This window comes from Numenius arquata, chromosome 1 (assembly GCF_964106895.1).
Source record: "Numenius arquata chromosome 1, bNumArq3.hap1.1, whole genome shotgun sequence".
Lineage (NCBI taxonomy): Eukaryota > Metazoa > Chordata > Aves > Charadriiformes > Scolopacidae > Numenius > Numenius arquata.
In genome coordinates this window covers 129,588,526-129,660,004 of record NC_133576.1, presented here as the reverse complement: position 1 = coordinate 129,660,004, position 71,479 = coordinate 129,588,526, and the positions used below count along the sequence as shown (strand labels likewise).

Here is a 71,479-nt window from a genome sequence, read left to right as displayed (position 1 = left end):
TTTTTTTTACTCCAGCTCAAGGCTTTCAAGCATATAAAAATACAAAATATCAATCTGTGGGTTTCTGTCCTCAGAGAAAGCTGAGGACAGAAAGTTTATGTCAAAGATGGCTTTGCTCTCCCTTGAGCAAGTTATAAAATGTAAGAGGAGGAAGATGGTCTGGACACACATCATTTCAGTACACACCCCTGTGTTACACACACACACACACACACACAGAGCCATGCACACGTGCACGCCTACGCTTGCTACGTGCAAATAGTTTTTGTAATAACTGAGGCAATAAACAGTGAAATGTCCCTCAATTTAGTCAGCGCATTGGCTAATCCTGAAAGTTTTATGACAGAAGTTGGTGTTGAGAAGGTATTAAGCAGGCTAAGAGTGCAGAAATCAACCAAGGTTTTTTTCCCCAGCAAAAAAACCCAGGTGAAAGACAGTATGGAGATATTTGAGAAAGCCAGAGACAGGCTGAGACCAGCTTCGTCGACAGAACAAAGACAGTGAAGAGGTGAGGTAAGGCATGAAGACAGACCAACGTCCTCAGACCTCTGTAACTGAGAGGGAAAACAGAAAGACTTTATGGGATGCCAAATATTGCTGTGAAGTGGCTGAGACTGCCAGAGACTTCTTCTGAGTCTGCATTTCTATAGCAAAAAATTTTCATTGTTCTCTGCTGCTAGGAGTTTAATAAGAGCGCTGTGCTTATATGGCTTTTCTTCTGAGCAATTTACAATCATGTTACGCTTTTTAATTCAGCTTTAAAACAAGTTAACTGGCATTAAACTGTTCCAGAAGGGAACATTTTTAAAAGAGGTGCTTCTTGGTTTATGGTCATTACCTATTGTTTATATAGTGCTCAAAATTGGGCAGGGCATTTTGCAAGCCTCTGGAAAAAAAAAAAAAAGCCCCAGCTCAAAGAGATAAAAATCTAAGCAGATGGACAATATGCAAATGAAAGATGAAGCGGGGAGGAAGGGGAGGGAAAGGAAAGAGTATCGGATGTTTCACCCTTCTTTCTCTCAAATACCCAGTGCATTTGCTATTTTTTTACACTGACTTTTGCCTGTCTGCTTTCCTGACTCATTCCAGCTTTTACTTTTCCATGTGTTTGCCCAACCTCACCTACTTCCCCTCCCCAGAGAGAAGCAAACAAGCACAGGCACAGCCTGGCCTCCTTCTGTAAAAGCTAAGTCTTTTAGGCGAGTTGTAAATTCTCTTCTGCATCTTCCGTACATAGCCGGAGGGCCCAATTCTCGCCCGGTGCGAAGCAACATGACGCTGCTTTGGCTGGAAAAACAGGGGTTTACAGCCCATTCTCTCTGACCTATCTTAATACCACTTCAAACTGCAAGGAGAACTTACCTAAACATCAATCACCAGACCTAGTGAGAGTCTCTACCACCAAAATCAATGCCGCTTTGCTACCTGTGTACATCAGAGGATCTGACTGTGTTATTATAGCTTAGGAAAACACTCTGGATTGCCAGAAGCACTCAAAACACTTTATTAATTCAGCAAACAAAAGCACTTTCTACGGCTTTGTTAAGCAAGGTGGCTAGAGCAAGCTTCTAATTTTTAACTAGGGTTTTAGAAAGTTTTGCTTTTTAATGCTGAGGAAAGCACGTAAATACCTTTGCTTACCTTCTACACGGGGCTAAGATGGCCTTCAGGCTCCAGAGCTCCCCACAGCTGGCTTCAGGCTTCCCAGCTCCTCTCTCCCGGAGTGTGGCGGTCTGAGGGAGGCACAGCCAGGTTTTCGGGCAACGGCCTCTATTAAACAAATAGCTGCTTCTCTTTGGAGAATGAGGAAATACCCCAAGTTATCCCTGGTTGGCCAGCGCGAGGTTGGCGTGTCACCCGGCGTTATTGATTATTTTAAGGCAGTGTTCCAGTGGTCAATGCCTTGGCCCTCCGGGACACGCAGATCAGAGCAGCGGAGACCTTTTTACTGCTGTGACCATTTCAGCTGTGCACAGTTTGGCAGAAGAGGAAAGGCGGGAGATGGCAGGGGTGTTAGCACGCCAAGAGGAACAAGGGGTGCGTGGCAGAAAATGTGGCTGAAGCACGAGGTGGTGGCACGGCAAAGTCTGGCCACTGGCGTGGAGCCGTCTTCTGCAGAATGGGCTTGCAGCTGTTAAAATTCAGCACCAGCTTCTCTCCAAAATGTGTTGCTGGGAGAATGGGGATGGGAAGGGGAGGAAAGACTGACTGTCGTGGTTTAGGCCAAATTGACCAAAACCAGAAGGACAGATGACCCTTCCCCCCAAAGAGAGGAGAGGAAGAGACAAAGAGATTTACAAGTTTAGAATGAACTAAACTACTTTAATGAAGTATTAATATTAAAATAATAAAAAAAAAGGAAATAATGAAATAGATACAATATATACAAAACCGTATCAAGCTCCCAGGATGATGTCACCAGCAGGTACTGGGGGAATCCCAGACTGGACTCAGCAATGGATGGGAACCAGATTCCAGCTCCAGAGTCAGGAACACGCAGATCAGGATCAAAGGCAAATGAACAGATGGAGCCTTCTTTGAACGTCAGCCATTGAAGAAAGAAGGCTGACCCTTTGATCCCTCATGAGCATGGGCAGATGGGATGGAATACCCCTGTTGGTCAGTTTTGGGTCACCTGTCCTGTCTGCTCCTCCCCACAGGTGGGACCCCTCTATGCTTTTTCCAATTCTGATCCTCCAATGGGGCAAATGACAAAATTAGCTGGCCTTGGTTGTTATAGCAGTAAGTATAAGCAAGAGCCTCTCTGCATACCGTTCCTTGGCATGAAGTACAAACATTGGTCTTATCACTCTGAGACTGAGCAGTTTTCTTCACAATACACTGTTAATTTCAGAGAGTTAGAAGAGGCCCAGCTAAGATGTAAAATTACTGAACAGAAAGTTGTTTCTGTTTTACCTCAAAGCAGGGCACTGGGAAATAAAGAGGGGGAAGGTTGGAGAGAAGGGAGACGTGTGATCAGTTGAGGAAGCAAGGAAATAAAACCTCAATTCCAAGGAGCAGAGAGGAGGAATATGGAAAGGAAACTGAACATTTTCTTTGGCAAAGGAGAAGAGAAAGGTAGAAGAGACACTAGGAATGGGACAAGAAATGAAAAAGACAGCAAAGGGTATGTAAAAACGTTAAAATTAAACTAGGAGAAGATTCATACTGAGGAAAGAGGGATGTAGCCATTTTCTTTTGTAGAAAATATGATTGTATTAACTTAAAATATATCCAAACACTAAAACACATAAATATATATGTTACTCAGCAGGTTAGGTTTGGTCTCAATCGTGCTGGGAATATGCTTAGCTCTCTCTTCAACTGAAAACATGTGCCCTCTGGCAGGCACCTGACATCGCTTTGTTCTCAACATCCATATGGAAGGGTGACTTGATCACAAACACATCAATGAAAGGGGTATGTGAGTGAAAGCAAAGATGCAAAATATTCCTCTCTTCACCTCACTATCTCTCATTTTCATTCTCCTCTTTAGAGAAAATTTCTCACTATGAAAGATTGGTTGTGTAGGGTGGAATTAATCTCGCATGACTTTAGATGTCCATGAGATAGATGTCAGCCTAGACTACCTTTATTCCTACTGAGAGAAACAGACACTTTTAAGGAAAAAAATCACCAGATCTATTTTTGGAGCTACTGTAGGGTTAAAATGAACGATTAATGGTGAAAGAATCTCAACACTTGTTCAAACTTAAACGTCGGCATCTGTGGTCAGGCGAATCCCATCCATGAGGACTACCAGTGTGGCAGGGTGGCTGCAAAAGCACAGGGGCAAAGCCTGGGACTTCAGTCTCCAGGTTGCACATTTAATACCACCAGTGTCAGAGGATGCAGGGAAGGTTGTCTTCATCACCAATTCACAGGTAGTGAAAATCTTAAAAAAACCCGTAGAGTGATGTCAGGCAGATAAACTTCATTACAGTACAAAAAGGAGGGAAACTAAGCTGAACCCACTGAACCCGATGCCCCGAACTTCAATTGACATCAGTGGCAACAGCATTTCACCATGTTTTATGTGGTGGTGCCTCAACTCCAACGAAAAGGAACAAAATATGTCTCAGACAATCTTCATACATCGCAGAGACACAAAGTCTAATGGCATTTAAAGAATTAAATTTAGAACAACTTGAAGACCATCAGCAATTTGGACTGACACCTGGGGCACCTGGGGGTGGGGACCCGACAGCTTATGTAGAGAGTTAAGAAGCAAATAAAGAAACTTCCCAGTGATATTTAAGATGAACCCTCCCCCCAGATTTCTTATTCTGGTTGCTTGGAATTTTTATAGACTCTTACTCTATAATATCTCTAAGTTTTCACCTTTCCCATCCTCACACAGCTAACCCTCTCGTTTAGGCTCACCAGCCTTGATTTTTGTTCTGTTTTCCTCTGATTTTTCCCAGCACATAGCCCTTCAGGGTGATGTGCAAGTTTCACCTCTGTAGTTTCTCATCAGTACTGTGTCCCCAGTACTATACAATCTTTTACTGGCCTTTTAAAGTTTCGCCTCTTCACCTTCCAAATCTTATCCCATTCTACCGTACTTTATCTATCACTTAGCATTTAGTGTCTAGGCTTGATACCTAGACTTGATTGTGTTTCATAATTTCAAATACTTCTCAGTACTGTTGTCCACTGAAGGCTTAATAGTTTTTTCAAACAAGTGCATGATGAGCAGAACCTATACTTGTATCACTTTTGTGCTTTTCCATTTGCCTACAGCAATCTGTTGTCTTTTTTTCTACTACATGGATTTAAACTGTTTGGGGCACATTCAGTGTTTTCATCTCTGCACAACACTTTTTGCTCAGGGGCTTAACCAGCACTTCTAGCCATTACAGAGAAACAAAATACTGGTAAGCTGTATTAAACACAATTCTCTGACTGCTTCAAGAACATCCTTAGATTTATTTATTACTGAGTAGGATCTATATTCAGTCTTTGATGAGATCTGAACTAAATACTGCTTATTGTGATGTACAGAAGGATTCCCAAAAAGAAGAGCACAATAAAATCTGTATTAATACCAGAGAGCCTGACTCTTACCTGTTTTTCTGAAGTGATAGACTCATCCTAAGGAACGAAAAACCACAAGCTCTAAAACACTTAGAAAAACTGAGTTTTGCCTGTGAAGTGTTTGGTGGCTAAGCTGAGTGTATACGATTGTGTAAATCTATTTTTCCCCCTGCAATATTGACTTTGAAGGCAATGAAAGCATTTTGTGTTCCACTGATCAATTCCTCCTGATTATATTGACTTACTGTACATCAGCTCTGGTCCTCCTTTTATTTCTATCCTTTTAGCCATAAACTCTTTATTAATTCTCCTGTAACATGGAGTGACACGGGTACCAAGAGAGGAAATGTAAATATGTGAAAAATCCTGTTCATCACGCTAGAAGTGAAAACCATCCCAGCCCTACAATTTCTCTGGATGCTGCAATGTGTGAGCTAGAAACTGAAGAATTACAGCCCTGTGCAGGTTTTTGAAGGGCATATCTGACTGCCCACTTACTCTATTAATAGATCTATCCCATTAGGAGTGCAGCGGCAGTGCGCTAACGAGACAATGTCCTTTTTGCTGTTGATACCCTGTGTAAAAAGGAGCCTGGCGGCTCTGCTCTTGTTTATTCTAGTACAGATATTAAGTGGTTCCTCTGAAGTCAAAGCTTGACTCCAGGTACAAAGTGATACTCCACTCAATTTAATTTATTCCACTTTGGCACCATGACAAAAATTATCTCTTGCTGCTGTTTCCTGTGACATTTTGTTGTTTGTTGTTAATGTTTTCTTCAACACAGGCTGGTTTTCTCAAACAGCCGTCAGGAAGAAAACTGCTGTTAAGAGGTTCTGTTCCGAGATGAGCTGGGTCTGAGAAGGTTCATGAGCTTGGACATTGCAGATAAGCTGCCCCACAGCTGGCTCTCCCTGCTCTTGCAGCTGGTACCCAAGTTAACATGCCTGCTGGTACCCAGGAGTGTGTGGATGCCCTGTTAAGCTAGAAATAGCAAGGTGGAAATGGTGGTACCAACATTGTTCAGGTTTTCCTTTGTCCAGAGTATCCCAGACCCACATAAACCCAGCTAGTAAAGAGCTGATCACATGGTGAGAGCACCGAGTAGGATGAGGGGCGGCTCAATGAGAAAAGACTCAAGTCTGGAATCAGATAAGAAGTTTTCACAATAAATGACATCAAATAATTGAGTGGTGCAGGTTATGGTGCTTATATTAAGAATATATATGAGTCTGAAGAGGTGAAATGGAAGTTGTTCTGGATCAAGTTTGAAATAGGCTCCACACACTCTTTGGAAGTGTATTCACTGCACGGTACCATCACGCACATGTGGTCCTAACACAGCTTGTTCTGGATGTGCACTTCACAGGGACAACAGCTTAAACGTCACATGGAAGGATCTTCTATTTTGCCTATTTTTCTGATATTTTTTCCCTCTTCCTTTTCCCTTGTATCTCCTTTATATGCACAACTCCCTCTCCTACATACTTAGGCTCTCTCTCATTCCCGAGATGACATCCAGAGTCTTTGCTGAGCAGTTTTCCCCTCTGATGATGGCACACACATCATTGTCTCTGGGGACACGGGTGCCACCAGAAAGAGACAGTCCTTTAGGAGTAAAACCCGTGGTTATCAGTGACTCTGTGAGTCTGGCGCACCCCAGGTTTGCTCAGCCAGCGCTCTGCAGAAGCACCTTCTGGGATGAATCATAGAATCATAGAACTGCCTAGGTTGGAAGGGACCTTTAAGATCATCTAGTCCAACCATCAACCTAACTCTGATTAAAAAAAAAAATCACTAAACCATGTCACTAAGCTTTATGTCAACACGTCTTTTAAATACCTCCAGGGATGGTGCCTCAACCACTTCCCTGGGCAGGCTGGTCTGGTGTTTGACAACCCTTTTGGTGAAGACTTTTTTCTTAATATCCATCCTAAACTTTCCCTGGTGCAACTTAAGGCCATTTTCTCTTGTCCTATCATTTGTTACTTGGGAGAAGAGACCAACCCCCACCTCACTAAAACCTCCTTTCAGGTAGTTGTAGAGAGTGATAAGGTCTCCCCTGAGCCTCCATTTCTCTAGGCTGAACAACCCTTTTGGTTGTGGTTGGTGCCCAAACAACACCCAGCAAGCTCTGCCCATCCAGCAAAGTATTACCCACTGCTTGCTTACATGTGTGCATGTTCATCTGATTTATCGAAAGCTCATTTTATTTAATTACGTGAGTGTTTTGTCCATGGACAGCACTGTGACAGCCCCAGTGTTTTCTAAAGTGGCAATGAACCATGACCTGTGGCCAAGGGTTGTTTGTGCTCCTAACACAGAACAACACTGTCACTCTCCAATATTAAAATAATTAGAGGTTTGTCCTTTCATTTTGCTGGTTTCGTGCAACACTTCTTTCTGGTTTTGGCTGAAAGGCATTTCTCATCCCTGTGTTTTGTCACTGGGATTTGTCCAAGTATGTGCTCAAGGTGCAGGTGAATTAGGAGCTAAAAGCAGTACCCACTGGAAAATGCCCCTGTTTGCCTGACCAAATGGGAGAAATATTACTTCTTCTGGTGATCCTTCTCCTCCCTTCCTAACTTGCTCTGAACTGCCCTGTCTCCTCCAGGAAGCCTTCAGAAATGAATTGTAAATATTGGGAATGTACTGAGGAAATGTGCGTTTACTTCAAAAATGCTCATTATATTTGCTGCTTGGCAAATATATATATATATGTATTTGTTTCTGGTCAGACTGAAAGACTTGTGGCTTGACCAGGTAACCTGTGAGAGATTAAAAACTCCTGTGGGAGGCTGAGGTTCCTGGAGCAGTGACTCCGACCAGAATGAAAAAGGAGGGCAACAGCCGAGAGGTTAGAAGCAATCATTAAGTGTTTTGTTATTGCAAGGGGGACCGTCCTCTCGTTAACCATCCCCATCTGGTTCTGTGCCAAAAGAAAAAAAAAAGTAAAAAAAGAAAATCAATACTAGTTGCATGTGCGTAGCTGTCATGTTTCAAACATGGACATGAGGCCAGGTTTGTGGCCAAAATTCCTGCTTGCTGGTTAAAGTACTTACTACTTACTTTGCCTGTATCAGAGAAACTGATATATGTGGAAAAATTGGATAAGCCTTTGGAAATACAGCTGGTCTTGATCCTTGGTCTGGATCCTGAGGTCTGTCTGCTTTTTCCAGCTGGTGCTGGCTGGTTGAAGAAAGGACAATCCATCCCCTTGCTGACCCTGAAGTTATTAGTTTTGGCACACTGTAGGACAGAATAGTATTTTAAGTGTCCCCATATTTTACATAGTAGAAGGACCTGAGGCAATTAGGGCAACATTTCCCAAAGTGGGAAGTGCCTTTGGACATTCCTTAGCACTGTCTGGGTTTCTGGAAGTGATTCTCTGCTTGCACAGACAACCACATCACAAAATTCTCCCAGAAATGAAGCAATCTCCATCTTCAAACTATTTATACTTTTCTGCCCCTATGCCCACTGGAAGGCAATTTCAAGGCTTTTTTGAGGGTGAGGGGATTTTGAGGAAGGTGGACTGTAGAAATTTTTATTTGTTGTCTAAAATTAGGTACTGAAAGGAGATGTAATTAAAAGTCCTTTCTGAAAATGTGTGACTTGTCTGTCTCTGCTTACCCACATGTCTCTCCATCCTTGGAGATATATCATCTCCATCCTTGGAAATATTCAAAAGCCATCTGGGCATGGTCCTGGGCAGCCTTCTCCAGGCAGCCTTGCTTGAGTAGGAAGGTTGAACCAGATGACCTCCAGAGCTCCCTTCCAAACCTCAGCTGCTTTGTGATTGTGTGGCTCTGTGAAGGACTGAGATATATCCAAGAGGGATAACAGCCCAGCACTGGCGTGGCTCAGGGAAGGCTGCGCTGCCCTTGGCCGAGCACCGCAGTCATGTTGGCAGCAGTGTCACTGTGCTGCCATGGGGTTTGATCCCTGGTCCCTGTAGCAGAGCTGGCTTGAGTCCACAGCTCCTCTGCAGCTGGCATGAAGAACACACCAAAAAGCCGGGCTTAAAGAGACGAACAAACTGTCCGGCATGTGCTGCTGTCACTCCTCTGTGGTGTAATCCATTCTTTATATTAGGGTGTGGGCCTAAGTTGAGCTAAGGGCAGGACGTGCAGTAACTCTGTGAGGACGGTAGGTCTCCAGAGGCTGGGGAGAAAGGAAAGAACCCAGAGAAATGTTAAGAGGGAAGATTCTGGGTGGAGACCGGATCATAAAAGAACTAGGTGAGAGATGAACGCACACACGTTAAAAAAATAAAAACCTGGAGGGCCTCCTCTGGTAGGCACGTCTCGCCCTGTGCAACGCAGGGGCTTCGTGCCTGTGTCTTGCCTGGCCAGCGGCACAGGGAGGCAATGAGACACCGTGTCTGTGGCCATTAGAGGGAGCTTGGTGAGAGCCCAAGGATGAAATGCAGACCTGGAAAGCTGAAGCAGCTCATGGAGGTCAGGTGTTTCAGCGTTTTAAACCTGCTTTTGATATCCTTACCCTACTTGTGCTATTGTATATGGCTATTATGAGATAAGGACGCACCTCCCAGTGATGTGCCAGAAACAGTACTGCCTCATCCATGCAAAAATTTCTTTTTGAAAGAGACTGGGATTCTTCTAAGACTAGTTTAGTAGTTTTATAACAGCTTGCATCTGGCATCCTCATATCACCATAAGGTCAGCAAAAAACCTAGTTGATGTCCCAAGTCTGCAGCTAATATTAAATGAACTTGATGCTTTTACTTGGGAAAAGCAAACAAGAAAACCATATGGATTCATACAGCAGTCAGAGGAAGGTTTGGCAATTGCCGAATTCACCCAGGACATTGCAGATCCAGCTACAACCTCCTTTCACAGACATGTTGAAACAGTCCCTGAAGGAGGTGAGGGATGCAGATGCCCAGCTGCTGGGCTAGCCTGGCCTAGGGTCTGCATCTGTGACCCTTCATGTTCAGAAGGAAAGGTGGAGCGGCCCAGATCAACACATCTCACCCCAGGGCATCCCAGTCCTGCTACACTGCTGGCCTTGGTTATGCTTCCCACCCCTTCTTCTAAGCCAGTGCCAGCCTTTCCACAGCCGCGCGTGAGAGGTTTCAGCATCTGGCTGGGAGCCACTTGGTTTTTTTACTCCTCTATCCATCTGCCTGCCTAGTCAGGCATTAGATAAAGGAACAAATTACTGCAGAGGATCTCATCACTGCATGTAAACTCCTCTGTGGTGTGTACCCAGCCCCTGGCACCCTGGGGAGAATGAAAACTAATTGTGAGAGACTCACTGGGAGCCTGGGAGGGAAGAGGGATGAGCTGCCACCAAGCCCACACTCATCTCCTTCCTGCTGATTGACAGCAGCCTGTTACTGTCAAGAATTTGTCTTAAGTATCCAAATACTTCAACTTGTTCTTTGAGAATTTTGACTTTTGTTTTAGTGAGTGTGATATTTTCAGTCCTCATGGCTGCCGAGAAAAACTTCACAACTGCTCAAAAATTGGAGGCCAAATAGGGAGAATTAACATTTACTATCTTTTGTAAAAACATTTCCTTTTCGAGAGTCTGACTTGTGATTTTTAAATACCCTAGAATAACGATATTGTGCTTTTTGGCTAACAGGCACTTTCAAACAGCAGCTGTTGCAAGAAACCCCATGTGTGGTAAGTCACTACAGGCAGTACTTCTCTCCGGGTTTGTGCTCCTTTCCTCGCTCTTTGTCTGGTTTATCTGGCTGGTGAGATTAGGAGCACTGCAGGGCAGGGAGGGTCCCTGTCTGTGTATTTGCACTGTGTCTTGCCACTTGTAAAGGAAGCGAGTAATCATCACCCTTGCTGCTTTCATGTCTACTTGCACAATAGAAATAATTAATAGTAATAGCAATGCTTTGCCTATCTGCGGCTCCTTTCATCTGAAGACCTTAAAGTGCTTGACAAGCATTAACTAAATTAGCTTCCAAATACCTACAGAGGGAGTCAGATATAATGATCTCCACTTTGCAGGTGAGCACACACTAGGAGAAGCGAAGGCTAACTGAGTGCTTACAGTTAGTCAGCTGAAACCATGTTTCCTCCATTGGGGGAGGTTGCTCAGCACTTCTTGAGGTTCCAGCTTTTTTTCTCAGGTGCCCACAGGTGGAGTTTGGTGTCCACTTCTTGCTTCCAAATCATACAGACTGCGGACCTGTGTGATCTGCCCCAAGTCCCGTGGGAGCTGGAGGCAGCATTTCAGGCACTGTGATTCATGACATTTCTCATTCAAACTACCAGCCTGGCCTGGGAAGGGAGGAAGCTCTGCTGATACCACGTTGGCATCACTGTGAGCAGGCGAAGCCAGCGTGACTGTTTGAGTTAGTCCTGATTTCAGAAACGTGCGTGGGCTTCACTGCAGAAACACTCCAGCTTGGACCCAGGGGTGGTGCAGCCACGTTTCATCATGCTGCCTTTCACTTCATAACCCTTTTGGAGAAGGATCTGCATCTGACTTGGTAAATTTGGCAAGGGGGTTGGACTAGATGATCTCCAGAGGCCCCTTCCAACTTCATATCATTCTGTGATTCTGTGGTTCTTTAATTTGCTCAGTCTTGTATGCATGGTGCTGCATCCCTGCCATGGTGTTCATGAGCCCTTACTTGCAAAGAAAGATGTCAAGAGCCCAACTCTGGTGTCTTAAACCACAGTTATCTTGTCTCTTGCACATCTCTGTTAAACGAAGGGTGCTCTGCACCTCCCAGGATGGTGCCCAGTAGGGGAAAGGAGAGACTGGACAAGAGCTGGGCAGAGGAGAGAAGAAATCCTCAGTAGGGACTACATAAGATTCAGTACTAACTTGGAATGATAGAACAAAAGCAAATGATATTTTGGAAGACCACAACAAGATTTTCCTTTTTAATAGCAGACCTGAAGTGTTTCCATTCTGGGAATGGCACTCTGGCTGTAACATAGGCTTCTTCGACTAGGAAGCAACAGAGTCACTGAAGAGTGGTATGGCTGCTCATTATTGCAGATCTTCACAGACATAGATGAAAGACACTAAAAGTGTTGGCAGTCGTCTGCAGATCCCATAAATCACATCATTTCACTGTGGGCAATCATCCCGTCTTCCACAAGGTCATGCCATATTCCCCACTTTCTCATTTTCCAGCAGAGAAACTGGACAGGAGTTGTCTGGACAGCATGTAGGTTCTGTTAGCTCCTCCACTGCATACAACACGCTCCCATTTAATCAGCAGACACCAAGCAAAGTGTCACAAGCCTGCTGGGAATTTTCTATTTTACAGCACTCTTGGGCATGGCTTGCCTGGCAGAGGTGAGTTTGGAAGCCATTTATGCAGATGCAGTTACATCACTTCTTTCTTTTCTTCCTGCAATGCTCGATACCTTTTTTTCTGCTACCCACTTTAAATAGTCCCGGTTAGTTTTCCAGTGCTGGGGTTTCTTACCACAACTCCCCAGTTTACCCAGAGAGAAAATGGGGCAATGATCTCATATGAGGAAAACAAAAGGGCCACATTTCCTCTAGAGTAAGTAAGTAGGTCAATGATGTGAGACACGATGGAAGAGGTTCCCATGGTGCCCATGTGGTGGCTGGAGGAGGCTGGGCAGGCAGTGGAGCTGCTCAGGGGAGAGCCAAGGTGGCCCTTGATGTTGGCTCTCCTTCTAGCAGGCAGCAAAGGTGGGTATGAAAGGGTTTCACCATGCAACCAGGTCACAGCATCACTCCCACAAAGAGTGAAAGCCCAAGGAGACCCTGGTCTCCACCACCCTCATGCACAGAGGGAAGGTGGTGGGGCAGGAGGGCTGTCTCCTTGCTTCCACCACTGGATGGGAAGCCCAGAGACAGGGCTGCCTTCCTGCCTGAGTACCTGGAAGTTACCTAGCCTTCCTCTTTCCTCATTTGTATAATAGGGTTAATAAACACGCTCTGCCCCGCAGTGATGACGTAAAGTTAAGCTCTTTCATGTTTGTTAGGTACTACAATGGGCAGCACTATAGAAACCCATAAATAATGTACCTTGAAGTTCTGTTGAGGTATTAGCCTTGTTTTAACAGTGCAGATATTACATGAGTTACCACATGCAAGAAGCTTCTCTTAATTAGGATCAAAACTTCCTTTTTTTAGCCTTGCTGTAATGGCTTTTCAGGCTGAACACATTACACTTGCTCAGACTTTTTGGGAATTTATTATAATCTCTTCAAACTTGCAGCTCCTTTCAGTACACTATTAAACTCCTTCCTTCTCATTGTTGCATCCCTTTACAATCTTTGATATTAAGTATCTTTTTTTCCAATGCATTGGTAATTTCTCTAAAGTCTAAATTCAGCTACCGTATCATCCTTCATTGCCAGTGTGGCAGATACAGGATTTGGCTCAAACCCATGGTAGAAAAGAAAGGATCTATGGGCTGCTTCTGATATAACAGGAGCCCTCTTTTCCATTTCACACCTTGGCCCAAGATTTGTCCACAGCTGGTAATGTACCAAAGCAGCTGCTCTGCAAGAAAAGCATCCGCACAGAGATGTACAGAGAAAACTATTCTTCCCTAACAATCTCCAGACAACTGTTGTGGTAAATGCCAAGTATGACCTTGAGCTGGGTGCATGGACTGAGCCCAAATGGCTGGAGGGCAATGCTGGGGAGCTGTGTGGACTCTGACATGGGAATCTGGAGGGCTGAGTTCAGTCTCCATCCTGCCACAAGGGCTTCTGGGCAGACACGAGTCAGGTCCACACTGAGCCACCTGTAATATGGGCTACAGCTGCCTTTCTAATATCTTCACTGGTAACAGATCCTTGTAACTATTCTTGGAGCTTCAGAAGCTTTTTTGCCCTTCTGTCTCCAACTGTTTCAGTGCTCAGACTTGGAGTGCTCCTGGGAAGTGCTGAACATGACAAGGAATCCTTTCTCACCAAGGTCCTGTCCAGAATTGCAAATAGAAGTGGTGAAAGCCTTCAGGGCAGACAGTTTTTGATATTTCCAACTTACCAGTGTCAACTCCAAAGATGCCGGTAATTAAGATACACCTGGTGTGACTATCCAAGACTATAACATGAGATTTACCTTCTGTTCACTACTGCTGCAACGCAGAAAATGATTAGAAAGTGCAGATGAAATTGTTTTTCACAGGTGTACTATGAGGCTTTTGTATTTAATATGTGTTTGTGCTTGGAGAGCGTGGGAAAAACGAGGAAGGGGAAGGGTGGCTTGGTTAAAAGAGTGGTGTGAAACTTGGGAGGGTGTAACTCAGTTCCTGGCTTTACCACAGGCACTCTTTGTCACCCTGGGATGGTCACTACAGGCACAGCTCCAGGTTTGGTGGCAATACCAGCCAAGGGTAGTCTTTTGCTGGAAACAACCTTGACTGCAATGCAGACACAAACCGACATAGCAGAGGGACTGGGAACAAGTATGTAGAATGGGAACTTTGCTGCTATCAAGAAGCAGCAGAGAGAACAGGATAGTCAATCTGCTTGAATGTCAGCTCATCATCTGCTCAACGGAGAATGGAAACTGGGTCTCAGTAATAGGCAGTCTGAATAAAGTGCTCTTTTCTGAACTCATGTCACCTAATTTCAAGGAACTGCGGTATAATCAATGCAGAAGATCAGCACGTCCAACATCTCTCTTTATTGACCTTATGGCCATCACCAGGTTAACTTAGGTATTCTAGTTAATTCACAAACCTTAGTTGGCACAAGTCGGGTCTTTAGGGAATTAATTTAAGCTAATTATTGCAATTGTTCCTGATGTACTTATAAAGAAAGCTCCATTGGTGATGTTTCAGGGCTCATTCATAATCTGGTACTCAAGATATTCACCCTTCAGACCTATGAAAGTTGCTCCTCGTTACAAAATTTTGAAACCCAGCCATGCACTAATTTTAGTCTTCAGAGGGACAGAAAATCTCAGAGGAACCAATATACAACCCTTTTGCTGAAAGGATTCCTAACATAGGGACAAACTTAATCCCATTACCCCACTGCCAGAGGGGAGCTCCCCAGATTTTCCTGATGCAAGGGCAAAACAGCTGTTCTTTCATCTTTTTCTGAGTCATGCTCACAGCACCTCTCCGGAATGCAAATGTGCCTGGATTTAAGGATGTGACAAGGTAATTAAGTGTTAAGGTGTGGATGCAAAGGGTATACAAGTTGTCAGATCTAGTAAATGCTTAAGCCAAGCTAAGGCGTCTACCAGACTTACAACACATTGCTGATATAGGGTGCTAATGGCCACATATTATTCCTGTTACACAAATAATTTTTACAGTAATAGACAAAGAAATTAACTTTGTATTTGAATTTTGAATTGTTATTCTAGCAAGAAAGCAACCAAGACCCAGTTCTGGGCACATGAGAAGCAATAGAAAAACTAGGACATAGCACTATTATTATTTAAATGACTATAGTGCAGCCAGGTGCCAGCTCAGAATTGGACATTTCCCCTTCCTATTCCCCATTAGCTCGATGCACTTCAGTTATAGGAGTCCACATATATAGAAATTTATGTTAAACATATAACAGAATTCTTCAATTACCAAAAAGCAAACAAACAGAAGGTCGTAGCAAAACTGTCTGGATGAAACTGTCCCCATACCTGGTCTTTAAATATCTGTAATGCCATGCAAATGGCTAACTTAAGCAATTGAGCCCTACACAATCTCATTCAAAGTGTGTGTTACCCTCTAAATAAACATATTTCCTATTCAAATGCAAATGTGCATATGTTATAACAATGAACATTTGCATAACAGGCACCCAGTTCTGTAAACTCATGTGCTTGAGTGACAGGAGATGAAGCTCGCAGTTTGCCTTGGCTCAGGGCAGCTGCTCTGGGCGAGGGAAGTATTCGCTGCGGGAGGCTGCCGGGTCCCAGGTCCTTTGCAAAGATCACAGTGTGAATCTGCTAACCTGTTAAAAGGCCAGCCTGGCTTTTTCACAGCTTTATAGCCCACCAGCTGGCCCATCGGTCCCAACCACAGTTGTATGTTTGATAGCTATGCCAGCAGCTGGCAAAGCCTCTGCCTGTCCTGCAGTCATTGTCATTTCTTTTGCTTTCTAATTATGCCTTTCAGAATCATGGTACTATTAGTTGGCATTGTTTGAGTAACTGAGTGACACAACAAAGCAGTGGAAAAGGAAGATGGTTTTTAACTGCTGGTATTTTGGAAGAGAAGACGTAGATTGACGTGACATGCCAAGAGGCTGGGCAGCGTGTGGTTTGCAGCAGAAGGATGAAGAGGTGAGCAAGGTCTTCAAGGTTATCAGGAAGTCAGTGGGTCCTGCTTCTGAGGATCAGGATCTCTGTTTGTACAACAACTGTATTGTCCTATCACTTCTCCTGCATCTCATTGTTTGTCAATTAACTAACTTGAGAAAATGAACATTAGCAGAGAGCAGCTTACAGCTGAGGGACTCTTGCTTATACAGCAATATTGCAACTGTCTGACTGTATCCTTACCCACATATACAGGGCTTTCAGTCTTTGCAGCTAAAGAGATGCAATGCAGAGCCTAAAGAAACAGAAAGCTTCTTTAGTGAGATACTCCGTGTATCTGTGTGCCTTGTGTCTGAGTTTAAACGAGACTCATCGTGGTACGGGTGGCTGGAGGCTGGGCTGCTGTGAACCGCACCTGCTTTTTGAATTCCATGTGTGACTTCAGAGCCACCTGCACGTCAGCAACGGAGAAGGATGTTCAGCACAGCTGACAGTACGTGTAGCTGTCGCTGCTGCGTGTCAGAGGGTGAACCTTACACAACTGCCACATAAAAACCTTCACATCACTGAGCTAGGTTTTGACTGATGAAGTTAAACCTGTGTCTACCAAAATTCATTTGAGAAGCCTCTTACACCCCTAGCCCTGAGTAACATTAGCTTCTTACGGGAAGAGCTTTCTGGAGCTCAAAGGGGAATTTCACAACTGTTAAACCTGGAAGTGAGTCTCAAGTGTAATGCTGCTTTCCAGAACTGCAACTTTTTAATGTCTTCAGTCAGCTAAAAATGAGTAAGAGAGCAGTATGATTTTGCAGAGTGTCTTGCCACCTAGGGGATGTTGCCTATATGGTTTAGAATATCCTATCAATTCATACTCATAGAGGTTTACATTTTGCTTTGCCGAGATGGTAATAGAGATGTCTCCTTAGAGGAAGTTAAGTTATAAAGGGAGGGACTGATTTTCTAGAGAGCTATGTGGGCACGTTAATTACCAAGCTTAATAAAAGGGTGATCTTTGTGTGCCTCAATTCTTAGGTGTCCAAAAGGAAAGACTTTACAAGGGCTCTAATTGCTAGAAATGTTTGTAAAAGGGGGCCTCATTTTGGGCTCTCTAAAACTGAATACATTCAGATCACATACCATCTTAATAAATGAGTCAGAAAATCCTAGAAATTGGAGAGGTACTGGAGAATTCTAGCTCTTTTTGATAATGCTGGGTTGTAAATTAGTGTTATGCCATTGAAAAAACCCAATGCAGGCAGCAAGAAGCTAGCTTTAGAGATCTCAGACGTGATAAAGGAGTTAAATTAAAACTAAAAATAAAGCGGTTTCATAGAGACGGCAAAAAGACCAACAAAAAGCTGCTCCAATATGCCATACTACCTAGTCTGGAAAAAAGAGGACAGAAAAGCAACCAAAATTCCACAAAACACCAACTGGCTCTAGCCTGGGCAGGTAAGTGAGCAATTTATGCATTCACTGCAGGATTGGCAAAGGTCCTGCCACGGCAGCAACCTCCTCCCCAGCCCTGCTCTGCATAGTCAGGCTCTCTGCCTATCCCAGTCTTACCTGCTGAAAAGGAGGAGCTTTGCTCTGTCCATTCCTTATTTATAACTTGTTGAGAGCTGGGAGGGAGGGGTGAGCTCTCTGTGGTGCATCCTGCTGCTGGCTGCCCGCTGCCAGCCTCGCAATCACAACTACAAATGCCTCCCGTGCAGCGTGCTGGCTGCCTTGGCGCTCTTGGGTTCCTCTGGCTGTTGGCAGCAGTGGAAGCAAAGACCAGAACCTATTACCTCGGGATTGTGGAAGAGAACTGGGACTATGCACCGTCTGGGAAAAATCTGATCACAGGACAAAACCTGTTAGATGACAAGTAAGTCACTGGGGTCTCTGATAAACTGGAGACGTATTGACAGCTCCAAAGAAAATTGACTAACGTGGTTAATGTGGCTGTAAATATCTTAAGATAGCCCTTTTCTTGTTTTTCTTTCAATGGTGGTGTTGTAGGCAGAATTTCAGCTTCAAGGCAAGAGTAGACTTTGGTTGATCACTCTTCCATCATGGTTGATTAAACAAGGTTATAGTTAGAGTGTATTTGAAGGTGACGTTAAGGAACAGATTTGTCAAAAAAAAAAGTCATATAGAGGGTTCAAAATCCCCTGTGTGTGTTTCACGGAGATGCAGGTATTTCTGGGAGTTGTTCTCCAAAGGCAAATTGCAACTTTGCCGTAATCAAGCACATCTCTCTGCAATAAGACATAGAAGTCTCTTTCAGTGGCAAAAGCTTGTGAGTTTGTTCCCCGTGAGACAATAAAAGTTGGGGACTTGATATGACATTGTAAAATTCAGATGTGTATATACCTACAAACGAGATATAAGTAAATGGCGCATATATCCCTGCAATGTATGCGACTGTGGAGAGCTCCGCTTAGAAAATCTATTTAGATAGGTGTTTAAGCATACAACAGTGAATGGTCACACTGAAGTCCTGGAGACCAGCCATGCTGAAACTGGAACGTGTAGGTGAGCGCTGTGATGAATTGTGGCTTGGACAAAGGGAAACAGGCATCCGTTCTCGTGCCCACACTGCTGGAGTTGTCTGCTGGACATCGGATGAGGATGGCACAGACCCTTGGTGCCTCTCTACAGCATGGGCTTCAAACATGCGTGGGAATTTTTTAAAGATTTCATTGGTATCTTTGACACTCTAGAGATAGTTTGGGGGTCCTTCCTCTGCTAGGCTTGGGGTTGGAATGGGAGCTGTGAGCAAGTGAGGAGGTCCCAGTGACCACACCAGGTCTGGAGGCGCAGTGAGAGCTTGATGTTGTGTCCCAGGAGTTAGAAATGGAAATGTCCTTTCTGATTTTTCAGGAAATCCCAAGTAATTCTGGACTTTTCTCTAGTGGCTGGTAATTTTGGAATCACTCTCAGCTGGAGTTCATAAATGAAATGATTTTACCATGAGGAGAAGTCAAGAAAGTTTTATTTTTCAACACAAACTTATGCTTATGCTCTTAACAAGTGGAGATAAGATCCAACTCATTAGGTGTTACCTTTATAGGTAGAATTCAGGGTAATAGTTTGTTCCTAGCCTGTGGAAAACTGGCTTTGCTGGGAAGATTATTCTTCAGTTGTGTTAAACACCTGAATTTATCGCTTCACTATTCACTTTAGCAGAGGATAACTACCTCCACTCCCTAAACTGGAAGACCTCTCACTAAAAATAGTTCAGCTGTAAGTGAACGGCAGCTACCTGTAAATCCACCCCAATACCATAGAGAGGCTTAGAATCTGTTCTGTAAACTGTACTTTTAAGGCTGTCTGCACTTTGTGTTCCCTAAACATCAAGTGGCACATTTACTTTAAATTCTGTGACATAAATGCGATGCCTTTAACATAGCACGACAGGGAGGGATGATACCTTATGTCTTCAGTCATCGCTGTAATGTAATAATTACAGAATGCTAATTCCAAAGGGTTTACCCACAGAGGACTTTAAGGTAGACTATACATTCAAAGCTGAAGAGCTGTTTGTGATGAACTCTCTATGTGCAGAATAATAAAGCGATTCGTGTAACTAGTTGATTCCATTTCCAAACTGTATTGAGTTGAGACAGAATAAAGTGTTATATTCTGGAATAATAGTGTGTCTGCATAAGCATGTGGACTAAATAATGAACCAGTAATAACTGTTTTGACCATTTAGCTCTGTAGTATAGCCTGTAATGTAAATTTAAAACAGTATACTAATGCGTTACTTTTCAGCTAATTAATTGGTTCCTATGGATATTATCAAAAACATAGTTCCACAAACAAAATTTAAGGATCATTTCCTAGGTAGGGACAGGAATGCATTTTGAGCCAGCTGTGTTCTGCAAGCAGGAACGCTCGGGCTCGCTGAGCCAAGCACTTCTCACCACTTCTCATCCTCACAGCACCCATCTGATGGGGCACTATCCCAGTTTTATTGATAAGGAAGTGAAGATAAAGAGGTTGCAGACAAACTGATTACCTTTAAAAGAGTCGGTGCATACACATAAAGGAATGCTCCCTTTGATTCCAGCTAGCCCACAGAGATATGATCAAAACCACTTATTCTTCACTACTTAATAAAAATACTGAATTAGCAAGTGTGTAATGGAAAGTGTTACATTACCTGGATCAGATAGTGAGATTTAAGAGATGATTTTCAATGTTGCTGTGCCAAAGTCAATAATATCTTCCTCAGCCTTTATTTTTCAGCAGTAATGAGGAGAAAGGACACTTTGGTAGCCGAGGCATGGGTCTGGAGGTCAGGTGAGCTGGTTCTGGCAGCTGGCAGGGCTGGGCTCCTGCTGTGCTGGTGCTGAGTTGCCTCCCCAGCCAGGAGCTATAGAGCTGCATCAGCACCTCCCTGGGTGTGAGCTGAAAGAGCTGCCTCTCGTCAGAGCTGATTAACCCAAGCACAGCCCCGTGTTGGCATAACTATTCTGCTTGGATGCTGATTTTTATTACTCCTTGTGTTGCTGCAGTGCTCAAGGGCCAGCCTGCAGTTTGAGCTGTGCATCTGTGCTTCTTATGTAAAGAGAGTAATGAGGCTGTTTGCCTCTGCCATTCGTCTCGTCTACTTGAAGCCTCGAGCTGTTCCATTAATTCTTGTAATTTGGAGTGTCATGAATGAAACCTAGATATTTCACTCTCGGTTCTCCCTTCAAAAATTAAGCTGACATTTTATGAAGCACAGAGGACTTTGGAAATCACAGATACAAATTATGGCCGCTGAGTATAGGTGAGCTGGGATGGTGTTCAGCATCCCCTCCCACCTGATATAGCTGGCGAAAGAGCTAACATCATTAAACCACAGAGGACTGGACATGCTGCGTGCGAGGTGCTGTCAGTGCTGCTGGACGTGCTGCAGATCCCAGGGAGATTTTGTGGGTTAGGGCATAAATATTGTTGCAGTAGAAGGGTGGGCTCACACATTGCCTGGTTCCTTTAATGGCCACATAGGCAACGGCCTTTCAAAAGAGAAATACACCTAGGTGTTGTGGCTTGACGTACATCCATCTTTCCCTCCCTAATGTGGCTCAGCCCTCAGGATTAGAGTTTGGTTGATAATCCCTTTAAATTAATTTGGTGCTAGTTTATATGATGGACACTTAAATCTTGCTCTTCTGGTGGTAGATGTTATTAAGTTTTGCCCGATGTAACAGCTCATCCCATCTCTTTAGGCCACCTATCCTACATATATCTGGGCCAAGTCTTGCACCCACCAACACTAACGGGTGCTTTTTGTTACCACAACATCAAACATAGTTTGTGCAATTTGCCTATGAGGAGATCCCACCCAGATAAATGGCAGTAAAACTGTCGTCACAGATGCTAAACTAATGGCTGTGTCATCATGCGGCCAAATGACCCAATTGCATCAGCGGAGATGATCATTGTGGGAAGGGTCAGCATCCAAAGGGCATTTGAGTTGAAATCCTGTGTCTAATGAAGTCTGAGAAGAGTTTTGTTATTGATTTCAGTGGAAGCAGAAGTTTATCCTAGTAGAGGAACCATTATAACCGCACTTCAGAGCTTCGTCTAAGATTATATGGGTTTGATTGACCTCTTCAGTTGCCTGTGTGGGTCAGAAAAGGCCTAAAACATCCTTTGAAGACATTGTGTCTCCTTCTTTTGAGGACAGACAATTCACCTTGTTGTTTGATGCTGTGTGGTCAGGGCACCGTCTACAAAGGTGAGTTGGCATCACTGGTGCCCCTCCGCTGGCCATCCCTCTAGCTCAGACCTTGCATTGGCCTTAGCACAGGAATCATGGTTTGGCAGAGGGTTACCCTGAGCAGGTTACATGACCCACGGGCATCCTGGAGCTGTGGGCACCACTCTGGCTTACTCCAGCCACAGAAAAAATGGGAAACTCAGGGAAAAAAGCTGTTATAGACCCAGGCACAGAGTATGAAAAGAGGGTAGAGAATATGGAAGGTTTCACAATCAACAGATTTTAGGGAACAAGCTCATAAAGATAGTTGTTTAAATGGTTGTCAATGTAAAATCTATAAGTTTTAGTGGAACAAGGGTAATAAAAGAAAGTTTGCATCTACCTACTGTTGCACCCAGGAGTGTACAGTGGTGGTTGGGCATGTTAACCATAGGAGAAAATCTGGGACTCCACATCTGGTAGTTATTCGAAGTGCTAGTTTTTCTCTGGTGATTACAGCGGCAAACAAACCCAGCAGACTTTAAAACTGTATCAGCAAGGGATCCGGCTCCAGGCTACTTTGGCCATGCACAACAGGTAGCGCACTCTCCATTTCTTGCTGCACACTGTAACATAGTACTTATGTAAACACCTCTTGAAAAAAATAAACCTCTGTCAGGTTTAGCTCTCTTTCTTATGATCAAAGGTAATGTAAACACAGCAAAAATCTTGGCAAAATACTATTTCTGTGTGATAAAAGAAATAGGTGTAGAAATTACACTTAACTCATGGTCCTACCCTCACATGGTGGGTTATCTGCATGTCTAGTCTTGATTTAAAGTAGAGTCTACATAACACTCTTGTTTTACTCTTTCTCTCATTTGGAAGAGTTGTAGTGCTCATCATTGCAGAAAGATGGATGACTTTAATTATGTTAATATTAATTTTAAGGAATTAGAGTTCATTCCCTATTAATAACTCCCTATCCCACTCATGTGCATTGCCAACATTTCTTTGAGTTTAAGAACTACTGTGAAAGGTCAACTAGCAAAATGAAATCAGACACAGCAATAAAGGAAGGATTTGCATGGTTTTCCTAGTCTGAACAAGATTTTTTATGCCCTAATTCACAAGCCTGCTTACCTCTATCTGTAACATTAGGACTGGCCCGACTGGAGGAGATAAAGGAAGAACTTAGTGTGGTTGAAGAATTTCTGAGAGAATTTAGGAAGTTTGCAAGGGTACAGGTCCAGCGGAGGGAAGTTTTCCATTCCCTACAAGAAGTGGGACTGGCCGATCATCGCAGCTTTCTGCACATGAACTGCAGGCTGACGACTGAGTTGGGGGGAGATAACCAAGATTTAGAAGAGCAGCTCTTACAGCCACACAAGACCGGAAGGATGGAAGAGGTTCAGGCAGTGGTATCACAAAGCCAGCTGGATGAAGTGGTTTGAAGTGAGCAGGGGAACATGAAGAAGCAAGAAGAAAGTCTGTCTTCTTGTGACAAGACAGCAATGAGAGATAGGAGGCATTTTGGCAGTGAGTAAAATCGGCACATTGTGACCACCAGAAGAAAGAGGCAAAGGCTGATTCAGAGAATTGGACATGTTTAACCACACAGGAGAAGCAATGGCTGCAATGACACGTTGGAAAGTCATTGTGTAGGAAAGAATAAAACAGGAGATGCAGTTGAAGGGGATGTTTAACTCAGTAACTGAAAACGTGAAGTGTTTTGCAAGGAAGCAAATGTCATCAAAAGAACAAGACAGGGAATTGTATATGAGAACTATTGTCAAAGACAGGAGGTGAAAGGTCAGCAGGACACTATCCTGAAGACAAGAAAATCTCCAAGGGACTTTGGAGATGGGTGGTAAGGAACCACAGGGTGGGAGATGTGCTGGTACAAATGGCACTGGCGGCAGAGACTTCATGGAGCACTGAGAAGACGCTCTCACTGAAAGACAGAAGAAGGACAGGGGGGAAACCTCTGTGTCTCACAGATGGAACATCAGGGACTGTGGCACTAAACCTATGCCAGCTCCCTCCAACACATTCACTGGCTGCACCATGGCACTGCACAGATGTACCAGCCTCACAGTGTGGCCACGTGTTCGTGATCCAGACATCTGGGAGTGAAAAGGAGAGGACACTCACACCCATGTATCCTTGCTATAAGCTTTCTATGGCTGATACCATGAACTCCAGTCTGGGCAGTCTTTCTGCAAAGATTTTTAAGTACTGTAATGTGCAGCACAGCAACATTTGTGAAGAGGCACAGAGCTGGTAGTTACTTGCAAGGCTGAGGTGGGCACCCAAAAGTCCTCCTGAATGAAATGGGGAAGCCTGAACACCTCAAGTGAGTCTCACAACAACCATTGTGCTCTGTTCTTGTGTGCTGAGGGTGGCCAAAAGGGCATGCTGAAAGTATGTGTGCCTGTATATGTAGAAGAGCTCCGAGACAGTAGAAGGAGCGAGACTGAAGTGTCTGCACTCCAAGAAACTCCCAAACATGAGGGTATTTTGGGTGTGAAACTCTTCTGCCCTTTGGAGAGCGTGGGTCTAGAAGGAAAGGAAGCTCTGAAAGAGCCTGTCCGTAACACAACAGCAAGGGTATCAGTGGTGTGTAGGAATTTGTCTCCTAGAGTTGATTGGTTGTTTTCTTTTGGACAATGATTAAACAAAATCCATAATTAACCAAGGCCAAGAGGCCAGGTTGCTGCTTTCATGCCATGATGCCTTTCTGGCTCCATGACTCTTGCATTGCTTGATGCCCTGCATAGAAGAACATCACCTACCTTGTGACTGGCTGTAGTTGATACCTGCACAGGCAGTGGGCTCTGCAGCTCTGAATGGGTGATTTGAATAGGCCTGCTTTCAAAAAACTGGCACAAAAAAGACGTTTTTTCCCGGGTCCTAGGTGGCTTTAAGTAGGAGTCAGGCACAGACCCAGCCAACAGAGATGCTACAGCATGGCTTTGGGCACTCAGAAAGTCTCTAGTGCCTAAACCCAAGTGTTTTCTCAGGGTGATTTCTTGAACCTCAATACTTAACTGGGTTCTGAGATCCCTGTTCTGTGCATTTACAGGAGTTAGATTTATGTCAAGCATTTGACAAATCCTGGTCAAAAAGTTTGCATTTTTCTGGGGTACAGTTCTCCTTCTGCAGGAGGCACAGTGTATCCCGGGGGAGTGTGCGATGTAAGGGCACTGTCATCATGGGGAAAGCACAGAGCCACTGCAGCACCTCATTTAAAATAATTGGTGGCTGATGAAAACGGAAAAAATGCTGTGGAAAAAATGCTGCTTAAAGCAAGTACTTCTGAAAAAAAACCTATTTGATTTTTTTTTTTTAGAGAAAATTTCTTTAAAACCATTCTAAAAATCAATTTATAATTCAAATTAGGGCATAGCCACATTAATACATTGCCATGAGGTTAGGAAGCATGTGCATTTATGCTACACTACTACTGACACCACCTGCTACTCTGTGGTGATGTCTCTTGTAGCAGATCTTCCCCCCAGGCAGTGGAAGGTATCTTCGTCTTGGTGAGCATGGCATGCCTTGCCAGGTCTTGCTGTGCACACACAGACAGTTACCACAGATCTGCTAATTCACTGAAAATACAGACTTCTTGACAACTTGTTTTTTAACCACACTTTTGGGGTCTATTTATTTATCTGTATTTATACATTATTCTGTGAAGAAGCAGACTGAGAAGCTTCTGTCCCTTCCCCTCCATCCTAGCCAGCACTTTCTGCCACAGCAGTATCATTTGCTACGTTTCCATTTGTGCCAAAATAGGTCTTGGCTTGCTACAGAGCACATTTTTCAAATGAAAAAGCATTCTTTTGTGAGGCTGTTATATCCAGATCACTTCAGGGATCTGGTCTAGACAGCGGCTGTGGAGATGTATTGGCCACAGATGGGAGACGTGCATTATGGTGTCAAGCAGAGATGGCTTGAAAAGGGGGAGCAGTGGATCTTCTGGTGAAGAAATTATAGCAAATCATACCTTTCAACTTACGTGACATCCAACACGTAGATTGCTGGCACTGCACAGCAACACTGAAACAAAATGGGTTTGCAGGTGAACTGGCCAGTCACAAAACCTCATTATAAATACGGAGTTGTGTATTTCTGCCAGTGATACTTCTGGAAAACTTAGCTCAGCTTTTTTATGAGTTTGTTAGGAAACATGGAAGTTCAAACAATCTTCAGGGGATGCAAAAACTCATGGAGCAGTCAGCTATGGTGAAGTTGGTCATAAAGTCCGCTGCTGGTTATGTGGCAAAGGGACATACTACTTCCTACACCATAAGGGATATTTAGGGATGCAGAATGTGTATCATACTGCCAGGTGTAACCTGGAGAGAAGTAAAAAAAATTAGTATCATAACAAGATGTGCTGAACATGACATTCCAGTATGATGTTATAGTTACTAGGGCAAAACTAATTCCCAGTTGTGTGAGAAATATTGACTGGGAGCACCTCTGGCTTTAACTGGAATATTACTTGCATATTGTATGAAGTTCTTGTGTTCAGACTTCAAAAGAGATAGAGAAATATTGGAAGGCTTTCAGAAAAGAGCTTCAGGAAAGATTTGTGGCATAAACCATGTCACTGTATTTGGTTTGTCCAGAAGAAGTGTAGGAGGCAATTTAGTCAATTAATTAAAACTTATGCAAGTGCCTGCATAGAAAAGAAGCTCTTGATGGTATGTGGCCTCTTTGATCTGAGAGAGAGCTTGATGGGAACCAGTGGTTGGAGTGTGGGGCTAGATGGTATTAGACTACAAATGCAATTCAAGGAGCAGGTATTTAATAGCTATAATATGTCAACCACTGACCATATGGTGGATTCTCCATCACTTATTGTGAAGTTGCTATAAACATTGGCTCTGGAATGTAGAAACTATGCATTTCATGCAAAAAATATTTCATGCTACTCTTCTGGGGTGTCAGACTAGTTGATTACAATTGCTCTTATTTGATTTAGAAAAAAATTTGGTTTTCTTTTCCTTCTGAACGGTCATGCTTTCAGATGTGAGGTTTCAAACTTTAAAAAGAGGGACAGACTTTCAAAAAAAAGGCCTGAGTGGCTGGTCCTCAAGTGAAGACTTGTAGCAACCATTCTAAAGACCAGTCTTGCAAGTAGGATGACTGCTACCACGCAGAAAGGGGCTTGGACCCTGCTAGCACTGTCCATGTTTACTCCTCAGCCTTTATTCCACTAGCTATGAGATATGTCCCAGGGAACTACTTATCTGCACTGCAAGCACCAGTTATTTATCAACTCTTCAAGGAGTTTTTCTGTCTCTAAATTATCTTCCCTTCCCAACACTAGGTTTGCAAGTGTGTATGCGACCAGAGGAGCCAACCGGATAGGGCGTGTGTACAAAAAGGCTATTTTTAGGCAATTCACAGATGACACTTACTCCCAGGAGATCCCCAAAGCAGCCTGGTTGGGGTTCCTCGGGCCAGTCCTGAAGGCAGAAGAAGAGGATGTCTTTATTGTCCATCTAAAGAACTTTGCTTCCCGTCCATATTCTGTGCATCCACACGGGGTCTTCTATGACAAGGACTCTGAAGGTAAAAGCTGGTTTGCCTTTTCTCTTTTCCTCTCCTTTTCCCCTGGAGTGTCTAATATGGCTAAAAGTTTGTCCAAGTATTTATTGTTCTGGCCATTGACATCAGAAGGCTTTAGAATGTTCTCTCATAAAATCACCAGTAATTGCAGCTGATGACTAAAAACAAGAACAGCCTTGTCTCTTAAAACTTTTCGCCACAAACCTTTGACGCCTGGGATAAATCCAGCACTGAAACAGGTTAGGTGGGTCTCTTTTCCTGAACTATAAGTCACGGAAGTATCTTCCCTCCTTCCTTCTACTTCTAGCCTGTTTGAATTGCCAGAGTTCTTGTAAGTAAATGTTTTCCTCTCTACAGGGCTGTAACAGGCATGATTTAATTTTCAGAATCCAAAGCCTATGCATGTGTATTTTGTTTAGAGGACTGTATGGATTTGCCTATGTTCACTACTCTCATCAGTTTTCTGTGTGAAGATACACAATGTCAGCTGACAAAATATGTAGATGAGAGTAAAGAGCAGAGGAAAAACTAGAACCTGTTAATGTGTCTTTAAAGCTTCATCTACTGAAAAATGGTGGATTTTAACTCAACATTTTTGTGTGTTTTACCAGAACTTCTGAATTTTTTTCATAATTTCTCAGTGATTCTATGTTTGTGAGGGCTGTTACTAGTTTTTAAATCTCTGATAAAATAGAAGAAATTACACATTTACTTAAGGAAAAGAGTTAAGGAGGGGCTAAAAGCTTCCTTTTTCTTTTTAATGTTTAGGAGCACTTTACCCTGATGGAACTGGCGGTAAAAGCAAAGAGGACGACTTTGTTGTTCCCGGTGGAAATTACACATACACATGGCCAGTAAGGAAAGATTATTCCCCAACTTTGGCAGACTCAAACTGCTTGACTTGGATTTACCATTCTCACATTGACACACCAAGAGATATTGCATCTGGTTTAATTGGGCCACTGCTGGTTTGTAAAAAAGGTACTGAGCTAGAAACACTGATAAAGCAAGCCCCTCTGCCAAGCTTGGCATCTTAACAGTCATTTTTGCTTACAGGTATAAACATGATGGTCTAGAGTCTATCCCTACATAGCCCATAAAAAGGGTCAAGGAATAGCTGGGCCATTCCAGGAGCATCCCAGGGTAGGTATTGTAGCTCTGGGACAACCCCCTTCCTGCTCCCCTTTGGCTTCACGAGAGATTTGCCTCGGCTGGTGGAGGGACTGCAGCATGGTCTGTGGCCGAGACCGAAAGTAAATGTTCCCAAACTGGGATTGTTTCAAGACAAGCAAAGGACTCGTTGCCCAGGAAATGGAATGTAGGCTGGGCAGGTGACTCCAGCCTTGGCATTTACATATTTGAAACCCCAATGTTCTTCGTCACTTTTTTCCCCTTGTGGATAATATATTTATTTTTGCTCACAAGTTGTATATCACAGCCATCCAGGGATGTGCGCTGAACAGTTGAGGTGACAGCCTGTCCAGACTTTATAGTCTGGACAGGTGACAGCCTGACAGACTTTATAGCCTGCTAATTTTATGCTGGAGCCATCAGGGGCCATGTACCAGCCCTCTCCCCTCTATCAGCTGAGCTGTCACCCCCTCTACTCCTGGGCACGTGTAACTCTGCCACCTCTTCCCAGTACCTCCCGCAGGACAAAACCAGCCCTGATTTTATATACAGAACATATTAGTGAAGCAGGTTTTATATACGAAGAAGAGAAAGACTTCAACGTGGAAAGGATAGACCTAGTCTCCAGCTTAACTCGCACAATAAAAATGTTTTACACTTTTATTCTCCTGGAGAGACTTTGAAATCTGCAGAACTGCCTGAATATGTGAAACTGAGCCCATAGCTATGCAATAATACATGAATTTAGGAGATAGCACATTTTAAACAATCCTACCCCGAAAGGCCAGGTTATCTGCATGTTCAGTCTTGAATTCATCAAGGTGGATATCCGCACAATGCTACTGCTGTAGTTCTCCATCCAGCGGTGGTGGGTGGCTCCTTACAGGATGGACAGCAAGGCTCTAGGGCTCCTTCCCATAGGAGACAGGGGAAACAAAGGTTTTAACGGGTTCAGATGCAGACTGGATGACTAGATGAAGTCTAAACCTGCCAATAGTTGATAATTGACTACTCAGTATCGCCACTCCTATAGTCTCAGGTTGTTCCCCAAGTGATCACTCAGTGAGACTGAACTTAGCCTGAAGAGCTTATATTCACCCTGCCTTCAGTCTTCTTAAATTTAAGTATCTAGTTTAGATCATTCTCAAGGCTTCCTTGTCTGTGCACGGAGAGCGAGCCACATTTAATCGGCCATTCTGAGGGTATGGTTCACTAGTCGCTTCAATGCAACAGAAATGCAGGCTACCACTTGCCTCTCCTTTCTCCTGGTCAAAAAAAATGTCACTGGTTTCTGACTGGATCCGGCCCATGACCTGCTCACTGTGTAGGCACACAGATGCTTACACTGACTAAAGGGCAGAGTTGGGTACAGGGAGCCAAAGATGGGGAAAAGCACAGATATTGGCAGATACTTGTGCTTATGTCAAATCAAACAGGTCCTGAAATGTCAGCTTGACTTAGATGAGATGAACTGCCTTCTGGAGACACTCGTCTGCCCAAAGGCTGTTGGAGCGGGGTCAAGATGTCTTAGAAGAGCAAAATTAGTTGAGATTCATTCTGCCCTACAGATCACAAGCAGAGCACCGTATTTCCTCAAGTGCTCCAAAGTTATTGTCACTTTTAAATTCAATCCCCTCCAAGGCTTTTTTTATCACTTTCCTTTTCGTTTGCAATTTAGGAACTGCAGATGAGACCTCAATAGAAGGGACTGGTGCTGCTAACGCTTTTGCCCTGATGTTTAGCATTGTAGATGAAAACTTCAGCTGGTACCTTGATGAGAATATAAACACCTTCTGCTTAGAACCAGATACAGTTGACAAAGAGGATGAAGGTTTCCAGACCAGCAACCGAATGCATGGTGAGCAGGACTCTTGAGCAGATGGTGACCTGAAGCAGTGACCAGGCTTTTTTCATTTCAGTAGGACTCTCTGTCCCTTGTGATGTCTCTCCTTTATCTGTGTCAGCAAGGAATGGGTCAGGATGTTGAAATACCATATTGATAAAAAGTCTCACCCTAAATACAGCACAACACTGGTTTGCAGAGAGGAGATTTGGATTTTGTGCCCAGTTCTGCCATCTGTTTAGCATTTTATCTCAGACAACAGATTTAAGCCATCTGGTGACTGTTTGACCAGCTGTGAAAAGATAAAAGGAGGCAGAGAGCACTTTGAGATATGTGTATTGGAACACTCCAGCATTTCTCCAAGGCCCTTATGGATGGTGGGCTGGCTGGTACAACCACTCCTGCCCTTCAGAGATCCAGTGGCTAATAGTGCTTTGTGCCATTTGGAGATCTGGTGTAAGAAGTTAAATCCAGATATTTATCTGTCTTTTGGTTGTTCTGTGGGGCCCAGCAGGTAAAATATTTTGCAAAATATGGGTGTCTGTCTCCTAGTGTCCGGATACACTGCCAGGTGTGGAAGCTGAGGAAGAGAGAGCTGACTAGACTGATTTGACTGATATCATAATTTTCAAATCTAAATTGCTTAAGCCTGGCATATAATGGTACATTTATGACTCAGAATAAGAGGAAATAGATTTCAGACATGCTAAATAGCTGCAGAACAAATTAACTTCATTATCAGGCCTTTTTGGTGATGACTTGGCCTTTGCAACATCTTGATATCACCCAGGAAGTTTTTCACAGACCCAACCAGAGAATTTGGGCCATTTGGTCATCCAGAGCTGTAAGCTGTGTGTTTGAAATGTTACTCTTCACCAAGGAGTCTGTGAGGGCCTTGTTCACTGGGGACATTCAGTTTCTTTTCTGGGCCAGGAAAGGATCATCCTTAGAAATGGGGTCAGAGGCACTTGGCACTTTTCTTTCACCTCTCATAAAGTCTCATACTTTTGTTTTTAGCTATTAACGGTTATATTTATGGCAATCTCCCCGGCTTGGAGATGTGTGCTGACACTTCCATGTCCTGGCACTTGTTTGGCATGGGAAGCGAGATAGACATCCACGCTGCGTATTTCTATGGCCACACGTTCACTAACAGAGACCAGCGGGCAGATGTCGTCGGTCTGTTCCCAGCAACATTCATCACAGCGGAGATGACTCCCGGGAACCCCGGGAGGTGGCTGATAACGTGCCAGGTTAACGAACACTTACGAGGTACGCTGCTATAGATCTGCCCGATCCATTCAGAAGTTCCAGCCTCTGTTATGCTTGGAAAAGAAAACTGAGAGATGTTTCCAGGGGAAGTAGGATTTGACACTTTTGCTGTGACTAACTGAACACTTTGGAACTATTTCACCAGATAAACATCATGAATATAAGTTTAGTCACCAGTTGACTTATAAATGTTGGGCCAAATCTTCAGCTAGTACAAACGACGTAGCTGTGTAATTCATACGAGGAAGGCTTGCTAGAGCCAGTGCTGACACCACACTTTCTGTGTAAACTGGAGATTTTGATGAACAACGAGAAGAGCCTTCATCATCACTTTTTGTTGTAGATAAGTACTTACACATAAAGAAAAATCTTGCCAGCTGAACACTTCATAGCTTTTTCCCTCACATTAATCAGACAAAAAAAATCAGCAGTGTTTTCAGAAACCTCTATGTGAGGGAATTTGATGGTGATGTTGTTATATTTCTGTGGTGCAAGACCCCAAAAGCACGTATCATAAACTAGGTGTCATGACAGCAAACAGTGTATAATTATCATATCAAAGATGAGTTTGGAAAATTTTTACTTTTAAGAACTTGCACATGGATTTGCTAGACTTAATTCTGGCAAGCAACAAATATCTTCAGTGTGGTAAGAACCAGCCTCTATTTCAATGTAAGTCAGGGGCAGATGATGCCATTTTGTACACTTCAGGAGCCACTCTGACCTCCAAAATCATTCTACCATCCTTATACAGATTAAGGAATTGACTAGATAAGCTCACTAAAGAGTGTCATTGATCTCAGTGGGTTTCACCTGTGGCATAAAGTACCACTTTGCAAGAGAAGGGTGCTAGCATCTGGCCCAATGTAGGCAGAGGAAGTCTTTAAAATTAGAAATTTACCCCAGTAATTGTTTCCAATCCATGTAGCTCCTAGACAGTTTTGAATGTGCATTTGTATCCATGAGATTGCTGACTCTGCAGCTTGCCAAGGACTGTCTCCAGACTCTTTCTCCTCCCAGGTGGCATGGAGGCACTGTATGATGTCCAGATCTGCCAAAAAAACCTGTCTCGGCCTTCACCACTCAGTCACAAGAGAAGATATTATATCGCTGCTGAAGAAGTGCTGTGGAATTACGGACCTGACGGTTATGATAAATTCACTGGGCAGGGTTTAAATGCCACTGGCAGGTAAACTTTCTTGTCCTCTCCTGTTGTGCTTCAATTTCAGGAGTCTGGGTGAGACTTCCCCAGTGATTCACCAGGGCTAGGTCTTGCACTGTAATTAATTTTAATTGAAAGAGGCAGGGAGGAATGGATTTCAACAACCTTGTTGGGAAGTTAGACTCATAACTGCGATGCTTGGAGCTGCTGTCTGGAAGCACTTATCTTGCTCCATTAAGTCCATGGAGAAAGTGAGTCCTGGTGAGGTGTGCAAAGTTCAACAGAGTTAATGACCCTACGTTGAGACTCCTCAGGCAGCTTTCACACTTACAATCCATGTATCTCGGAGGTGCCATAATGGTAGATTTTTTCCCATAGTTATTACTGATGAAGATGAATTGTATGACAGTATCTCCCAGGAAAGCTAAGGAGGATTAGAGACACATTTTGCACAGGTAACGGCACAGGTGTTGCCTAAGGTAGTTAGAGGTAAGTTGACATAGATGCCTCCTTAAGTAAATTGGGGTTAAACACATGAAAGTCTAATGCACAATCAATGCTCATTTGTTAACTAATTTATAACTGTAGTTCAGACCAGTAATATCTCCCTTTGTTTCCAGAAAAGTATACGCAAACTAGTAACTTGGGAGGTCATTTCGTCTGTATTTGGAGTAATAACTTTAGCCAAAATGAAGGGTTCTGCCTAAACCTCCAGTTATTTAACCAGTGCAATTTGTTAATTCCACAGTGAATCTGCAATATATTTCACACAAGGGACTGACAGAATAGGAGGGCAATACTGGAAAGTTCTCTATGTGGAATATACTGACGCAACGTTCAGTAAGAAGAAGATTCGGTCGGAGGATATGAAGCACCTGGGATTACTTGGTAGAGTGAATATTTTCCCCTTCTGTGATTACATCGGGTTTGAATGCAGATCCACTCGGATCCAAAGGGGAATTTTGTGCATACAGCTGCCAGTCATCCTCTCTTGTTTAGATGGAAATGTGTTAGAGAGCAGTTCTTCTAATACCTTTCCTCATTCTCTTTTTTAAGGCCCAGTTATAAAAGCTGAAGTGGGAGACACAGTGCTAGTTACTTTTGCCAACAAAGCCAAAAGAAGCTATAGCATTATGGCCCATGGCGTAAGCTTCGGCAAGATGTCAGAAGGTGCTCCCTACTTAGATGGTAAGTTTTGACTGCTGTATCATCACATCCAGAATACCTGAGTCTAAAGATCTTCTGAAGGTTTGCCCTTTTTGTGGGTGTTAAGGCACAGAAGGGATGATTTGCTTAGTTTGTATCTACCATACATGTCACAGTCTGTGGGTCTCCCCAGTGTGCTGGTTCTTCCCCCTGGACATGTGCCAGACAAGACATCTAAAAGTAGCTGAGGTCCATGTTGAGCAAAAGTCAAAAGCCCAATCCAATTTATATTAGTTGTAATCTAATATCTTTCAACTGCAGTCAGTGGATCTCCTCTGGACATGCTCCAGAATGATGAAGCTTAGGATCTGCATGATGCCCCTGCTGAGTCTTTGGACATAGCTGTCCACATGGTCTGGGTTTCTTCACTCCTGATTCTCTAATCCAGGTCGGGCATTGCCCTTACTTCACTGTCAAGATAGTCTGTGTAGGGGGCATCTTTTATCTGATTGACCTGGAATGTGAAGCAGCGATAATCCCTATTAACCCTCATACATATGTCAACACTGAAAAGGAACATTTACCAAAGGCTTCCTCTCATTTTGTGCAAGGACAGGCTCTTCATCACCTAAGTTTAACCATTAAATGTTAAATGTAATGTTTAATTGATAGGCACCATTTTCAGTCAGTGACAAGAAACAACCCCTTCAGAGGGTGAGAAGCCCCATTTACTTTAACAATTATTTTAAGAGACAGTAGGTCACCCTCTGGAGATGTCTTTCTGTCTCCATTGACTACAGAAGAAGCCCAGAGTTTGGGTTAGGGTCTAAGCTTTAGAGGGCTCAAGAAAGGTGAGCTGAATCCCATCCATAGTGTCTATGGAGATAGACACTAGAGATAATATTGTGGTCTCTGAAAAAGCTTTTGCTGCATTAGAAGCATTGAAAAGAAAGGTAGTTTCCTTGTCATCTAAATTGCTTTGTTTCCACTGCAACACATCAGAAGGAAACTCACAGGACATAATCCCTCTTTTGAGAGCTGTACTAAGAGAATTAGGTCAGCACAGAATCATAGAATCATCTAGAGGGTTTGTTAAATTCTGCTGTCTCTAATTGCCGACCTTGCAACACAACAAATTTGCCAGCAGGCCCCACTGTTGCCTGAAACAACTGGCTTGAGCTCAGCTTTGAAGTCACCTGCACACATCCTAATGCCACCCGTATCAGACGTAGTCCCCTGATGGAAGTGCAGCTTCCCTCTGCTCGCAGTCCTGTCCTGTTTTCATTTAACACTCCCCGGTAACAGCGCCCATCAGCATTGCACCCGTCAGTGGGGAGCAAAACCAAACCAAATCCTACGATTCAGCGGCAGAGTGTGTGCTGCACACCTCTGGGTCTTTGGTCCAGATTCACCTCTTCCTGACAATCTTTCTGCTCCTTCTTCTCTCCCTGTAGCCCTTGGGTTTTGGATTTCCATCATCTCTATCTACAAGTGTATACAGGTACAGCCCCTGCAGGGGCTACAGGTTTACAGTGAAGGTAAATGATTTTTCAAAGGCTGTGTATTGTCTGAGTGCAGCTTATTCATGAGAAAATACTGTACATAAATATACCTACAGACATCTACAGATGCTTACAGACAACTTTTTTTCAATTGTGTGCTTAGGAAATACTCTTCTATGTTGGTAGTTGTCTGTTCTCAGGGGGTTTGTACCCCCAAATCAACGTTGTTCTCCTTACTGAGCACTGTTGCAGGGTGAATCCAGTAGCATCAGATCCTGTTGCAGGAGTACTCTACTTCGTATTGTAGTTTGTGTCAAATAGCATGTGTTTAAATGTAATACTGGTATTTTCACTGGTGTCTAAGTTTCCAAGAGGATTCTCTTGGAGTATGAGAGAGGAGCGTTAGATCAGTGCAGTCTGCTGCTGCCAGACACATCTGACTGTGCTGGGAAAATCCAGTCAGTGGGTGCCTAAGCATTAAAGAAAATTTCTGGTTTGATCTTCCCCATAGCAAAGACCAAACAGGTTACTTAACACTTTTTTTTTCTGAAAAGGGTGCAGGGATGATCCCTTTTCCCACCTTTTCTTTCCCACCTTTTCCCACTTTCCTTTCAAGTCCCTTCTGTAAGTCCTCTCTGAGTGCACACCAACACTTCTTTACAATGGCCAAATTACATGAGTGGTGTTACATCCACCCTGTGCACAGCCACAGACAATGGCCCAAATCCTTTAAAAGTAGCTTCTAAAAACAGTAATAGCAACCGCCCTCTGGAGACTCTGAGAGAGGTTCCCGTCCATTGACAAAATCAAAAAGAAACAATTACCAGGATCAGATTTGTTTTGAATTTCTAAGCAGCCACAGCTGCAGCTCCGCTCACTGATGTAATTGCTTTGTTGGTGTTTAATGAAAAGCTGGAGTCTGTGTTCGTGCCGCAGATGAATGTCACAATAGGGCAGGTAAGACAGGAACATTAGAAGAAGCCATTTCAGCACGAGGATGAGCTCTGCATGTCTTGTCTCACTGAATCCAGATAATCCAGATAGTGTTGGAAGGTGTCTGGGTGAAGCAGCTAAACTTGTTCTGCAGGGAACGGGCTTGGTTGTCCCCATGGCACAGGACTCTGGTGAGATGTCCCCACGGCATAAGTGCCCAGGCTATGGGATGGTGCTCAAGCTGTGGCTGCAAGTGGGGGGGCTTGTCCAGAGAAATCAGTGGCTGTGTCTGACTCCCAGCTAATGCTTATATTCAGGAAGACAAAACCTTCCCATAATCTTGATGTTTCTCAATTTCCTCTCTGCAGGCTATCTGAAGCCAGGAGCCCATGTTAAGCCAGGTGAAACCTTCACTTACAAATGGAGGGTGCCTGAAAATGGAGGTCCAACAGAGAGTGACGCCCCATGCCTAACCTATTTGTACTACTCAGCCACCGATGCCGTCAAGGACACCAACTCTGGCCTCGTGGGGCCTTTGCTGGTCTGTCGGAAGAACACACTGAATCACGATGGGACACAGGTGCTCAATGTGGACATCTGCCTGACCCTAATAGCAGGGTGGTGCACTGTGGGGAAGGGGTGAGGGGGGGTCCTATGTGGGCCTGTTTGCCCAGTTCTCAGCTCAGTTTTAAGAGATCAAACAAATGTCATCCCTCAGGGTAAAAGCTGACCTAAGGAGATGGTTAGGAAGACGAACTGTCATTCCCCAGTATTCTGGCTTGTCCCTAGGTTTTCCATCTTTTTCAAGTACTTATTAGCAATGAATGCTTCTTCCCACCCTAAGTAATTAACGGACACTTTATTTATCCTTCTGTCTGATGGAAGAGTGCCAATCCCTACCTCTACAAGGACATAGTAAGAAGGAGGCTGCAATTTTTTGGGGAAAGAAAGCTTTGTTAAAAAAAAAATAATTGTTTTTACTTGGGTAACTCTGCACAGACATTTTTCTAATGTCTTGGCTTCCTTCTTGGCTACAGAAAGGAATAGACAGAGAATTTTACCTCCTCTTTTCAATCTTCGATGAGAATGACAGCTGGTATCTGCACAAAAATATTGAAGCATTTACTGGAGACCCTTCAAAAGTAGATGAAAATGATGCAGATTTCAAGGAATCCAACAAAATGCATGGTATGAAATATCTAATATCTGCTAATGATACCTTCAGCCATATTAGGAAGATGAGCTGGCAGATTTTATCATCATTCATAGCTGACTGCGGTGCATTGGAGGGTGAGGTGGAAGGCTGTCAGTCAGCTTCTGGCCAGCTCCTGGTGCCCTTGGAGTGCATATTGAAACCCCAGCCACGCTGGCAATGAATGCATCCACCTACCCACCACACCTGGAGAAAAGGAAGAGTGTAACTTTTAGATACAACACTTGGGTCTATAAAAAGCCATAATGCCAGAGTCAGGCACCAGCTGCAGAAAAGGCTGATGTTCACTGGTGATTTAAATTTCACTGCTGGCCTTGGCACTGACTCAGACAATGAAGGTCCACCTGCTCTGCTTTGACAGTTCTCACTTGGGCAGTGACCACCTCTGGAAGAGGAGAGGCAAAGACTAGGGGAACGGCCAATAATATTTTAAAACATCATTTCTGGATGTAAGTATCTGAATTCAGCACGGACCTCCTCCAAGTTATTCCTGACATGGCAGACTTGAGCAAAGCACATAACCCCTCTTTGCTTTAGTTTTTTTTTGAGAATATATATTGTTAGAATATAGAACATTTTTGAGAATATATATTGTTAGAGAATCTCGGGGCCTTCTGGACCCATCTCTTTTATTCTTCCGTTATGAGGTAGTATCTCATACTAAAGTTTTATTCTGCCATAGTATCTTTCACCCAGTGATCACAGAGAGCATTTGAGGATTATGGAGTTTAGCCCTTGTGAAAGAAAGAGAAACATTTTGGAAGTAAAGGCAGAAATCAAATGTCAAAATCACATAAAGAGCCTCCATCAGAACTGAACTTACAACTCGGACTCTTTAGGGCGTACTCCATGGCCTTGATGAGCTGGTTATACATTCTCCAGGCTGAAAGGAGGTACCGAATTTATACACTTAACTGGTGTCTGAAAGGCACCCTGAAAAGCTCAGAGGAGAAGTGCTACATCACTGCAAAGGGCTATTGCAAGGTTTTACAGGCTAAAAAAAAAAAAAAAGGTAGAAGCTCAGAGTGTATAGGAAAAGCATTTAGACATTAATTTGGTGTCATCCACTGCTACCTTTGCTTCACAGAATGCCCCTTTGACTGACTTGCTGTGACTTGCTGAGTGGCGAGTCTCTTGCTGGGAAGGTGGTAGGAGGCTCTGTGATGAGTTTCCATCAACCTGCTGCCAACTGGGCTCTTTCCTTCTCCTCCAGCTGTCAACGGCTACTTGTTTGGTAACCTGCCAGGCCTGGCCATGTGCAAGGATGACAAGGTCTCCTGGCACCTTATTGGGCTGGGCAGTCACTACGACATGCATGGGGTTCATTTTCAAGGAAACACCATCGACCTGCGAGGGACGACGAGGGATGGGCTGGCTTTGTTTCCTCATTTATCAGGGACAGCGCTGATGCAGCCAGACCGTGTGGGTAAGTTCCTGAGCTTATCTTGGTGGCGTGGCACGTGCAGAAATCAAGCAGCCAAAATAACAGTTGGTGAGATGCTCTGCTCTGCACAAGGGAGCCTGAAAGTGTGGGGACCACCGGGACCTGGTGTAGCTGGTTATTCAGGCTGGGCTACTTTCCTGGTAAGGTGCTGTAAATCAAATATGTGTGTGCACCAAAGAGCAGAGGCTTTGATGACCTGGGACAGACAAAGCAGCAGGCAAACAGATAGCTAATGGGATGCTTGCAGAATTTCCATAACTGTCAAAACAGGCTTTTTTTTAGCAAAGATAATGTTCATTACTATGCAGATAGTCATCATCATTTAAGATATTTTAGGACTTCAGTAATATTTAGTCTTTAGGACTTTCTTCAGAAGCATCTTCAGAAGCATTTTATCTTACATAAAAGATACTTTTAGTTATGTGTAATACAGTGATACATTCTTCAAATTCAGGTGGGATGAATTGTTTGTTGAAGATAGCAGATGAGCTTCATGACAAAGAGCGCAAAGTTACTTTTCTTTACATTGGTAAAACCCTGTTTAAATCAATGGAGTCACAGAATCACATGGGGTTGGAAGGGACCTCTGGAGATCATCTAGTCCAACCCCCCTGCCAAAGCAGCTCCACCTAAAGCAGGTTGCACAGGAACTTGTCCAGGCGGGTTTTGAATGTCTCCAGAGAAGGAGACTCCACCACCTCCCTGGGCAGCCTGTTCCAGTGCTCTGCCACCCTCAAAGGAAAGAAGTTCCTCCTCATGTTTAGATGGAACTTCTTATATTCAAGTTTGTGCCCATTTCCTCTTGTCCTGTCACTGGGCACCACTGAAAAAAGACTGGCATTCCTCTTGACACCCATCCTTTAAGTATTTTCAGGTGTTGATCAGATCCCCCCTCAGTCTTCTCTTCTCTAGACTAAAAAGACCCAAGTCCCTCAGCCTCTCCTCCTAAGAGAGATGCTCCAGGCCCCTAATCATCTTTGTAGCCCTCTGCTGTACCCTCTCCAGCAGTTCCCTGTCCTTCTTGAACTGGGGAGCCCAGAACTGGTCACAGTACTCCAGATGGGGCCTCACCAGGGCAGAGTAGAGGGGGAGAATAAACTGACCTGCTGGTCACACTCTTCCTGATGCACCTCAGGATGCCATTGGCCTTCTTGGCCACAAGGGCACATTGCTGGCTCATGGTCATTCTATTGTCCACCAGGACTCCTAGGTCTTTTTCCTTGGAGCTGCTCTCCAGCAAGTCAGCCCCCAACCTGTACTGGTGCAGGGGGTTATTTCTCCCCAGGTGCAGCACCCTACACTTGCCTTTCAGAGTCATCAGAGTTGTGCAAGGCTATGCCAAAGGCCATCCTTGGCTGGAGCACCTGATAGAAATATCTGTTGGCCTTGTTTTAGACCTATGGTGCTGGTGTCTATAAAACAGCAGATTCTTTTCTTATGCATATCCCATACATTTCCACCATTTGTCATGAAACTGCACTACAGGACTCACACTAAACAATATATTGTAGGAGATTATTATTTTTTGCCAGTCAACCTTCTACTGGCAATAAGGGAAATTGAATTAATTATCAAATCTTTACAATCACCAATGCCTGTGATTTTCGTTAGCTGCATTTTATTTTACCTTTTTCAGCACTTTTGCCCTAGAAGCACAAGGAATAGACTAAGGTCCAGTCTGGAGAGAGCTATGTTTCCAATTTTGGTTTCATCACTGGCTCACATACAAAGCAGCTGTGAAAGTGCTTTCCTCCTCCAGAGGCGTGCTAGCTGGTGGAGTTACACAGGACTACATTGTGGTCAGCTTCTGCTTGTGAAAATGGGAAGGAGAACACAAATGTTAAAATCTGCCCACTGACAAGTAAAAAGATACTCCCACTGTCACTTTGACCACTGGAGCTACAGAAAAGCTGGTCCATGGCGGTTTGGCCTTTCAGGGAGGAAGAGCAAAGGGTCAGAGAGTTGCAGCTTTAAGTCAGTCTTTTTTATACCATATAGGTGCATATAAACAAATGGTTATAAGCAGCATCTTCCCTTTCCCCATTCTTGCATAATGGGTCTGTATCTGTACTGCAAAGTCTCTAAGCGGCCTCCATTAGTCTGATTACACTGGGCGACTGCAGGGGCTCAGTGGAGAGTCTCATGCACCCAAGTCTGGCACAGTGGCTCCATGCTCAGGGACAAGGAAACAGCATCTCTGAAACACACCTCCTGTCTCTCTGGTGCCTTTACTGGTGTTTGCAATGCACACACCTCCTGCGTCTTCTCCTGCTCCCCATGGGCACATCTGCAGCACAGGCAGCACTGGTGAAGGCTTACTGGCAAGCTTGTTCCTGCTGCCAGACATCTGATCAATTGCTTTGCAGAGCTCCCTTGGCTAAGCCAATCTAACTTGAATAGTTAGAAGTAATTTATGGAAGTTTTTGAGTGAAGATGGAGCAGGCTAGTCTTTCCGCTGGAGCAAAACGTTACTTGCTGATTTATGGGTCTCCATTTGTGTCTGCATTCACACTTGGCTTTTAGTTGAAGAACCTGTTCTAATGTCGGAGTTACAGGCCACAACCCTGCAGCCTCTTATGTGCATGTTTACTCTTGTGTGTGAATGTCAGCCTGAAACCCCATCCTCTATGTCTCAGGACCACAGAGCATGTATTGACTAAAGGAGATGATTGGTGCATATCCGTTTTATCAACTATTTTCTCCTGCAGTCCCCCTAATTTTTCAAAGCCAGTGGTCTCTGAGTGATATAAACATCCCCTTGTCCCCTCGCTTGGTTTTCCATAGACCATCATGGATTCGGTTTGTTTCAGGACAGATCAGAGATGTACAAGGCATGGGACCTAATTTTCCAACCTGCTTTTGAAGTTGGTTTTTTTTTTTAATTGCCTAAATCTCATGTGCTCTCCTTTCCAGGCACATTCAAAGTGGTTTGCAGGACTTTTGATCACTTTGTGGGTGGGATGAAACATCTCTACGAGGTCAGCAGCTGCCGTAATACCACCCGAGCCCAGCAGCAGCGCGGAGCCATGAGGCTCTACTACATCACTGCGGAGGAGGTGGAGTGGGACTACGCCTCAAATAAGAGCTCGGCACCAAAGATTTACAACATCAGCAGCAATGAGGAAAGGTACCCAAAGCTTGGGTTTGAGCATGGGGGAAAAACTTGTGGGCATGGGGGACGCTCATAGAGGAGGGGGAACTTTGAAGCGCCCTTTCATGAAGCCAGCCTTGTAATTTTTAGGAGGCACTCTTTCCTGAACAAAATCAGAGAAAACATATTTAAAAAGTGACAACCTCTCAGACAAGAGTAGTTCATAGGCAGCACTTTCAAATGTTTTCAATTCAGAGTGTCATGTAATGCTGTTGAACACAAGAAGGCTTCCAAGTCCCTAAATCCATGTGTGTGTTCCAGCCCTGGCTCACCCCCACAATTGATGCCCCACAACCTCCTCCTTTCCCTCCTTCACTCTCCCCAGTCTCCTCACCCCACTGGTCTGGTTTTCATAGAGAAGAAACCCAGGTACCTGTCCCAGACGTGAGCCCCTGCAAGCAGTGCAGATGCAGTAGGGAGGTTCTGAGCCTGCTTCCCTGCAGCGCTGTAGCCCCCAGCTCCCCTGGGAGTCAGAAGGCAGTAACAGCCACAGGCAAATCATGTCGACACTGCACTGTGCTAAGGAATAAAAAGCACAGGCAGAAGATAGGCATTCCAGTTCACATTGCATAGGGAAGCCTGTCAGACCACTTTGGTGAAAACAAAAAAGGAACAAAGATCATATTTCAAAAAACAAAACTTAGAAAAGTGGCTGGGAAATTGCACCCTTTTAAGAGGAAGAGTATGGAAGAGTCAGTAGAAAATATACCTGAAGAGCCACAGGTGCTGAAGTGTGTTTAAAGAAAATATTAACTCCAGCATTGTCCAATGGTGCTGTTGCACACACAGTGTATTACTACAGTAAGCAGTACTCCTGGGGCATTTCTCCCTTTTATTTACTATGTTGTGAGCCAACCTTGCAACTCCCCTGCCAGGGGCACCTTGGAGATGAGCTGCCAGGAGATAGAGTTGCTCTAGGAAAAGGGTGAAGGCTCTCCTCCACAGCTGGTGGTGAGTGTCCTCTGCCGGCAAGTCAGCCCTCTGGGATCCCACAGGAGCATGGACAACAAAGTGTGGGTGACTGCGGGAACCTGAAGGGCACAGAAAACCATCCTCTGCCAGGTGCAGAAGGGAAAATACATTTCTCACTTTATCTTTGTGCTGGGAAAGAATCCAGCCCTGCACAGTACACAGTGGCAGGAGAGCAGGGTAAAGCAGCTCCCTCTTATCTCAAGATGATGGGATTTGCTTTGCAAGGTTAGGCTTTGGCTATCATCTTCCTGTGGCTGACTAATAGCCAAGACAGCGAAAGCAGCCACATTAATAAGAGGATGCAGATCTGCAGGAACAGGCAGTATCTTTTACTGGAGTGGAGGGTGCAGCTGGAGAGAGTGGCCAAACCCACTCTTAGCATGAACTTCATCTCTTCTCCGACAGCTCTGGTGAAAGATTTGTGTTCCCAAAAGTTTGTGATGAGTGAAACATATCCTCAGATTTACCTGTTTGAATAGGGTGTGCATTTAGTGAGGATTATCACTGTTATTATTTGCTGTTTAAAATCTCTTGCAGCACCCAGGGCTTCGCATCAATCAGCACGTTGGACTAAGCCATATATTCTTATCACATCTATTATGAATAACACAACAGTTACCAGCCTTTAGATATGTAAGGTTTGGAGCTTTAAATTTTTGCCTTTTTATTTTGCAGCTACGGGCATGTTTTCCTGAGCCAAGCGGAAGATATGATCGGTTCAAAATACAAGAAGGTAGTTTACAGGGAGTACACAAACGGCAACTTCACGCAGCGCAAAGTGAGGACGGAGGAGGAGGAACACTTGGAAATCCTGGGCAAGTAGCTCTCACGGCTCACAGACCGAGCCTGATATGCGAGAGGATTGTTTTTTAAAACCAAAGAGGTTTTCCAGCTTTGTTAACATGGAAAACAAGGAACACTCATGCCTATTCCAGGATATCAGTGATTTTACACCCAACTTGTACAATTTCTGAGTGTAAAGATGCTTTCCAAATTAGAGAATTTATTCTCAAACATGAATAAGGAGTTTCCTAAGAAGTAGTAACACAGAGGATGCCAAAATGGCAATTCCAGGATTCACCTTAACATCAGAGCATGTAACATGGGAGAGACTCCTGAAGAAGGATTAAGTCAATATTAAGGGTCTGGATTTATATCTGAAATTGGGCAAGATAAAATTTTACACGTCATAAAAAAAATAACCATCGGCTCATGTTTTTTATAGTGTGAGAAGTGGGCAACAGCTGGTCATAAAGTAGGCAACACTCTCTGGGAATATATTTGACGTTTCATTTTTTACAGTACAAAAGTAAAAAAAAATAGTTTTAAAAAAAAGCAAGTTGTTAGCAGTTTAAGAAATAAACTTTTGAAAGATACAAAAAGCATCCACAAGAATTTTCCTTAAAAGCAAGCTGCCCAAAGACATGTTTCCAGAGTGAACAATTCTTTTCATAGATGAAAAAGAAAAAAGATTATTTATATATACGGAGCTTTTCCTCAGCTGAGATAACAAACTGATTTTGATGGCTTTGCTGAAAGACTAGAAAAGCTGAGGGTTTGGAGAAAGACTTTGGCTCCTCTCCTAGGTCACGTTATTTAAAGTCTGTTAAATTCAGACAACCAGCATTAATCATCAGCATCTTCTGTTTTTATTTAGGGCCGCTACTCCATGCTGAGGTTGGTGACTCCGTCCTGATCGTATTTAAGAACAAAGCCAGCAGGCCTTATTCCATAAGTGCACATGGCATAGAAGAAGTAGGTTGTGAAGAACAACCTGAGACACCAATTACCCTCCCAGGTAAGGCTCTTCTTTTTTATTTTTTTAAATTTTTTCATTTGAGCTACAAAAGCTTTATATAAAAGCATTTTAACATATGAATGATAATCCCTCTTTCAAGCTTGCACATACCTATATGTTCTTCCAGGCATAATCCACTCAACGTTTATTCAGATACGATTCTGTGCTGTTATACATGTCGGTTCTTGATCAAATGAGCATGTTGTGGCAGAGAATGAACCTTTGTTCCTATCAGGGGTAGAAACAGGAATGAAATATCACTGGACAACTGCCAAAAGTAAGCAGAAGCTGGCCCATAGTCACGGCAAGAGAAGCGTAAGCCAGCGCTGCATTTGGTCCAGACGTTTTAAAAACTGAGAAGCTCATTGGTAGAGCTGCAGTTGGCAATGTTAACTCTGCCTCTCCCTTAATCTACACAAAATTGGCATTTGCATTCAGAGCTGATGCATAACATGCAAAATGTCACTGTCACTTGGTGTAAAAGTCTTTGAAGAAGCGTAACAGATATCCCGCAGTTTCTAGTGAGGAAAATAGTGAAAAATAATTTTCACGGTGCTGAAATTTTTTATATAGAAAAATACCTGTTCAAATTTTTGTCTTGGGTTTTATATTCTAGTAGGAAGCCAAACTCAAACCCAGGTGTTATGTCAATCCAAAATGTACATATCCTTTCTTTCCATCACCCTTGCAATTTTTTTCATGCTATTTGTGAGCTTCAGTGTGAAACTAAATGAAAAGAAATTCTGATGTATTAAACCTCTCTGGAAGCTGAAAGATCTTTCCTGTAGGTAGCTGTATCCATACAGTACAATCCCAAATTCATGGCCAAAAGTGAGCCAGCATCTCCCTTGCTGGAGTTTGATGAACCTGTGGTTAACATATACTAAAAAAAAAAAAAAAAAAAAGAAAAGAAAAGAAAAGAAAAAGAAAAAAAAAAAGAGAGCTGATTTATGTGACTCCCTTGTTTTGTTATTTGCTCCATGTTGCTGCCGATGCTGTTTTGTTGACGGTCGAGGTGTAACACTGGGAATGCTACTGTCATGTCTCCTGTGTCCACATGGGAGCAGGCTTGGGATGAGTTAGTGGAGGGAAGGCGTCTGTGTTTGTCAGTAAGCCGAAGGAAAGGGCTCTTCAGCAAGGCCTAAGGACAGACTTTTCCTTAGGATCTTGGAAGCAGCAGTTAACATGGAAAACAAGTCCCACAAAACAATTCCTGGGCATTTCAGTCCCCACTATCATCATCTAGAAATCCTCACTCTCTGTATTCCTCAGCCAGGCTGGACTGCTCACCCCAAGCTCTTCAGAGCTCATCTAGTCCTATTACGTCTTGAACCACCCATCTGTCAGATTTATGGCCTGCCAAATCGTGCTCCTGCGAGCACTGCCCCAGCTCCTAAAGAGACCGTGGGAGGCATGGCAAAGAGGTCCAGGGTGCAGATCCATAGTAGTCTGAGCCAAACCAGCTCTCAGCTGCCACAGCTTTGTCCTCTCCCTGTCCATTCCTCCACTTATGCAGCAGCAGGGAGGGAGGAAACATCCATTCTTCTCTTGTTTATCAGTCTTTTCAGGGGTTATGCTTCATCAAAGATTAGTCTTTGATGCCATCTGAAGTGTCTCAGGTTTTAAGTGGAGTGGAGATTTTTCCAGCTACAGCCTCCAAACATACTGAAGCGAGAAGTAAAAAGCAAGAAAGCGGTGAAGGACCAAGACCAGGCTCCAAGGCATGAACACCTCTGAGGTTGATGGGTTTCTTGTCAACGTTTTCTGTCCTATCAGTGCAGTGTTGTGTCTTGAAAGCCTTTCTGATCCCTGCTGAAGCACATAAATCCATGCTGTAATGCAAAGAGCGTGCTTGTCCTGTAAGATTAAATGATATTGCAACATTTATGGGAGACTCATCTCATACAGTATGACATTTGAGAGTCACCATTTCTTTTTTTTTTTTTTTTTGGTAGTTATTGCTGTACAATAAACCCCACTATTGTATGATCCATCAAAACGGTGTAGTGGCTCAGTGACACAAAACTGGGCTCAGTCACTTCACAACCATTTAAGCTTGAAAACTCCCCTTTGCCCTGATGCCCACAGCTCTCGGCAGCTGTTGGGTTGTGGCTGTACTAAGACAAGAGTCTTGTGACTTCCTTGTTTCCCCTGACTTGTAGAATGTCCCCAGCTGTTTTTGGCTTTTGTCACCCTGGAAGACTTTTGGGCTAGAGACTGCCTGGTTCAACATTCCTCCACCTCTTAAAGGGCAAGGTGTTGATCACATCTTGGTCTCCTACCTTTTCCTGCAATACCAGCAAAAAAACAAAGCAGGGAAACACAGCACAGGTGGCTCATCTGAACATAGATTTGTTTGTGTTCAGTGCAGAGAGCTGATCATTACCCACATAGATGATTTCCCCATCAGATTGTTCTGTTTTTTGAAATCAGAGGTCAGGGAATCTCTGCTCAGGGAAGACGTGGCAGAGATGATGGCTTTCAGGAAGGGACAGGGGTTCTCCATTGATTGCTGGGGAGCAGGGACTTTGCTGGAAGAGGAAAGGACTCTCCTGTTGCTCCCAGACAGCAGGCTGGTACTCAGCTCTCCTCTCCTGCCTCAGAGCTGAAACACTGCTGCAGCACCATCTGCAAAGTCCCAGTGGCAGCTGCCACATCTTTGTGCCCTTTTCAACTGAGAAAGTCCAAAAAAAATGTTTTTTGTTCTGGAGATTGGCTCCCAACATCTTCAACATGATGATCTTAAGCATCAGCATCCAAGATCATTGATCTGCTACAAGTTTTGCCCAAGGAGAACAATGAAGAGTCCTGTCCCCACACTTCCCTCTGTGGGATGCCGCTGTTGCCAGCGTCATTGGCCGATCTCCTTTTCTGGGGGCTGTCTGCCTTCATTTACACCACTGGAACCTCATCGACCTGCTGGAAGGCAGAATCACACCCATATCCCATTGCTGCATGCTTCCACAGATAGTTTTGATGCAGATCTTTTTTTGACTAGGAGGGTGGCAGATCTCAGTTACATACTCTTCAAAGCCCCTAATACCCAGCTGCTCTTGATAAAACTGTTCTCTCTGTTTCAGGGGAAATAAACACCTATAGGTGGAACGTCCCAGAACGATCCGGCCCCGGCAAAACAGATCCCAACTGCATCACTTGGGTTTATTATTCAACAGCTAATTTTGTAAAGGTAACCAAGAAATGGTCATTATAGATTACATTGCTTTGGCTAAAGCGTCCTGTCTTGCCTAATGTCTCTGAAAGGATCCTGCTTCTCATTTATGCGAGGAGCACAGGCCAGAGGAATGATTTACACAGCTAGATGCTTTGTCATCTTTAATAACAGTTGTACATGCCTGAGTAATTTAATCTACTGAAATCCCCAGGGATACACCCTGGTAATGTGATTCCCTCCTTAAAGAATGGTTGAACTGATTTTGGATGAGGGCAAAACATTGTTTTGGTACATTAAAATAGGGACATGTAGAGAAAGACAAATCCAATCAGACAGAGTAATGATTTTCTCTCATCTGATAGGAAAATGGAATTTCATCTTTATTTAATCTGTAGTCAATCTGTATCTATTTCATAACTGAATGAACTAGAAAATTTGTAATGCATATATTTATTTTATTTCAGGACACATACAGTGGTCTGATCGGGCCTCTTGTAGTTTGCAGAAAAGGAATTCTAGATGAAAGAGGTCTAAGGAAGGACATTGATCGTGAATTTACCCTTCTGTTTATGGTGTTCGATGAAAATGAATCCTGGTATTTGAAAGAAAATATTGAAACATACCTTCATAAGAATCCTGATGATTTTAATTCCACTAAGAACTTTGTAGAAGGCAACAGCATGCATGGTATGTAGGACTCAGTGGCAGCAGCCAAGAGGACGGAGGTTTATTTTTCACAGCCCTTTTAGGAAGACGTTGGACTTAGCCTGCAATTACCCAACCACGTGACAACTTCATAAGCTGCAACTCGGGAAACAAAAAGATTTAATGAGGCCCAGCCAAGATATTTTTCTAACAAGATAGTTTAATCTGATGCTCATGGGAACAGGCTGCCCTGCCAGACTTCCCTTGTCATTTGGGAGCTGTGGCCTTTTTTTGTAGGAGCTTAATGATGACATTTTAAAACCGTGGCTGTAGTAGCAGCCAGCCCAGGAGCCAGGCAGAACAGACTGGATGGGGGCAGGAACAGCCCTGGCAAAGCAAACTTCTCTTTCTACAGATGGTACCCATCTTAGGCAACAACTCTATTCCCTCTTTTTCCATGATGCTTCTCAGCATAAATCCTGTTTGTTTAATCTCAACCAGTAAAAAACCTATCCAGTGCTTTCCAAGTCAGAAAAATAGGTGCTGCTGTGCACTTAGATGATTTGGAAACTGAAAACAAAAATGTGACTGTCTCCCTGCAGTGGCAGCAGTCACTATGGAGAGCTCTTGCCCTGGCCATGCTTATGGGTCCCCTCTCTGCCTGGGCACCCCTTCTCCCCGGAGAGAAAGTGTGAAGGGCGCCTGAAGTGGAGGTTACCATCACCCCTACCATGGCCAGTTGTTAATCAGTCCTATTTTGTTCTTCCAGCAATCAATGGGAAGATTTATAACAGTCTCCTGGGTCTAACGATGAACGAAGGTGATAGGACAAACTGGTATTTGATAGGAATGGGCAACGAAGTGGATATACATACAGTCCACTTCCATGCACAGACCTTCATCTTTAAGGTTGGTAAAATTATCCAAAGTAAAACCTTTATAGTGTGATGGGAAATTTCTGTAAAATAGTCCCAGTTCTAGCCTGGTTGTGCAGCTTGGGCACGGAGCGCTGGGCTGATGCTGAGGTCAGTGGCAGTTTTGCATGTGGAGGAAATACAAAATGAATGAGATCCCTGCAAATCTTCCACCACTCTGAACCTGTTATGAAATATGAATATATGTCACTATTAAAGGACATGATGAGGTGGGTAAAAATATATATTTATCCACAGGTATAAGGGAAGATACAGGGAGAAAACCACAGTTATGCCTGCCCACAATATGGTTTTATGTTGTATTAGCTTGACAGTGGCAGGACTATCTGAAAAATAGGTATTTGAAAGAAACGCCTGTGCTCAAGTAGCACTTGAAGTCCTCAGGAGGGGTGTCCTGTTGTTAATTAATTAATTAAATGAGGGGTGTCCACAGACCTCAGTTTCCCTGGATGAGGCCTACCAGAAACATATAACAAGAAGTATTTGATCTGCCTTGAGAAGCTCAAAGTCTAACTGGAATATTTCAGTGCCCACGGGGCATCTTTGAGGCAAGACTCTTACAATGCTGGTTTCGCCTTTCCACAGACAGATAAGGACCACAGAGGAGATGTGTATGACCTTTTCCCTGGGACTTTCCAGACAGTTGAACTTGTAGCAGAAAACCCTGGAACGTGGCTTCTGCACTGCCATGTAGCCGATCACATCCACGCTGGCATGGAGACGACCTACACCATCAATAAATCAGGTGCAGTATCAGAAACATGTCCTAGGGCTCAGAGGTGGTATCACAGCAGATCGGATGGAAGGCAAGAGAAAAGGAAGACAGCAAATGTCACCGCTGCACCCTGTATACTGGTGGGAAGCAGCTGTAAATTACTGCCACGGACAGTTAGCATTGTCTAGGGACAGGACAAACACCCTTAATGACATGGCAAAGACAGTAGTCCTTGCTGCAATCTGCAACTTAAAACCAGTTGGTGCTTCACAAGAGCCCCTCTTAAGACAGTGGCAGCCATTAGTCACCCGCAGGTGGTGCAGAAAACAACTGCGAAGCTATTTTTTGAGCCTTGCTGCCACATGGTGTGTGGGAGGGTCCGCAGACTGCCACAGTGCTGTTCCTCCCTCCAATCACTGCCGGCTCATGGGGCTATTCGAGCTCCTTCCTGCATGAGCAGAGACCACCTGAGATAGCTACAAGATGCGCCAGAAAATGACTGTTCATCCTGTCCAAGAAATAGGTGATCTTTTGATTAAGAAAAGTTGGTCAACTTTTTGAGTGGTGCCGGTCCCTTCCACCACTAGTGAGTGAAGTCCGAAGTGCTTTGTGAGCCTCTTCACATCACATAATTTCACTTAACACCTGGGTCCAGCATCTCCTGCCTGGGTCCCCACTGTGCTTGCTATACTCCTCAGCAGAGACTGCAGCCTGTAACCCTGTAGCAGCAGGATGACAAATGATTGGCCAAATGTAGCAAAAATACTCCTTCCTTGGACAAGGTGAATTTATTTTATAATACCTATTCATTCAGGCCATGAAACTTCAAACGAGCAAGCAAATTCAGAACCGAATCACAGAATGGTTAGAGTTGGAAGGGACCTTAAAGATCATCGAGTTCCAACCTCCCTGCCATGGGCAGGGACACCTCCACTAGAGCAGGTTGCTCAAAGTCCCATCCAGCCTGGCCTTAAACACTTCCAGGGATGGGGCATCCACAGCTTCCCTGGGCAACCTGTTCCAGTGCCTCACCACCCTCATCATAAAAAATTTCTTCTTTATGTCCAATCTAAATCTACCCTCTTTCAGTTTAAAACCATTGCCCCTTATGTTGCCCAGGGAAGCTGTGGATGCCCCATCCCTGGAAGTGTTCAAGGCCAGGCTGGATCGGGCTTTGAGCAACCTGCTCTAGTGGAGGTGTCCCTGCCCATGGCAGGGAGGTTGGAACTCGATGATCTTTAAGGTCCCTTCCAACTCTAACCATTCTGTGATTCTATATCCTATCACTACAGTAAGTAGTGAAGTAACAGAGATGCCTATAGAGAAGGGAGATGTTGCCCATGGAGCTGCCCAGAGCAATAGCTGTGCCGATCTAATCAGGATTTCTGTTCAGATCAACAAGGCAGAAGGAATTAAATAAAATCAGGGCTACTTTTCCAGAAGACAAAGAGGTGTTTATTAAGGTTTTCAACTTAACCATGCTTTTTCTCTCTCCACACAGAGCGGAAAGCTCCTTCAGAAGGAGGACTCACAACTGAAGCAAACGATACAACAACTGCAAGAAATAGGACCACTGCAAAGGGTAAGGATTTTTTAAAACGTCATTTAAAACTCTTCAGATTTATGCATAGATTTCTTATGAACTACTTTTCTTTTAACAGATTATGACAGCAAAGAGGACATTTTTTTTGGCAAAACTTTGAGTCCTGGAGAAGCCAGCCTGATACTCGCAGCCTTTTTTTTCATTGGACTTGTTCTGCTGTCAACAGCATTAACCTTCTTCTGCCTCGTCACTCGCCAAGGAAGCAGGATCCATTATACGGCTCTGCATGACAAAAGTGCATTTCTAAGAGATTCCCTGTAAATTTCCACTTTTAGCATCGTTCACAGAGCCGCACTGGATTTCATGACATGCTGCTAATAAAACTGGAGGAAGATCTGTGCTGATAGTCCTACCCTGTAGCCAGCGCTCACAAGAGTGATCATGAGCTGTAGGGTTCAGCTCCAAGAGCCACGTACCACCCATCACCACTTCCACTCCTCCAGACTCCAGCTGAGTTTTGTCCAGGATCAAATTTGGCAGCCGAGCAGAGCAGCACACCTCTTGGCATCCACACGAGTGCAAAGGGTTTATCCACGGGACTAAGGAGCAGGCAGCATGGCATCCATGCACTCTGTGCAGAATCACAGGGTTCACGCTAGGGAATAAATACCACCAGGGACTGTTCCAAGCGTGCCAGCTTCTGAAGGAGCAGGTGTCAATGTGGAAGTCCCTGTGGTTTCCCAAAGCCTCGTTCAATGAATTCACTGACATTTAAGCGATTCTCCTTTTTTTTTGCCCTGTTAAAAGAGGAAACTGTGCTCTGAGGACAGATTTTTAAAGGCATTTAGGGACCTACCAATATATTTTAGCACCTGATGGAGTTCAGCTGTGCCCCTGCTGTTGGTTTCTAGCAGCTTTTGTTAATCCCTTTAAAAATCTAGCCCTGAGCAACCTCCGAGAAAGTTAGTTTATTTTGTAATTGCTGCTCGTTGTGGTCCTGATTCTGTATCTCTTCTTTGCACGATTAGCGCCTCGCTCCCTGCCTGTACCAAAGCCATCAGGAGGCTGATCTCTGCGCTCTGTGAGGAAGACAGGCAGAATCAGGCCATGTTTTGCAGATACTTGAATGTTTATAGCTCATTTTCAATTAGATTATGCTCATTCTTGCCTGCTCACAGTCAGCTACAGCTCTTGCAGAGGAACTCCAGAACAAGTGTATCTGTGAAGCTGTTTATCCAAATTTGATTTTGAATGTAAATTCGAGTTGCTGGTTGGGTTTTGTTTTTTTTTTTAATGTTATTTCCAGTTCTGTATTATGAAGTATGTTCAAATGTAGGGAACTTTACTGCCCATCACTCTTGTTGTAGCTTAATGGTGTCCTGGACTGATGTCCAGTTAACCAGTATGTTGAAGTTTCTTGGATGTTTCTCAGTTATTTCTTGATTCCTTGTTTTTCCCAGTCATTTAAGAGCACACAGGTGAGGTAGAACTGCAGGACTGAGCCCAAACAGGAGTTACACCATAGCAATAAACACAGACTCCTTCTCTAAATCTTCCCTTTGAGCTGACACAAACAGATGCTCTAAACCCCTTCATCTTTCTGTTTTGTAAACATTAAAATTGAGGTCTCCTGTTCTGTGCAAAACTACTGTCTGTCTGTGCAGAACATTTGCTTTCTGTACACATACAAAATTAAAGTCTTTCACCTAAACATACACAGTTAATAAAGGAAATTATTTGGTACTTTCCTTTTAGAGTAGCGTCTGACTTTTTAGACTTTTGACCATAGAAACTATCCAGCCAAAGTGATTACAATGATAATAATAATCTGGTTATTTGTCTGAACCTTCTGGCACAGTTCATTTCATCTGGCACACTTCTCAGCTGGATGGCAACTGTGAAACAAGAATGAAGCCTCCAAAGGTCCTCAGGGCCTCTGGATGTCACCACTGCTTGCCCGGGTGACACAGCCTGCCACAGAGAGTGTGGAGCATCACAGAAAATGTAAAGCGCTGCAGGTAACATTGCAGGCCTGGTGCAGGCAGCCCCATAGCCAGCCATGCCCCAAAACCTGTGTTGAAGGACAGCATCTGTGTTGGGCTGAAGGACCAGCAGGAATGGAGAGGAAAGCAACAAAATGAACAGAGTAAGAAAACGAACAAGTCTCCAGGACAGGCATGTTCTCCAGAGAGAGCTACAGGCCCTCAACTGTGAAGAATCTGGACTATGAACTTGGGTAGCAGTTGGCACCTGTCCTAGCACCAAAAGCTCAAAAGGTGAAGATCAATCTCTACAAACTTTCCAGAGGAATAAGCAGCTCTGACACCCACACAACACAAGCTGGATGAAACTGTTAAAAAAAAAAAAAAAACCAAAAAAACAAACACAAAACAACAAACAAGAAAAGTGTCCAAAGGAACAGAACAGATCATGGAAGAATCGATGCTTTTTTTTTTTCTAAAAGAAAATTGTGCCTCCGAGACGTTTTTGAAGGACTCAACTTGTGTATAAGAGGCCTGGATGAATACAGCCTGTTTACATTTCCATAGCACATTTGACAAGGTCCTTAGTTAAAGCTTCTTAAAGAAATGAAATCATCATGGGATGACAGGAAGATCAATAACTGGTCAAAAGACAGAAATACGTAGCCAGATTTCTTGTTGAAAGTCACTCATGGGGTGCTGCAAGGACCCTTGCTCTTCACTACTTTCTGTAAGTGGTGTGAAAAAGGATGACCCAGTTGAGTGACAATCATAAGTACATGTGGCATGAAAAATGAGCGTTAAAAAGATAAAATTTAATACTGATACATTTACAGTAGTACTTGTGGAAAAAAGCAATCCTAGCCCTACGTACATCATACTGTCTAAGCATCTCACTTTTAATAGTTTACTTTTAATAGTTTAATGACAACATTAACTTGAGTAGTCTCTAGTGGGCAGAAAGGCAACTGCATATTAGGAATCAGCAGGAATTAAGAAGAGAGCAAACCAGAAAGTAACTTAGTACCATTACATAAATGTCTGGGGCACCTGCATCTGGAATGCAGGCTGAGTCACATCCCCCAGCCCCATCCGGGGCCAGCACAAGAACAGCACAGAAAGAACTAGAAAGGGGATCAGTGTCGTAGAACAGTTTCCAGATGAGGAATGATTTCCTTGGATTACAGCTTGGAAAAATAGAAAGGACAATTAAAAACAGACGGGATAATGGTTTTATAAAGGGAGAGTTGAGTGGAGAAGGGAACAATTAATCCCCTTTGGCAGAAGCAGTATGAGCTAAGGGAGTGCTACATGCAAAGCACAAGAGGTGGCTCTTTATGGGGTGGACAGCCACCTCTGTAACTCCTGGTCTGAGGAGGCTGAGGATGCTACGATCTTACAGAGGTTCAGAAAGCAACCGGAAAAATGTAAGGGGGAAAATAAATAAAGGGTTATTAAAGGTGAAGGCAACCCATTGATTCCTGCAAAAAGTGACTTCAGATGCACCAGTGGTGACCAAACACTTTGAAATGCCACAGCACGTGGTGCTCGGTAGATTAGGGGCTTGGGGCATCTGCCAGATGAGGCTGGGGGGAGAGAGCTGGGACTGTTCAGCCTGGAGAAGAGATGACTCAGGAAGATTTGATCCATCTGTACAAACATCTGATGGGGGATGTAGGACAGACGGAGCCAGGCTCTGCTCAGTGGTTCCCAGCGAGAGGCCCAAAGGTGATTGGTGCAAACTGGAATACAAGAGGCCTCCATCCTCTTGCCCCCTCTATCGCCCTCTTGCTTCCCCATCCTCCATTACCCCTCTACTCCGGTCTGGTGTACCCCACCTGCAGTACTGCATCCAGGTCTGAAGCCCTCAGCACAGGAAAGACATGGACCTGTTGGAACGGGTCCAGAGGAGGCCACAAAGATGATCAGAGGGCTGGAACACCTCTCCTATGAGGAGAGGCTGGGAGAGTTGGGGTTGTTCAGCCTGGAGAAGAGAGGGCCCCGGGGAGACCTTATAGTGGTATTCCAGTACTTAAAAGGGGTTTATAAGAAAGATGGGGACAGACTTTTTAGCAGGGCCTGTTGCAATAGGATGAGCGGCAATGGTTTTAAACTAAAAGAAGATAGATTTAGAGTAGAAATAAGGAAGAATTTTTTTTTATGCTGAGGGTGGTGAAACACTGGCACAGGTTGCCCAGAGAGGCAGGAGATGCCTCATCCCCGGAAACACTCACGGTCAGGTTGGATGGGGCTCTGAGCCACCACATCTAGCTGAAGATGTCCCTGCTCACTGCAGGGGGGTTGCACTAGGTGACCTTTAAAGGTCCCTTCCAACCCAAACTATGGTTCTATGATCCTCGGGGACACCCCAAAAGGCCTGGCGCGGCCCGGAGACCCCAACTCCAGGCAGGGTGGGGGGGCTGCACGACCGCACCTCCCGCTCTCCCGCACCGTCCTTGGCGGGGGGAGGCCCGGCCCGCCCCGGGCACATCCCGCCGCCCGCCCCGCACCGCCGGGCGGAGCCGGGCCGGGCTGCGGGGGCGCTGCCGAGCCGCACCGGGCGGAGCCCAGCCCAGCCCCGACGAGCCCAGCCGCACCGGGCCCCGCCGAGCCCCGCCATGGCCATCGCACACATCGCCACCGAGTACGTCTTCTCCGACTTCTTGCTGAAGGAGCCGCCGGAGACGCGCTACAAGGGGCTGCGGCTGGAGCTGGCGCTGGACAAGATCGTCACCTGTATCGCCGTGGGGCTGCCGCTGCTCCTCATCTCCCTCGCCTTCGCCCAGGAGGTCTCCATCGGTAACCGGCCTCCCCGACAGCTTCCCCCCCGCCCTCCCGGCGCCTCCCGCGGCGGACAAAGGGCTCGGCGGGGCGGCGCGGAGCTCCGCGGTGGGCGCGGTGGTGGTGGGGGAGAGCTCCGGCGGGGGCTCGGCTGGCGGGAGGGGTTTCCGCTCGGGGGTGGGAGGAAAAGGCGCCTTTGGGCCGCGGGGAGTGCGGAAGAGGGAGAGCGGCTCGCCGGGAGAGCATCCCTGGCAGCAGGCGGTGCCTCCGTGCAACCTTCCCCAGGTATGCTGGGCATCCCGGCCGGCCTTTCCCGCTATTCCCAATGCCCTCCTCCTCCTCGGGACGTTCCCTACCCGCTGTCATTCTCTCACACCTCCTGAGGAAGAGCGCTGTCAGCTCAGCTGCTCCGTCTTCTCCTCTGGGTGTGATTTAAGGAGAGGGATGGAGCCATGCTGCTCTTTGTTTCCCAGGGCTGCTCAGCCCTGAGCGTGAGCTGTGCCTTGAAAAATGCCCGTGTGCTGCGGGTCCTGGTGCTTGGAGTGCTTCGCAGTAAGATCTCGCTGTCATTCAGCAGCTGCCAAGGAAAAGGGGGCTCAGACCTCCGCGTTTGGACCGCGGGTGGCTCAGTGGTATATTGAGACTGGTCACCTGCTCCTCAGATGTCAGACAGGATGGGCCGTGGAAGCGCTCGCTAAAGCTTTCCCCAGCTCTGCTGTGCTTCTGCAAGTGTTCCAGTTCAACTTCTGGTGTGACTCGGTAGATGAAGCTATGCTTTACCTGAGAAGGTCAGGTTTCCTAGTTATTTTGCTATATTTTTTTCCCCATCCCCAGGTTAGAAAAGGGCTTGTGCATCAGCCTAGTAGCCAGCCCTTTTCAGAGTCTGAAATGACTTAAATCCAAATGACAAGGACTTGTAACCTTGGGGTCACTTATAAAATCTATTGCTTGTAAGAGTTGCACTGCATTTAAATGGCACTATATGAATGAAGATTTCAAATCGGCAATGGTTGAATCAGCAACGTTGTCCATTTAGAGACAGGTGAATCATAGGGCTTCTTCCACACTTGGACAAACAATTAGATTTACTGCATATATCTGTTTATTGGCATTCAGTGTTGTATACACCTGAGATACACCATCCATAGGTTTGAGCCAAGCAAATGTCAAGAGAGTGGAAGCTGGAGTGGGACTGTGAATCAGTGGTGAATCTGTGCAAACCCATCATGAATAGCATTAATCAGATACCAGACTGCTTAAGTGATAAGATGCCCCAGACTGCTGTATTTATGTCCAGCTCCATGCCTATTGCAATAGATGTGGTTTTGACCCAGACAACTGACCTTTGCAGTAACCACACAGAGGAGTCGAGGACAACCAGGCTGCGAATGCCAGGACCCAGATCTGAGCCTTCTGGCAGCTCTGGTCAATCAGAGACTGGATGGATACAGCTGTGTTTCCATAATCTAACCTGCTGCTTTTAGTTTTAGACCTGCTACTGATACGTGCACGTTTCTTCCTCTTAAAGCAATGAAAAAGAGGGCTTGCATTTCCATATGCTGGCTCATATATGAGCCCCTTAGTTCTTCTTCATTCTACTTCTCCTCTAAAAGCACTGGATCCAGTTTGAAACAGTGCCTGGGTATCAAGGTCTCTTTTATGAGCTGTACAGAAGTATTTCTTCCATTTTCCTTCCTTATGTAAAGCTCCAGCACACAACTGAATTACAGCGTTTGGTAAAGTGTGCCTTTCTTTCAGATGAGTTAAGTTCTCATCTTCTCCAATCAAATATTTGTGCCTCAGTGCATGCTATATATAACATATTTCAGTATTCAATTAATTCAAATTGAATCTGTGACTGCAGGAGATTCATAAAGCAAGAATTGAAACACATGCTACATCTGGCATGTGCTTTATTTTGCTTATAATCCTGAGAACCTGTTAGAAGAAAACATGAGGTTTAAAACTGAGCTCTTCTATTTGAAAAGTAAAAATGTCTGAGCAATACCCCAGTAGGTGAAACTGCACCACGTGGTTCCCATACAGAAAGTGATACTATATCAGCCACGCTGCTCTTACGGCTGTCTCCTGTTTCCCGCATGCTCCTTGCGGCTGTCTCCTGTTTCCCGCATGCTCCTTGCGGCTCAGCAGGCTGGCTGCTTACGGGAGATCCCAAAGCTGTTTCCATTAAGGCTTTTTGGGGGATAGAGAGGGTCTCGGGGGCTGGATATGCCCAGTTCTGTGAGCACTAGAGTTCAGCCAGCAATAAAATAGAAAGCAAGGATAGGTTTCAGACACTTCATGATGTAATTGTGCTTTAAAAAAGCTCAGGAGTGCTAAACTGAGAGAAAATGGTAGGGTCCATTTTAGGTCTGAAGAAGAGCAACTCAGAATCAGAAGTGGTTGTGAAAGCAGTATGTGAGTCACAGCATGGAAATATCTCTGCCTCCAGGTACAAAAATTGAATGCTCAGCTCCTATTTCTGTTGGGATAGTTGCATTCTTCCCATCTAAGATTCTCTTGGCACCTGAAGCTGTCACCTTCCCTTCCTGCTCTGAGTTGCTGTTTCGTTGCAGTGCGGTGTTAGATAACTGCAATTTCCCTCCTACGTGCGGTTGCTGTTAATTGTGCAAAACGATTGAAATGTTTATGTAAGAAAGCCTTACAGAGGCTTTCTGAAGCTGCCAAGTAACTTTTAATTTTGATAGAATTTTCAGGAAATAAATGAGATTCCAGTTGGGTATCGCAGAGGATTTCTCTGCCGGAGGCGTGGAGAACCCAGCTGCCGCGCTCAGCCACCGAGCAGGGTCAAAACTCCCAGGGTTCGTGCCTGCATCCCGCTTTGGCATCCTTCAGGGGCAGGAGGAGAACTAATCTAAGTTGATTTTTAGTTATGTTTTAGAAACCCGTGGTCAGCTGCAGGTCTGTGATGATTTTAGGCTGGTTCCGGTAGTGCTTAGCTGTGATTGAGCCGTTCTCTGCCAGCCCTGGGAAGCTTTGCTGCTTGAAATCCTGCACCTGTTATCTCTTTACACCTAGACCTTGTTTCATACAATTTTATACTGGGAACTTGAAAATGAAAATAACAATAGGATTGTGTTGTGTATGCCTGTATTTCTTATATTATGGCCTTATATTATTTCCCTGTATTATTTAGCAGTTCTTAGAGTAAATATACTACAGGCAGTCAGGTAGTTCAGTACCACAAACTGTGCAAATATGGCTAAATCACCCATCTCTCTTAGAAAAGGTGAAAAACACACACAGACACAAAAAGATACGGGCACCCTCAGCAGCGTATGAGCCCCAGACTCAGTAGAAGTTTGTCTGTGTCATTTTTCCATGACCATGTTTTTAATAAGAGAAGCTTTGAACCAGGATTGAGATTACGGTGTATCTGAGATATGCTTTCTTATTGTAAACAATTTAGCTGAAAACATAGATACTTATGAGCGAGGCACTGCTGGTTGCAGGATACTGCAGCCCTAAGCAGCTACAGGCAGCTGAGCAGAGAGGAAATCGAAACAAGCAGCTTAATTTTGGTGGAGGCCTGTTTCCAAGTTAGTTCTGGGAAATGTACCAGTGGCTGGCTTGGGTTGCAGCCGAAAGAGAAGCAGCTGTGAGAGCTGTCCACTTGACATCAAATATTTGCGTCTTTTCCTGTAGGAAGTCAACTGGGAATTGCTCATACGTGCTTAAGCCCAGCGGCTCCTTGTCACCAAATGATGTTCTTTGACCTTCTCTGTACAGCAGCTTTCAGGCACCGTGTGCTGGCTGCCTTCACTGCGGCTTCGTGTGGGAGGTGATGGCTGGGAAGGAAGATGAGGAGGGAGGGAGAGAGCTGGAGGGGGGAGAAGAAGGGAAAATCGTGGTGGCCACCAGCAGTCCTTACTACAAGTTCGGTTTGGCCGTTGGTTGTGCATGGCTCATACATTGCTGGTACTAATTAATCCTCTTGTTTTAGCATCTCTGTTTATTTTATAATATAACATACCACCTTGGAAATCCTCCCAGGACCCAGGAATTATCATATGTTAAGTAAGTCACCTAAGAAACTTGAGCATAATCAGCGTGAAGGTCTGGGTACTGCTACCGGCTTGTCAGTTGTGGCAGAGTGGTTAGGTTAGGAAGTGCCTGGCCATGGACCAACCCACAGTATCTGCATGAATCTGTCAAAACGAAGATTTGCTGCACTAAAAAAATCTTGTTTCCCTCTGATGCATCTTACCTCCTTGCTGGAGGGAGTGCAAAGGTTGGGAAGTGGAGTATTGCCCTATGCTCTACGCACCGTGGGGTTAACGTCCCCATTGACCACTTTGGGCTTTCCCAGTGGTGAGAATCCTTGCTTGCCCTGCTCAACTTCCACCTAATTTCTGGGAGGGTTTTTTGCCCAATTTGTTTGTTTTAGTTAGCACCGCCACCAGTTGGCTGTCTGGGGGATTTGAGGTGCTTTGGCCAGCAGAAACCACAGGGTGAAGGGTGTTAGTGGGGAACGCTGGGTGCTGCATCCCAACAGCTTCTGTGGGTGGCACGGGGGCAGCAGTACCCACCTGCAGCATCCCTTATTGTACGTCCGGCTGGGCCCGTATCTCTCTATACAGGTTAATCATGTTTCTCAAACAGTCATGAGAATCAAATCCATAGAAAGAAAAAAAAAACCAAAAACCAAAAAACAATTGCAAGACTGCATCACAACAAATATATATATAAAAATAGTCTTAACTGTTGAATTATGCTCCTTTCCTCTCCTGCTACCCCATCACTGGCCCTCCGTGCTGATGTCCCACTCCCTTCACGTTCACAAGTTGCTGGGGAGGCTTTTGGGAAATGATCCTATCTTGTGACTTCCGTAAGGGCTGGGGGCTAAAGTTGGGTTGGGTGTAATTAGGCCAAGGACTATTACTATGGCAGCTGCTGGCCCAGAGCTTGAAAAACATCTCCAAGTGCTGCTGAAACAGGCTGTATGCTAATAGCTGACATTTGCACATCTTGCGTTGAGCTCAGCAGGGTGCTCTGGAACCCAGGGCATTAATGACAGGACTGAGTCAACAAGGGTGCGAGTAGCATCGGTCGGGAGCAGCCAGGCAAACTGTGAACTTCAAAGCATCTTTCATTAGAGGTGCAGACCCCAGAGAACTGCAGCGAACGCTGTGCTGCTCTTTGGCATACAAGGAGTGCTCAGTAAATACCAGAAGTTACCAGCCTCAGGAATAGGCCTGCCTGGGGAGCCAGGACAAACTTGAAAAAACACTTACTTTAATGTCAAGTCTAAATTGTCTTTGGGTGAACATCTTCAGCTGTTGGTGAGGAAATTTTTTTTTTCTGTTTACCTTCTACATAGCCAGGTTTTCATTTCCTGCAAAAATGATGGTAAGCTGCTCTTGGTGCCAGAATTTATTTGAAAAGCATCATGGCCGTCTGGTGTTGCCTGAGATTTAGGGTACCACCAATGTTGGCAGTGGAGCCAGACGGTCATTACGGCTGTTTTGAGGTGTTTCTCCTTCTTCAGGTGAAGGGAAACTCTATTTTCCTTCAGTCTCACTGGTGTGAATTTCCTTCACAAGTTTTTTCCCATGTATCAAAAAACTTATTGCTGTGAAGGCAACGCTTGTTAAACACCCAGCTCTTTTCCCACTGCCTGATTCTGAGACTTCTCTGAAGGATAACTGGCAGCCCCGTAGAGAGGGAAAGATATTTGCTGGCTCCTCCGACCCACTCCACTTAAACATTGCATCACCTGGGCTTTGCATTGTGCTACCGCTCCATTGCCAAAGTAAACCTCAGGGAACAGGTTCTTTCCTACAGTGCACCCATTTGTGTCTCTCCATACTTACTTCTTAAACATCGAGTTTATTCTCTTTCACCCAACCTGCCACTTTGGTCCATGAGAAGCATCTATAAATCTAATAAATTATTCCTTCTGGTCCGCTCTTAATGCATATGTGAACACCCACACATACAGTTGCTCCTTCTTTGGAATGCATTGGGACGTCTTTTGTCATATTTTAAAATCTTTTTTAATGTTGGGGTAGAGAATGCGCGTTGGATGGTGCCTGACAGTCTGCACATTGTGGATGTGTGCCTTGATTTTCTGGTTTGAGGGTTTTCCTTTGGTGGCTGCTAATGTGGATAATTCTTGCTAGATAAAATCAGGTGTTTGGGTATCATGGCTTGTTTATTTTGCCTCGTGGAAAATTATAGTAGGAATTAATGACTAGGTTTTCATCCAAGCTTATGCAAATCTTTTTCCAGTGATTGCAGTGCATTAGAAATGAAATAATTACTTACTGAAGGTTTAATCCTGTCAGCTACAACCACCTGATTCTGGTTCAGGAAAAATAGTTCAGCATATGATTAACATTGATTCTTGGAAATATTCTCTGTTAGTTGTAGTTTCTTAATTAGATGTTTAAGTCAGAAGATGGGTGTTGAGCCACTGGGGAGGAAACCAGTCCAGCTTGCTGGGTTTGTACTCTCTCTGGTAAGGGATGCAGCTGGAGGATGCTGAGTCCTCTGCTCATCCAACCTTCTGCCCCAGCAAAGCAGTTGGGTATTGAACAGGGATTCCCCTTCAGATCTGAGTTTTTCCTTGGGATTCTGGGAGTTTCTGTTTGTAGATGGGTTTCTTTTTTTTTATTATTTTTTTTTGGAAAACATCTACAAGGGCATTAGGATGGGCATCGCAAAGGCGACTTGTATCCTGCTCATTTAGCACCGGTAGCAAAATTTCCACCTCTGTTTGGGGAAAAGGAGCCGGAGCAGGCCCACTGCTTGCGTCTCAACTCTGAGAACTCCCAGCTGGGATTGGGGCATCTTCTTTTAGACATCTGATGACAGATCCTTCCTGAATGAGCTTGAAAGACTTGGACGAAGAGTTTGAGAAGGTGTTACTGGGGCACAGTATCTCCACCTTTAGGCAGCCCCATGCCAGTTTTTGTAGTGCTGTATAGTTGCAGAGGTAAAGGATTCTCCTGGTGCAGACACGGAGGAGATGATAGCTTGTTGGCAGAGCACACACAAAGACGTGCTGCGGCTGAGTGGGGTGACAGCTCGACCTGGCTGCTCGTTGGCTGCGGTGGCTCAGGCTTGTACTCTGCACTCAGTTGCATGCCTGCAAGCCATTCCTGCCGGCAGCGACCAGCTCCACCTGATAATCTCAGCACAATTGTAAAAGCGATATTTTATCATACGTGGCTGCACACCTGTTGCTGCCTGAAGTTTCTGCAGCTCTTTTGGGTGGTCTCTCTTCAGGGCAACCACAGTAAGTGGCATTTTTTTATTGCCATTTGGTTGCAAAAGTGTAAGTCAAATCCCCATCACTCCCTCTCCAAAGTTGGTTTAGTACCAGGGAATGATTTTAAAAAAAAAAGTGTGTTGCCAAGTGTAATGATAACTTGCCTAAAGACTGTTGTGGCAACTGCTTAATGAATGCAGTCATTTATTATTCCTCAGCCTTGTCTCTGTGTATTTTATCTCCCTGTTGTTGTGCTGGGCTTGGCTGCTGCTTTTCTTTTTCCCCTTCTATTACTTGTGGGAGCAAAAAATGGGGAATGTTTTCATGTCACCAAGCCAGGAGGCTGTTCCTTTGATAGCAGAGGACTATTAGCCTTTCATGAACTAGCCCCGGGCATGTGTGTGTGCACAGTGGTTCTGTGAAAGGCATTTGGCCCTTTGCCTAATTTCTCTGCTAATAAAAACTACAGGTTTTCTTTTTCACTTCCTCCAGAATAACCCAACATAAAGTAAATTATCTTCATAGATTTGTTGCCATTACTCCTTTGGATGAGAGAAAGAAAAAGAGATGGAAAGTTGTGACCATTTTCAGATGCATTTAATAATCTGTGTTCTCTGCAGATTATACACAAAAACATCCTCTCTGTTTGAGTCTTAACATTACCACGGTCAGTGCAAAGTTCTAATTTACATTAACAAGTGTTTACAAACAGGGCTGCAATAAATTAATTAAAAACCAGTGCAATAATCGGACTGTCCCAGCCTCTGCTTGATGTCGAATTCTATCTGCTTGGCTCCCAAGTCAAAGGTTTCCAACATTCCTGCTGGAACCCTGGGGATCAGATGAGCAAGGTTCACTGCTCTGCTGCCCCACTGGCATTGCTGTAGCTATTCTGGTATGAAGTTGTGCACGTAACTCATTGGAGTAGGAGTCTGGCCGCCTTTTTCATTGCTAATTTTGGAGAAGGATGCTGGCTGCCTTTTTCTTCACCAATTTAAACACTCCATCAGTTTTAGTGGTTTCCCAGCCATTAACGAGAATGAACACATGGAATGTGTTTCTTATTGCTGATACACAGACATGAATAGGACAAAGCATCTTTCTGAACACTCCTATTGCTTGCCCCTTGAAAAGGTCGCTTGTTTGCTGCTGCACACTGGGCACAGCCAACAGCAGGAGGTTCTTTAAGTGATGAGAGCAGAGATAAATGGTCCCTGTAAATGGCCCCTGTCCAGCTAAGCACAGACACTCCAATTCCCTGCTCTTTTTTTTTTTCCCCGCTTTTTTCTTTTTTTTTTGAAGCAGAAACTCCCAAAGCTTTGGGATAGTGCAAGTGCTTGTCTGGTGCCAACTTTGCTAAATCACATGAGCTCTGGTCTGATAAACAGTAATTTGTTTTCCATAAGGGAGGCTTGTGACAGGTCAAACCATGTCCTTATGATACTACAGCCTTAGAAATAATTATATTAGTGACTCATAAGGAAAGGCTTTTGTTCATAATGCTTCTTGACTATGCTACAGTGTAAAAAGGCTGTACAAGTTACAAGGCAAATGCGGCTGGCTCCTGTTACAAAAGAAGTTCTTATTCTGGAAAAGCTAGACCAGCAAAAAGGCACAACGAATGATACAATCTTATACAAAATACTTTTTCCCTATAAAGCACACAGCCATGCCATTAGTACTAACTTTGATGAATATATTAAGGAAAAAAAAAGTAGCACTACTTACTCTCTCTTGGTCTTTTGATACTGTTGTTGTATTGGAGGTTGCCCTTGAAAGAGGGATGTTGATGGAAGAGCCATTTCCACTTTGTACGCTCGTTTGGTGAAATGGTTATGCTATTTCAACTTCTATGAAAGCCTGCTGGAAACGTGTGTGGTTTTTTGCTTTCACTATCAAAGCTTCAGAAAGAAAATCAAACCCCCTAATTCCATTTTACCAGCTCTCATCCAAGGAGCCACTGATACTCCATGTCCAATAACCACTCTTCGTCGTTGAGATATGCTGCAGGAAGACTCAGTTGGTGCCTGTAGCTGGTCAGAGCAGAATTTGACCCTAAGGCTGAGGCTGGCTAAGGATGCTCTTGCTGTCAGTTAGTGCCCTGATCATAATTTGAAGCTCCCGAGCAGCTGGAGAGCTGTTGGGAGTGAGTGGGGATGATTGTGGGATCCTGATCCTGGGTATGACAGCTCACTGCGCTGGTGAAGAGGGATCTGGCACTCTTTGGAGATGTTTGGAGGCCACGACTGCTCTGCCAGAAGTTACAGGAGGAAATCCTTGTTTTGACATGTGTGATGTGAACCCCTCAAAACTCATGCGCAGTCTCAGAGGCAGAAGAAGTGGCAGCACCCTGGGCCAGGCTTGCCCTTGTGTCACTGCAAGGGCTGCTGGGCTGCAGGAATGGTGTTTGAGGTCTTGTTTCAATAAATGTGTAAGCTGTAGGTTGTGCGTTTGGGAAATCCAGCGGCATGATGGTACGTGATGGTAGCTGTTTCCTCAGGAAACCAGCCTTATCTGATCACAGTTTCTGGTGGTTCCCCTTTGGCCAACCTGAGTCAAGTGCAAGCGAGAGAGATGTGTCTTGGAGGTTATGTTCCCCCAAAACCTTATAAAAATAGGCATAAAAGACAGGTGCTTCTAATATGCTGTCTCAGCCTTTAGGAGACATCAGAGAGTCCCTGTGGGGATTTAACCCTTTGGATGCAGTGGGAACTCAGGGACTCTTCTCCTTATGGAACTGCTGTGTATTGTTCGATTGCTTAACTTAATAGTTTTGGATACTGCAAAATTCTGAGTGTGAGCTTTCCTTCCTAAAATGGAATTCCCTTTTTTTTTTTTTTTTTTTTAAATCTTCTGAGGACCTGATAACTTTTTCTTTGTTTCCCCAGGTGCTCAGATAAGCTGTTTTGCTCCCAGCTCCTTTTCCTGGCGACAAGCTGCGTACGTGGACTCCTACTGCTGGGCAGCTGTGCAGCAGAAGCAACCATCCCAGAAAAACTTAGAAAACATTCCCCTGTGGCTGCATAAAGTATGTACAGATCTCCTTCTCCTGCAAAAAATTGTCCCCATGTAGAAGCCTGCCTTTGCCTCACTTTTCTTCTTCCTCTGCTCTGCTATCATCCTTGGCTTTGACTTTCTGTTTTTAGAGAGAATGTTTTCTTTCCCTTACTTCCAAAGAGGGTAGTACTAGAGAAGGTATTTTCTGCTTTTAAATGAAGGGTCTGTCATGCTATAATAACAAATATCACCAGTTATCTGACCCAAGAGTCATGTTAATGTTGCTGTGTTGCCCTGGAGCTGCATGCCTCACCTGGCTTTAGCCAGGAACTATTTTAAGACCAGGATACAAGACACAACAACTGCCCTAATGCTTATATCTATCAAAAGCTTGCTTTAGGAAAACAGGGTAGTGAAAACATTGTGTATTTTTATTGTGTTACACTTGGCCAGTTTTGCATGGAGAGGCAAAATGATGCCTATCCTCATGGCAGATAGGCATTTTGGGAGAGGTGAAGTTCATCACTGGTACCAACAGGTTTAACTCTATCTTCATGGTGTTCTTCTGAGCTTTCACAGGCTGTTCCCTTGCAAACCGTGAGTGTGTTTCACTCCGCTGGGTAAAGCAGCATCATACTGAATGCACAGTAAAAGACTTATTTTGTGGGTAAAAGGAGCAGTAGGTACTAAGATGCTTGAGCTGGCTCAAAGCAGTTAGCCGAGATTTGGCTAGAGTTACAAACTCTGAGGAAATGCCATGCAGTGCCTGGGGCTGGCTCAGCTCGAGAGGCAGCGTCTCCCGGCTTGGGCAGTGCTGATGCCAAAGTAAGAAATGCTGTTGGAGCTCTGCAAATTTGGGGTGTTGCGTAGTGCCTTCCTCAGCCCTTTTATTACTTGCCCCAGCAAATAACTCCCCTGGCACCTGGGAGCGGAGGAGAACCTGGTGTTAGAGGGAGCTCAGGTCTGGGACCTGCAGCACTTGTATTTCTGGGTTTTGCTGGTGTATCTCGTACCTCAGCTTTTATTATCCAGTCAGCTGTCGGTTTCTCCTCTGAAAGACTATTCAGAGCTGTCTCTGATTTGTTTGCTGACTCAAATCACTAACCATAAGGATTTACTACTGCCTTCTCCAGTTCACTCCACTCATAATCTTGATGCAATGGTCTTGCGTTTCATGAATATGAAAGCCAGACTTCTTGGTTTCTGGCCTGAACTCTTCCTTGCTCAGTTAGTGTTGCACTTCACTTCAGCCAGACCTTCTGCAGAGGCCAGTCAAAGCTGCTGGGACATCTCTCAATGCAGGTGGCTTGCATGGGTGGAAACTCCACCTGCAAACCTGGATATGTTGCTGCCCCTTCCTCTTGAAGGAATGAGTTCTTGTCACCCAATTTCTTTATGTTGACTTTTATGCCATAGTCGCCTGCTGATAGCTGTAAGTCTCCCAGTTTGCCAACCGTGACTAATAGCTTAAGTGGTCATACTTTTATGATGCAGCCCATGTTATTTTGCTGACTGGTGCTGTCTCAGGAATCGATGCAGGACCCTTCTTCCCACAGTTCCTCCATGATAGCTTAATGGTATGTGATGTTTCCTTGAAAATACCCTGCAGACTGGCTGCAAGTGTGTCTGAACAGCTGAGTCAAAGATTGTAGAAAAGGCTGGGTGCCTTGTCTTAACCTTCTAAATCCACATTTAGTCACTTATTCTTCCACTGAGTTGGGCACTGGGAGCTGCAGATGCTGTTTGCAGGCCAGTATTAATTAATATCCTTCTACTGTTTTTTTTATCAACTTCCATGCCTAACAAGTTTCCAGGGAAGGAATGTTGTTACAGCTATTAACACTGACGTTTGGTTCCCAGCATCTGAAGGTGTTTGGCTCCCTCTATGCAGATAGTTTGCTTCATGTCTCTAAAAACAAGTGCTTCACCAGACAACCTGTTCTGGTAAAACTTAGCTTGACCCTTAACTGGAATAGAAACAAACTTTTGGCCAGTGTGAGTGGGCAGTCCTTGCAGTCCAGTGGAAGGGGAGACTGCACTGTGAAGCCTTTGTAACCCATAAAGCCCAGAGAAATTTATACAAACCCATGGAGGAGAACAGTGAGCATCATCTTATTGGCTCTTGATGGTCAGCGGACATGATGGCAACCAAGCAAGATTAGGGGCAGTTGGACACTCAGTGGTGACCTCTTCCTAGCCCTGAAATCTGGATTGCCAGGGTGGAGGGGCCTGTGATCAGTAGACTTCTAAGGTTTTTTGAATTACTCTATTTTCTAGTCTATTATTAACTGAGGAGAATCAAGGAAGAAAATAAGGTAAGCAAAGTTGAGGTAAAGGGAGTAGGGGGTTCTTCAGAACAAGGGCATCTGTACCAGTGTGAACTGCAGGCAAACAGTTCGTCTACACATTGGTGTTTGCATGACTGACAGCAGAAAGGTCTTCACACGTGGCGTAGCCAGGAGAGGTCAGTCATCTGGCTGAGGTCTCTGTAAAAGTGCAGGGCAAGTGCTGCAGGACCTGCTCAAAGCATTGAGTACAAAGAGTGGGTCTGAGGTGTTTGTGTGCATAAAGTGAAATGCAGCTTGTTGAAAATACTCACTTTTTGTAATAGAAGTAGGACTTACTGTGGACCTATGGGTTGTTCTTTGAATTGCTTCTCTGTAAATACACAAAAAAGTCTCCCGAGGTTCTCTGTTGTGTTGTTGGTATGATTATAATCATGGTTGTTACCTGGTTCTCATCACTCACTGTTTGTTCCTAGTTGAGGGAGGGCTCCTCATGTTTCTCCTATCAAGCCCCAGCCAGAGGATCAGGGGCTGTCAGAGCCAGGAAACCTGAACGCAGCTGCGTTTATAAAGCGTTCTCTGAGAGTGTAGTGCGAGAGCTACTTCAGTCACATTAGTCTTACTAATTGAAGCGGGGGGAAATACAGTTTTTAAGCTGTATCAAAACAGGGAGCAAGTAACAGGTAGGGTTTGAGGTTCACTTTCAGGTCTGGAGGCAGGATAGTATCTCAACCCCAGTGGTGAGTCACTTATAGCTCATGTTTCTGCCCTGAACACCAATGAAATGTCTCCCGTCGACTCAAACAGGAATAGAATCGTATGCAGAGAAAGCTTAAAACCTTTGCTTCTGGAAACACGTTATTGCTTTCATTAACCTGTCTGGGGGCCTGTGCCTTTGCTTAGGCTCTTCCCAGTGGCAAACAGAAATTTGGAACTGAAGAAGCAGACACTTCACCATGATTTTATTTTTTAATGAGAAACATTTTCATCTCAAGTGAGTGAAGACACTTGAGCGCTTCATTCTTCGTTGAATGAAGTACTGTATGCCAGTGCCGATGAATTTTCTCAAGGCTCTAATTCAGACCTGTGCAGCTTGACGGCTTTGTGCTGTTATATTTAAAGTTAGTGTTTGCCTACTCTTAGGTATGGTAGAAGTCTGAATGCCTGCAGTCACTTTCATAGTGTTTGCCCAGAGGAAATAAGGACTGAAGATGCAGTAACATTACAAAACTGTTGTTTCCTAAATGTCACTAAAGAGGTTCTTGTCTTCTGCTAGCCATCTTTATCCAGACCTTGGCAAGCTTTCTGTAGATTAGGTCCTTTAAAATGCCTTGTCGGTCACACCACCCTTGGCAGCTCTATTTTGTTTGGATGATAAAAGCATATTTGAGCTTAAGAAGAAGTTTTTTAAATGCCCTTTTAACTGAGTATTTACTGTATCTTAGCACAATTGAAGCTGGGGATGCTATAGAATAGATTATTTTGTGGCTTAGTCTGATTTTTCTTTTCACCTGCAGGAGAGTGGGATGCTAATGCATCTTTAAAAGACATTTTTGTGATTCCAGTGTCTTATGTGCTTATGTAAACAGATTATTCAAACACTTCTTCTATACCCATACATATGTTCTGTTGACCAGTTAGCTAGTTTCTAACAAATTAAATTAAACTGGCTGATGTCTTCAAAGCTTATTTCCCTGGCCTTCCAATAAATTATGAAAAAAATCATGTCCTGAGAATATCAGGAATTCATTTTAATTTTTGTAGTGCTAGTGCCCTATGTGTATTTATCAGTGAAAAGCTATGCGTGTGCATAGGGAACTGAAATGTAGTAAAGATGGTTCTCAGTATTTACCTGAACGTAGATGTTCACAAATTCTGGCATCTTCATAATAAGATAATCTTCATAAAAGGAGCAAGTTCAGGCACTTGAATAATTGATCATGACTTCAAAAGAGTTGAGTGTGTTAAATAAATTTCTAGAGTTCGGACTGGATGCATGCAGGTTATTTTCCTTCTCCATTCATAATAGCTAGTATTGATTTAAAAATTGCTCAACTTGTTTATAGTCAGTGATGGAAGAAAACAGCACCCATTTGTGAAGGGTAAGCATTTTTATGT

At 44.3% G+C, this 71,479-nt stretch overlaps 2 protein-coding genes across 2 annotated transcripts in view; both read left to right on the top strand.

The window, feature by feature from the left end:
• The first annotated feature begins 17,939 nt into the window (after nucleotides 1–17,939).
• HEPHL1 (hephaestin like 1) lies at nucleotides 17,940–52,403 on the top strand. Its single transcript, XM_074168416.1, has 20 exons — nucleotides 17,940–18,109; nucleotides 27,264–27,508; nucleotides 28,274–28,486; nucleotides 30,315–30,494; nucleotides 31,497–31,751; nucleotides 32,772–32,940; nucleotides 33,662–33,801; nucleotides 33,970–34,101; nucleotides 36,863–37,074; nucleotides 37,532–37,682; nucleotides 38,921–39,133; nucleotides 42,065–42,278; nucleotides 43,950–44,089; nucleotides 44,932–45,072; nucleotides 48,153–48,259; nucleotides 48,709–48,931; nucleotides 49,659–49,798; nucleotides 50,410–50,569; nucleotides 52,041–52,121; nucleotides 52,201–52,403. Exons 1-20 carry the CDS (start codon nucleotides 17,940–17,942, stop codon nucleotides 52,401–52,403), a joined length of 3,489 nt encoding a protein of 1,162 aa, XP_074024517.1.
• Nucleotides 52,404–56,682: 4,279 nt separating this feature from the next.
• Nucleotides 56,683–71,479, top strand: part of PANX1 (pannexin 1) — a 23,910-nt gene continuing 9,113 nt past the window's right edge. The window contains exons 1-2 of the mRNA XM_074154742.1: nucleotides 56,683–56,863; nucleotides 66,968–67,107. Coding sequence (XP_074010843.1) covers nucleotides 56,683–56,863; nucleotides 66,968–67,107 — 321 coding nt within the window. The remainder of the gene's footprint in view (nucleotides 56,864–66,967; nucleotides 67,108–71,479) is intronic.

Coding starts and splice junctions, on each gene's coding strand:
- HEPHL1 (XM_074168416.1), top strand. CDS start 17,940: ATGCCTCCCGTGCAGCGTGCTGGCTGCCTTGGCGCTCTTGGGTTCCTC. Junction 49,799..50,409: donor CACAGACCTTCATCTTTAAG/GTTGGTAAAATT, acceptor GCCTTTCCACAG/ACAGATAAGGACCACAGAGG. Junction 50,570..52,040: donor CTACACCATCAATAAATCAG/GTGCAGTATCAG, acceptor CTCTCCACACAG/AGCGGAAAGCTCCTTCAGAA.